General features: G+C 44.1%; 1 protein-coding gene across 2 annotated transcripts; it reads left to right on the top strand.

Annotated features, from left to right (window-relative positions):
• Window positions 1–24,918: 24,918 nt before the first annotated feature.
• axin2 (axin 2 (conductin, axil)) lies at window positions 24,919–59,118 on the top strand. 2 transcript variants are annotated; one of them, XM_080209354.1, is made up of 11 exons: window positions 24,919–25,382; window positions 26,742–27,630; window positions 33,034–33,174; window positions 42,017–42,113; window positions 44,829–44,969; window positions 46,154–46,665; window positions 48,395–48,583; window positions 49,825–50,061; window positions 50,301–50,405; window positions 52,834–53,004; window positions 56,832–59,118. In XM_080209354.1, the coding sequence occupies exons 2-11, from the start codon at window positions 26,834–26,836 to the stop codon at window positions 56,956–56,958; spliced, it is 2,517 nt and encodes an 838-aa protein (XP_080065480.1). In that variant the 5' UTR covers window positions 24,919–25,382; window positions 26,742–26,833; the 3' UTR covers window positions 56,959–59,118. The 2 variants fall into 2 exon arrangements, with proteins under 2 accessions (XP_080065480.1, XP_080065479.1); XM_080209353.1 differs by having other exon boundaries at window positions 24,920–25,445.
• Window positions 59,119–59,825: the final 707 nt, after the last annotated feature.

The following is a 59,825-nucleotide window of genomic DNA, read 5'->3' as shown; positions in this document are numbered from 1 at the left end:
AAAGACTCTTTCTCATGCCTGGGATCCCCAAACACTGTAAGTCGTTTTGGACTTTGTGTGAAAGTAAAACAGATGATAATGAACTAGCAGCTCGCTGCGATTTCCATTGCGCATTCTCCACTGCCACACAAATTCCAGCTCCTGATGTTGTGAAGGAAGGTTGATTACTGACCAAGTTCATCCCGGAAAGGAGAGAAGTAAAGTTATTCCCACTCTCCTCTTTTCACTTCCATCTGGAAATTCCCAACAGGATGGCAAAGTCCTTTTCCAGCAACAGTGCTGAGCAGAAACTCAGTGGGGTCTATTTTGGTTTGTGAGTGACCACTTTGTGAGTGGTCAGTTGGCAGCAAAGAGCCCCCCCACCTCCCACTCCCCATATTAAGTCTCACAGGTGACTTTCAGGATGCAGCTCATTGATTGAGGCTTCAGGAGATTGGGAAGTTGCAAAACTAGCTGCCCTGGGCCAGTATTTGGGCCTGGGGTTACAGGGGGGGCAACTGTGCAGGCACCAGTCAGTTCTGATTGAGAATGTTAGTTGGAGTTCTACTTATGTAGCAGGGATCCCAATTTCTATATTAAGCCTGTCACCTGAAACAAGCGAGCAATTTGGGTACCCAACAGAAAAGACCTCTTTCAAAATGGAGTTGATCACTTTGCTGGTGTGAATGGGGCAGAATGTGGACCAACTCCATTCTGAAGCCGTTACCAACCCAATTATATCAGGCAAACGCACTCACAATCAACCCCAATGAATCAGGAGAAGTGAGCCTAAACCCTTGCATTCTGACCCGACATGACACCACAGTGCTGCACATCACCGAAAGGTCTTTCTTTTTAAAAATAAAAATGTAGGATAGAAAAGAAAATTGACAGTATTTGAAAGAATCTGAAAGTAACCCAAATGCAGGGTTGGCAAAAAAGAAGAGATTAGAACCCCTGAGACCTCACAGAGGCGAGTTCACACACTTGGCCATCCTGGAGTGGAAAGATGCAGAGCAGAACAATAGTGTCTCTCCACGGGGAGGGAACATCAGAGAAAGAGTGACTCATTCCCCGTGGCCAGTTACAGTGCAGCCCTGACAAAGGCTTTGAAACTAATTGACTGTCAGAGAATGGGCTGTTTGCAGAGGGAATCCTATGAAAGCAAGGAGGAGGGGGAGAAAACACAGAACTTACTAAAACACAATAAACAAGAAGAATTGAAATCAAATTCAACCTTCTAATAGTCCAACCATCCAGCCTAGCATCCAGTGGCACTTTAAACTCCCCAAATATCTTTTATGGCGCTGTGTTGTCCAGTAGATTAATCTAAGGGGTTGATTTTAACCCTGGAGCGAGCTACCTTGTTGTACTGAGGTGTCAAGAATACCTGCTCAGAGGCTTGTTCTAGGTCCTGATGTCAGTAGGGTCGGACTGTAACTTTAACTGCGAGATCTGAGAGGGGATGCCATTGTAACTTTCCCAAGAAATGAAGACTGAGGAGCTAGAAATGGCTCACACAGGTATTTTTGTTCAGCTTTTCTTGAGATCCGGGAGAATTAGGTACACAGGCCACACAAGAATAGCTAATGGCACCCCCCCATCCCCTCAACAGAGACTTTTAGGGGCAGCACTGTGGTTAGCACTGCTGCCTCAGAGCGCCAGGAACCCGGGTTCAATTCCTAGCTTGGGCCACCATGTGCGGAGTCTGCAAATTCTCCCCACGTCTGTGTGGGTTTCTTCCGGGTGCTCCGGTTTCCTCCCACAGACTGAAGGACGTGCTGGTTAGGTGCATTGGCCATGCTAAATTCTCCCTCAGTGTACCCGAACAGGCGCCAGAGTGTGGAGACTAGGGAATTTTCACAGTAAGTTCATTGCAGTGTTAGCGTTGGCCTACTTGTGACTAATAAATAAACTTTAGCTTTAAAAAATAACTAATAAGTCCAACATGGACTTCAGGAGAAGTTCTCACCCAGAGAATGGTGAGAATATGGAAATGAACACCACCAGAAATGGGGTGAATAGCTTAGCATCTACAGAGCAATTAGATAAAGACATGAGAGAGAAAGAGGTGGAAAGAAAGATTATTTGAGTGAGATGAGGTAGTGTGGGAGGAGGCTCCCGTGAAACTGCTGGCCTGAGTGATCTCTTTCTGTGCTGTAATTTTTAAAATGCACTCTGGGTGTTGCTAGGAAGGTCAATGGGTAACTCAGGGCACGGATGGGTACATGGGACTGGGATATTATAGCAATTACTGAACCATGGCTAAGGGAGGGACAGGTCTGGCAGCTCAATGTTCCAGGATACAGAAGCTACAGGAAAGATAGAACAGGAGGTAAGAGAGGAGGGAGAGTTGCCCTTTTGATTAGGGAAAACGTCACAGCAATACTGTAAGGGAATATATCTGAGGGTTTGGCCACTGAGTCTATATGGATAGAACTGAGAAACAAGAAGGGGGAAATCGCTTTGATAAGGTTGTACAATAGGCCCCCAAACAGTCAGCGGGAAATTGAGGAATTTACAGGTAGCTCCAAGAAAAATAGGGTGGTAATAGTAGAGGATTTTAACTTTCCCAACATTGACTGGCAGTATTAGAGGGTTGGATGGAGAGAAATTTGTTGAGTGTATTCAGGAGGAATTTCTCATTCAGTATGTGGATGGCCTGACTAGAAGGGAGACAAAACTTGACCTCCGCTTGGGAAATAAGGAAGGTCAGGTGACAGAAGTGTTAATGTCACTGACCATAATTCTATTAGTTTTAAGATAGCTATGGAGACCAATGGGTCTGGCCCAAAAGTTAAAATTCTAAATTGGGGCAAGATTACTTTTGATTGTATCAGGCAGGAACTTTCAAAAGTTAATTGGGGGAGTCTGTGGGAAGTCAAAGGGACATCTGGTAAGTGGAAGGCTTTCAAAACCAATGTTCAGGGTAAGTGCATTCTTCTTAGAGTGAAGGGCAAGGCTGGTAGAAGTGTGGAACTTGGATGACTCGGGATATTGAGACCCTGATCAAGAAGGAGGCAAATGACATGCTTAGGCAGCTGGGATCAAGTCGATCCCTTGAAGAGTATAGGGGATGTAGGAGTAGAGTTAAGAGAGAAATCAGGAGGGCAAAAAAGGGGACACAAGATTGTTTTGGCAGATAAGGCAAAGGAGAATCCAGAGATTCTACAAATAGCTCGTTGAAAGTGGAGTCACAGGTGGACAGAGTGGTGAAGAAGGCATTCAGCATGCTTGGTTTCATTGGTCAGAACATTGAATACAGGAGTTGGAATGTCTTGTTGAAGTTGTACAAGACATTGGTAAGGCCACACTTGGAAAACTGTGGACAGATCTGTTCACCCTATCATAGAAAGCATATTATTAAACTAGAAAGAGTGCATAAAAAATTTACTAGGATGCTACCAGGATTTGATGGTTTGAGTTATAAGGAGAAGCTGGATGGACTGGGACTTTTTTCTCTGGAGCGTAGGAGGCTGAGGGGTGACCTTATGGAGGGGCATAGATCAGCTAGATAGTCAATATCTTTTCCCAAAAGTAGGGGAGTTTAAAACTAGAGGGCATAGGTTTAAGATAAGAGGGGAGAGATACAAAAGTGTCCAGAGGGGCAGTTTTTTCACACAAAGGGTGGTGAGTGTCTGGAACAAGCTGCCAGACGTAGTAGTAGAGGCGGGTACAATTTTGTCTTTTAAAAAGCATTTAGATAGTTAGACATGAGTAAGATGGATGTAGAGGGATATGGACCAAACTTGGACAATTGGGACTAGCTTAGGGGTTTAAAAAAGGGGGCAGGATGGACAAATTGGGCTGAAGGGCCTGTTTCCATGCTGTAAACCTCTATGATTCTATTTATTGCCCATCCCTAATAGCCCTTGAGAAGATAATACTGAACCATCTTCTTCAATACAACTGAGTGGCTGACTGGGTCATTTCACTGAGCAGTTAAGAGGCAACCACATTGTTGAGAGTCTGGAGTCTAGACTAGCTAAGGACAGCAGAATTCCTTTCTTAAAAGGACAATAGTGAACCAGATGAATATTATGGCAATTGGCAGCTTCATAATCACCATTTCCAATACTTTCTGCTTTCTGCTTCAGATTTTAGTTTTAATTTACTGAGTTTAAATTCCCCAGCTGTTGTGAGATTTGAACTCGTGTTCAGATTACAATTCCAGCTCTCTGGATTACTAGACTAGTAACTCCAGCATTTTCAGATGACTTTATAAATGTTTACTTTTCAAAGTAAAGACATTCCTGCAAAACTCATTTTAAATGTACTTTTCATTAAGTTTGTATTTATAACTTCAGGTTTCACTAACTTGTTTCAGTGCTTACTAATATTAGACGTTGATCTTGTTTTTTACCGGTTGCCTTGTCAGTTGATACTGGTTATAGCTGTAAACCTTGGCTCAGTCGTGGCACTTCATCTTCTGAATCAGAAGACGGATGTTTAAGATCTCATGGAACTAACTGAAGAAGCGCAGGGGAATTCTGCTGATGTCCTAGCCAACGTTTCTTTCTTAATAAACACCTAAAAACCAGATGATCTCATCACTGTTTGTGGGACTTTGCAGCAGCCAATTTCCACATAGGGGTTCCTATATTACAGAAGTGACAAGATGCAAAATCCAATAAAAGTGTCTCGAACAAGACAATAAGCTCTACATGACCTGTAGGGATCTGTCAAAACCTTTGGAAAGTCTTCTAGAGACGTGGATGTCAAGTAAAATTTGTTCATCCCCTGTAATTCCTCCATGCTGGAATGCCAGCGAAGGAGACCAAGCCCATGTTCCATAAGCATCAAGCAACACTGTGCCATTGCATCAAATCTCTTCACCATCTACCTCAACCTGGTCATGGAACTTATTGTGACCAAATTCCACAAAGGATTATAACTGAGCTTTGACTCAATGGGAAACTTCAACCTCAACAGGCTTAAGAATCAAGATTAAGGTGACCCTCCGCTTACAATACTACAATATGCAGTTGTGGTCCACATTGCAAGAGTCGGTCGCTCACTCAACATCAGCAAAACCAAAACCCTCCACCAGCCCTTCCCCCAGACACACATCCACACCTCCAACTATTTGTTTTGGTGAAAAGACTTCCAGAATTGTTGAACGCCCTCCATATCTTGACAGTAACCTTCTCCAAAACGTCACCACAAAGCAGGAGATCCAGCACAGAATTAGTTGTGTCAGCACAACTTCCATGAACTGTGCAACCGGGTCTTCAACAACCACAATGTCCATTAGATGACAAGGCTTTCATCTATAATTCTGTTGTTGCCACCACCTTATTACATAGCAGTGAGATTTGGGTTACTATCAAAGGCAGATGGTGGAATGTTCCATTAGCAGGATCTCCACAGGGTACTCAAAGGCAAAGGGAAGACAGGCAAATGAACTCCAATATCCTCATCAAAAGCAATTCCGCCAGCACTGCAACTGTGGGCTGTGCAAAAGCAGCTCCTCCGGTCTGCACAACAGGCTAAATTAACAGATTCTAAAGCAGTTCCTCTCTTCACAACTTAAGAATAGCACCTGATCTCAAGAAGGACAGAGAAAACAGTTGAAGGATACTCTGAAAATCTCATTGAAGTTGGAACGAATGGACACTGGTATGTGGGAGGAATTTGACACAAATTGGGCCATGAGGCCACACCTCATCCACCAGTTGGAAACTAACCGCGTAAATTCTGCTGCAGAACAGCAATGAAAGCAGCGGGACAGAGAGCAGAACCCTGACTGGAGAATCTCTCCTGATCATCCCCAGGACAACTTTCATCCTCTCTGCCAAAAACCTGTGGCTCCAGGAATGGTCTGCCATCTGAAGATATAAATCACTGAGCCTGGCAGATATCATCCTCACTTTAAGAGACTGGCAACAACAATACTTCAGAAGTATTTCATCGAATATAAAATGCTTTTAAAAATCCTGAGGTTGTAAAAGGTGCTGAATAATTGCAAGTTCCTTTGTTCTTCCCTTTTTCAGCTCTTCTCTAAGTTGTGAATTTTGTCATTGATTATCCTGGTCTTTTTTCTTGAGGATAAACATCGGGGAAAAGGGGATGGACACACATTCCACCTGAATGGCACCCCTTTACTCACCCCTTAGTTCCTCAGGCTTCCCCTGAGGGGCAGAGCTGATTTTGTGGGTGCAGTTAGGGGCTGGCTTTGTGCGGCCAAGGAAAGGGTGGTAACAGGAAATTGCCACCCTTAATGCCTCAATTTTAAGTCTGGGCAATCCTGGGACATCTTGTGAATCTGGTGATGAAGGCTTTTTCCAGGATCCTCTTCAGATTGGTGGCTTTGATGAGTCCGGCGAAGGCGGTGTGTGCCTTTTATATGTAAGACCAAGTATGTGCACAAGACTGGTGGACAGGTCTGTTCACCTTCCTAGGTCCACTTGCCAGTGCAGGGCCTGCTAGAGGTAAACCCTCTGTTAGTGATAAAAACACTTCTTATCAATGTCCTAACCCACCAAAATCAGGTGCAGCTTGAACCGAACATGCACAGCACAATATGACCACAATGCTCTTGACCACAATGAGGGGGACAGGTTAGGACTCCCTTAAATTTCTCTAATGCATCTCCTCCACATTTCAGATCACTTCACTTGGCCTCTCTGCTCCCTCTCCAATACAAAAAACTCCAACTGTGTCTGTGTAATATAAAAAAGTTAGAAAATTGATTTGATTCTTCCAGGTGCATAAAGTAATTTGTTTCCATTTGAGTTTACATTTATTAACTATTCTAAGAGTTACCTTCTGATGAATACAATCATAAAGCTCAGTAGATACTGTCCAGTCTCCTCATCAATAGAACAAAGAATAGTACTGCACAGGAACAGGCCCTTCAGTCCATTAGGTCTGTGCTGACACAGATGCCTCTTAATATTTTTTTGCCTCTACATGGTTCCAATCCCTCTATTCCCTGCCTGTTCATGTATCTATTCGGATGCCTCTTGAACATTGTTATAGAATCTGCTTCCACCAGCTCCTCCGGCAGCACGTTCCAGGCATTCACCACCCTCTATGTGAAAAAATTGCCCCTAACGTCTCTTCAAAACTTTCCCTCTCTCATTTTCAACCTATGAATCTGAGTAATTGATCCCTCAACCCTGAGAAAAAGCCTCTGACTATCCATTCTGTCCAAACCTGAATTAATCTTGTAAATCTCTATCAGGTCCCCCCTCATCCTCTGACACTCCAATGAAAACAATCCAAGTTTGTTCAACCTTTAATCATAGTCTATATCCTCCAAACCAGGCAATATCCTGGTAAATCCCTTCTGCATCCTTTCCAATGCATCAACATCTTTCTGGTAGTGCGGTAACCAGAATTGTACACAATACTGCAAATGCAGCCTAACCAAAGTCTTATACAGCTGCAACATAATTTTCCAATTCCTATACTCAACACCCCGACCAGTAAAGGCCAGCATGCCATACACTTTCTTGACCTCCTTGTCCACCTGAGTTGCCACCTTCAGGGAACTGTAAATCTGCATGCCTAGATCCCTCTGTATGCTAATATTTCTGAGGGGTCTATCATTTACTATATACTTTCCTTCTGCAGTAGACCTTCCAAATCGCATCATCTCATATTTGTCCAAGTTAAATTCCAACTTTCTTTCGTCCCAGGTCTCCAGCTGAATTATATAAGAACATAAGAAATAGGAGCAGGAGTAGGCCATCTAGCCCTTCGAGCCTGCCCCGCCATTCAATAAGATCATGGCTGATCTGTCGTGGCTCAGTTCCACTTTCCCGCCCTCTCCCCATAACCCTTAATCCCCTCTCTTATCAAGAACCCATCAACCTAGCGAGGCAGCCTCCACCACTTCAACGGGCAGAGAATTCCAGAGATTCACCACCCTTTGAGTGAAGAAGTTCCTTCTCAACTCCGTTCTAAACCGCCTCCCCTTTATCTTGAGGCTGTGCCCCCTAGTCCTACTGTCTTTTTTGAGCGGGAAGAGTCTCTCCACCTCTATCCTATCCATCCCATTCATCATCTTATACGTCTCAATGAGATCTCCCCTCATTCTTCTAAACTCTAACGAGTACAAGCCTAGTTTATTCAGCCTCTCCTCATAGCTCAATCCCCTCAACTCCGGTATCAGCCTAGTAAACCTCCTCTGCACTCCCTCCAGGGCCAAAATATCCTTGCGCAGGTGCGGCGCCCAAAACTGCACACAGTACTCCAGCTGCGGCCTCACCAATGCCCTATACAGCTGCAGCAAGACCTCCCTACTTTTATATTCAATCCCCCTCGCTATGAAGGCCAGCATCCCATTCGCCTTCCTGACCACCTGCTGCACCTGCAAGCTGGGTTTTTGCGACTCATGCACAAGGACCCCGAGGTCCCTCTGCACCGTCGCCTGCTGCAGTTTTTCGCCCCGTAAGTAATAGTCCTTCCTACCATTCTTCCTACCAAAGTGGACCACCTCACACTTGCCAACATTAAATTCCATTTGCCATTTCCTGGCCCATTCGCCCAGCCTATCTAGATCCTTCTGCAGACTCTCCACACCCTCCGCACAATTTGCCTTTCCCCCAATCTTGGTGTCATCAGCAAATTTCAACACCCTGCACTCGGTTCCCTCCTCCAGATCATCTATATAAATGGTAAATAGCCTGCTGTATCCTCTGACAATCCTCACTATCCCCTACTCCCCAATTTTTGTATCATTTGCAAATTTACTAATCAGACGATCTACATTTTCCTCCAAATCACTTATATATATTAGAAACAAAAAAGGCCCCAGCCCTGATCCTTGTGGAACACCGCTTGTCACAGACCTCCAGTTAGAAAAGTATCCGTCACTGCTACTCTCTGCTTCCTATGCCCAAGCCAGTTTTGTATCCATCTTACCAGCTTGCTTCGAATCCCATATGACTGCCTCGGATCCCATATCAGCCTGCCATGGGAAACCTAATTGAAGGCTTTACTAAAATCCATATATACAACATCCACTATCCTGCCCTGGTCAATTTTATTTGTCACTTCTTCAAAGACTTTTAATGTGTGAGTTTGTCAGACAATCAAGTTTGTGAGACAAGACCTCCCCTTCACAAAACCATGCTGCCTATCGCTAATAAGCCTATTCTCTTCCAGATGTAAATACATCCTGCCCCTAAGAATCTCCTCCAATAATTTCCCCACCACTAATGTAAGGCCCATAGGCCTACAATTTCCCAGATTGTCTCTCCTGCCTTTCTTGAACTGAGGAACAATGTTAGCTTCTCTCCAATCCTTTGGTACCTTCCCTGTGGCTAAAGAAGGTACAAAGATTTTGGCCAAAGCCTCAGTAATTTCTTCCCTCCCCTCTCTTAGTAATCTGGGATAGACCTTAACTGGCTTTGGGGACTTGTCCACCTTAATGTTTTTCAAAATCTCTAATACCTCCTCCCTTTTTATCTCAACATGTCCTAGAATGTCAACATCCTCCTTTCTACATTCACCATCCACTACATCCTTCTCCTTTGTGAATACTGATGCAAAGTACTCATTAAGGACCTCACCCACCTCATCTGGCTCCACATACAAATTCCCTCCATTGTCTTTGAGTGTACTCACCCTTTCCTCAGCCACCCTCTTCTTCCTTATATACACGTCAAAAGCTTTGGGATTCTGCCAAGGACACTTCGTGGCCCCTTCTAGCCCTCCTAAGTCCCTGTTTAAGATCTTTCCTGCTATCTTTCCTTTCCTTTCCTTCAATAATAACGACTTGTGTTTATGTGGCACGTTCTACATAGGATAACATCCCATGACATTAGCATGATCAGACAACATTTCACAATGAGCTACACAAAATGATGCTGTGGAGAGGTTTAGGGAAGGAATTCCAAAACTTAGGGCCAGGTAAAGATTTTTTTAAAATTTATTTATTAGTGTCACAAGTAGGCTTACATTAACATTACAATGAAGTTACTGTGAAAATCCCCTAGTCGCCACACTCCAGCGCCTGTTCGGGTACACTGAGGGAGAATTTAGCATGGACAATGCACCTAACCAGCATGTCTTTTGGACTGTGGGAGGAAACAGGAGCACCCGGAGGAAACCCATGCAGATACGGGGAGAATGTGCCGACTGTGCTTCGTGACCCAAGTTGAGAATCAAACCCGGTTCCTGGCGCTGTGAGGCAGCAGTGCGAAGCACTGTGCCACCATGCCACCAGAGTAACTAAAAGCAAAGGTGCAGATGGTTGAGATGGGAATCGGGGGTGTGTAAGAGACTAGGATTTCAACTCATTTGTTAACAGTGAGATTGATTATTAAACAAGCCACACCAACAGTCACCTCTCAGCCAAACCACAATTTGAAAATAACCATTTATTCATCAGTGTCCATCCCTTCTTGCTTAATTAAACAGGCAAAGTACCATTTTTGTTCTTGGTATGGAATTGTTTCACACTGCATCATGTGAAACAATTATTCACTTTAGAACTCAGTGGCAAAGAGTTGCTGCTGAAAAGGATGTGTGACATGGCTATTTTGTTTGAAATTGGACTCAGAAATAAGTGTTAAGTCCGTATGCTTATTTAAAGTCAGTACAAGTATACTCGTTTTCTCTTTACACTTGCACCAACTTGTCCACTCAAAGTAGCATAGAATCATAGGAACCCTACAGTGCGAAAGGAAACCATTCAGCCCATTGAGTCAGCACTGACCACAATCCCACCCAGGCCCCATCCCCGTAATCCCCATATTTACCCCACATATTAATCCCCCTAACCTACGCATCCTGGGACACTAAGGGGCAATTTAGCATGACCAATGCACCTAAGCTGCACATCTTTGGACTGTGGGAGGAAACAGACGCATCCGGAGGAAACCCACGCAGCCACGGGGAGAACGTGCAAACTCCATACAGACAGTGACCCAAGCCAGGAGTTGAATTCGTGTCCCTGGCACTGACAGGCAGCAGTGCTAACCACTGTGCCACCGTGCTGCCCCAATAGCAACTGAATGAAAATACTACAGCCAAGAGCAAGTAAACCGTTGGTCCGGATTAAAACTCAGATATTAGAATGAAGAAATTGTAGGTTTCTATGGAAGAATGAGTTAGATGATCCAGAATATAGCACTTGTGTTTACCTTTGTTCTCTGTGAATTGGCTATTCCCTCACTTCTCAATTGTGGTGAAAATTACAACTGCAGAGCTATAGGGGAGGAGCAGAAAGAAATGGAGAAAATCTACAAAATAGCGAAAAAGAAACTTAATATAATTTTTAAATACTTTGGATTTAAGTCTGCTCAATGATGGACCAATTAATTTTACTGGTACCTTAAAAGAAAACCTTTTGCCTTGAGTTAGTGCTAATATAAAGGGTTTTATCCCTGAGGAATTGCTTTGGAACAGCCGTAACATGATGACCTTTAAGGTTTGAGCTCTTCCCAGTGTAGTAACATTAACATTTTACATTGGCAGATTAGCAAGACATCCTCAGCCCTTCAAAGTGATCTTATTAACGGTCTGTAACCAAAGTTACTGGACAGAAAGCCTTTTTTTTGACTGAGAGTGTTTCTCCCACTTCCAGGCCAACATCAAAGGCCTATTCTTTACACTTTAATTGTATCTCTTTGGCTTAAAAGCCTACTTTCCATTGGGCCCCGGGTGAGAGTCTGACAACTGTATTTATGTGTTCTCTCATTGCTGCTAAATTATTGTCATTTCTTTTAGTAATTATTAGAAAATTATCCTTTGTCATCTATTGGTTCAACTGCAGGCAACACTGTTTTTATATATAAAACTACAGCAGTTAGTGCAGGCATTCACACCTCAGCTTTCAATTTCCAGTATTAAGGCACAAAATTCCACAGTATCCACATCGGCACCATAGATAAAGGGATAATCACTTCAAAAGGAAAGGTCGTTTACGGTCAGACAATGAGCAGAGCAGTTTAACCTTCAAGGTGAAAGAATGACCAGGGAAGTAATTGGCAGAGAAACTGATCAATGGCTTTCAGACAAGAGTCCGGACACAACTCTAGCCAAAGTGTCTTCACTTAATTGCCAAGCATGTCAGCTACACCCTCCTAACCAATCCCCCCAACCCCCACAACCACTACACACTCCCCCCTCTGTGCCACCAATGCCAACTCCAACTAAGATATAGCTGCTCCAGCACGGTGGTTAGCACTGCTGTCTCCCAGTGCCAGGGGCCTGGGTTTGATTCCCAGCGTGGGTCACTGTGCAGAGTTTGCATGTTTTCCTCGTGTCTGTGTGGGTTTCCTCCAGTTTCCTCTCACAATCTGAAAGACGTGCTGGTTAGGCACATTGACCCGAACAGGTGCCAGAAGTGTAGTGAATAGGGGAATTTCAGTCACTTTGTTGCAGTATTAATGTAAGCCTACTTATGACTAATAAATAAGCTTTACTTTAGACTTCCAACATTATTTACGTCATTTTGAACCATCACTCTTCCTGTTTATATAACATAAATGTTTCAGGGATGTTTAAGAGTGTTTGAATACAGTTTTTTCTTCATATGAAATTGAAAAGCAGAAAAGAACCAGTTGGTGCATCAAGTCTTCCCAACACGTCATGATAGTTAGGAGCATCATGACTAGACACTTCCCACTCCCATCATCTTCCTCATTTATAATACCAACCAATAAATTCACCCAGCATACACCAGCTAACCCATTAATATACACCAGGAATCCCACTGATACAAGCCAACAAACTCATTAACATAGATCAATAAACACAATATAAACCAGAAAACCCATTGGCACAGGGCAACAACCCCACAACATACACCAGCAAGCTCACTAACATTCAGTGTATTAAACTTACCAGCTTATGTCAAAATGTCACCAACACATCACCCAAGAACTCTCTGATGTACAAAGGACTAGTTGTTGTTTGTACAATGGCTGGTCAAGGATTTTTGGGTGCTTTTCAAGGAGGAGAAGAAAACCATGAGTGGAGCTAAAGAGGTAATGTAGGGGATTACAGCTGAAACAATGAACAAATGAAGGTTTAAATGGCAGAAAAAGTAGGCCCAGGGAAGAGGGGTTTCAGAACGCTGGCCAGAACACCAGCAAAACGTTCCTGCTTTTCTTTGAAATAGTACCTTCGATCTTCTTCATTCACCCAAGGGGTTAGACAAAGCTTTGGTTTAACATGTTACCTGAAAGACAGCACCTTTGAAATGTAGCACACCCCCTGGTATTGCACTGAGGTGTCAGTGTAGATTATGAGCCCAAGTCTCTAGAGTAGGAATTGAACCTATAACCTTTTAATTCAGAGGCTGTGCAGAAGTAAAGCAGAATTAAAAGGGTTACAAATGGATATAGCAATATAATAGTGTGTGGTTTAAGTGGAGAACAGGACTGTGGGAGGTTGCAGAGTTCCTACAGGAGGAACTGTAATCAAGAATAAGGGTTTTGAAATGAATGTTTTGAGAAATAGGGTGCTAATGTGAATATTTTTTGTTCAGTCAGGTATCTCAGATGCTCGGGAATCTATCACACGCTGAAGGGTCTCCAACTCAAGTTAATGAGGAGTCTACAGGTTGAGTTTCTGATTGACACTGTGGAGTGCACATTTGCCCTATGAGCACATATCTAAATGGCAAATCATGTTCACATAAGAGCCAAACACTGAGCAGCAACAAAAGCAAATCGAACTACCTCCCCTTGATTTTCAATGGCGCAATTAGTGTCAACCCAAACCCCCCAAATCCCCACCACCAACATGCTGAGAGTTGAAATACAACAGGAGCCGCCATATAAATGTCCTGAAAACGAGTACAAGTCAGAGGCTGGGAACTCTGCAGCAAGTGTCTCACCTCTGGATTCCCCAGAGTCTCTCCGCCACATACAAGGCACAAACTAGGAACGTGAAGGAATATTCTACACTTACCTATATGGGTTCAGCTCCAACAACATGCAAGAAGCTTAATCCCATCCAGGACAAAACAGTCTGTTTGATTGGCAGTCCATCCATTGATCTACATATCCATTCACTCCACCATAAGCGTATCATGGCAGCAGTATGTACCATCTATAAGAAGCTCCGCAGCAACTTACCAAGGTTTCTTTGACAGAGCATCCCTCCCCCAAACACACTAGCTCAAGGACAAGGACAAAGACTCACAATCCTGACTTGTACAAGTCATTGCTTCACCCTCACACAGTCAAAATCCTGGAATCATCTACACGGATGGCAGGAGTCCATGAGGAAGCTTCGCCAACCCATCAAGGGTGCTGGGTATGGGCAATAAACACTGGCCTTGCCATTTTTAAAAGAAGTCTACATCGCAAACTTTTGGAATTTAACCAGCTAACACTGGTGAGATTCTCACTGCTGTTCCAACAAGACCATCACTTCATGCAACATTGCCTTTCAGAGAATGGGAAGACACCCAGCTTGCAGCAACATGTCCGTCTCTCCAGTGCAGTCAGCTGACTGAACAATAACAATACCAGAGTTACCGGATTCAGGTATCGGATTATCAAGTTTATCACAGAGGTTTCCAATTTTCCACCAGCACGCATTCTTTTTGAGTCCAATTTGACCTCCGCCCACCCCACCACCTCTGACAGCCAAAAAACGCTCAATAACCACTCCATCACCTCACCCCACCTTCCCCCGGAGATTAGTCTCTACTTAATCACTCTAAGTTATAACAAAGCGAAGAACAGAAACTCCTTGTGAGCATCCATAATTAGAAGCATAATTAAAAGCAAAATACTGTGGATGCTGGAATCTGAAACAAAAACAGAAAATGTTGAAGAATCTCAGCATCTGTCGAGAGAGAATAGAGCCAATGTTTCGAGTCTGGGTGACCCTTCATCAGAGCTGGTTAGAAGCACAACTTGATTCAAAATGTGAGCAATTGTTACCATCCTTCTGATCATAACACAGGCACATTGTCCACACTGAGTGGGAGTTCCAGAAATTTCACTGTAGCCACTTGCTGCTCTGAAGACAAATTATGGTTGGCAGCCATGCCCTGGATATACGGAAACAAAAGAAATGCTTGCATTCACAATCTCAGGACGTCCCAAAGTTCTTTACAACCAATGAGGTCCCAATAATGGTTACAACAGAGGAGACTATTCAACCATCATGTCCGTGCAGAGTAGCTACCCTATTCCCATAGCCCTGCAGATAATTATCCAATTCACTTTTGAAAGCCACGGTTGAATTTGCCTCCACTACAGGCTCAGGCAGTGCATCCAGATCTGCTGCATAAAAAAAATTTTCTTCCTGTCAGCTTTGGGTTTTTTTTGCCATTCACCTTAAATTGATGACCTCTGGTCCTCAACCCTTCTGCCAATACGAACAGTTTCTCCCTGACCACTCTTTCCTGACCCCTAAAGATTTTAAATACTTCTATCAAAATTCTGCTCAATCTCCTCTTCTCTGAGAAGAAAAGCCTCAACTTCACCAACCTATCCTCAACTGTAAGTCCCTCATCCTTAAAACAAATGTCATAAAGCTTCTCTGCAATCTTTCTAATTTATTTTTATCCATTTGTGGTGATGGCAAGGCAGCATTTAATGCCCATCCCTAACTGCCCCCAAGGAAGTGGTGGTGAGCTGCCTTCTTGAACTGCTGTGGTCCAAGAGATGTAGGTGTGCCCACAGTGCTGTTAGGGTGGCAGTTCCAGTAGTTTGACCCAGTGACAGCAAAGAAATGGCGATATATTTCCAAGTCAGGATGGTGAGTGACTTGGAGGGGAACTTGTAGGTGGTGACATTCCCATGTATCTGCTGCCTTTGTCCTTTTAGATGGTAGAGATGGTGGGTTTGGATGGTGCTGTCTCAGGAAGCTTGATGAATTTCTCTAATGCCTTCACATTTTTCTTAATGTGTGGCAGCAAAACTGGAACAATACTCCAATTGAAGGATAAGTTTTGTAAAAGTTCGCCATAACCTCTTTGCTTTTGTACTCTATGCCCTGTTTCTAAAGCCAAGGATTTTATACGGCTTTTTAACCACTTTCTCAATCTGCCATACTGCCTTCAACAATTCGTGTACATATACCCTGCTAGCTTTCTCTGCTCCTGCATCCATTTTAGAATTCTATCTATTTTATATTCCTTCTCCTCATTCTCCCTACCAAAGTAAATCACTTCATACATCTCTGTATTAAAATTTTTATCTTCAATGTGTCTGCCTATTCCACAAGCCTATCCATGCCTTTTTGAAGTTTATCACTATTCCCCTCACAGATCACAGTACTTCCAAGTATTGTCTCATCATCAAATTTTGAAATTGTGCCCAGCGCATCCAAATTTAAATCATTAATATAGACACCCATCTCTGCAGAACCCCACTTTATACCTCCTTCTTTTGCCACTACTCTGTTTGCTGTCATTTAAACAAATTCAGATTGATGCTGCTATTCTACCTTTCATTCCATTCTGCTGACAAGCCTTTTATATGTCACCTTACCAAACATTTATTGGAAATCCATGGACACTACAGGCGGGATTTTACAGCCTCACTCAACCCCAGACTGGAAAATCCTGCCCGGGGTCAATGGATCTTCCCGTTGTCCATCCCTTACCCGCTCCAACTCCCGTGGCGGGCGGAATGATAGAATTCTAGCGTATGTCACCTGCAATTCACCCATCAACTCTCTCTGTTACCTTGTTAGAAAAATTATCATGTTAGTTAAGCACACATTGGTTTTAATAAATTATGCTCTCTTTCCTCAATTAACTCACAATTATCCAACAAATTTTGAAATGAAGTCACTGTTGTGATGTACAAATGCGGCAGCCAGTTTTCACACAGCAAGCTCCCACAGACAGCAATGTAATAATGACTGGGTAATCTGATTTAGTGATGCTGATTGATGGATAAATATTGAGCAAGACCCAGTGGTGAACTTTCCGGCTCTCCACCAAAGTCATGCCATGGGATCCTTTACGTTCAGCTAACAGGAACCTTGGATTAACATCTCTTCAGAAAGATCTCACCTCCAACAGTGCAGCACTCCCTCAGTACTGTCCAAGAGTATCAAACTAGGTTCTTGTGCTTAAGTCCTGGGTTGGACTTGAAGCCCCATCCTTTGACTTCGAGGCAAGAGTTCTTCCAACTGACATTACCATGACCACACATTCACAGAAAAATCATAGAAACCCTACAGTGCAGAAGGAGGCCATTCTGCTCATCAAGTCTGTATCGACAATAATCCCACCCAGACCCTATCCCCACTGAGTTATCCTGCTAATCCCTTTAACCTATCACACCTTGGGACACTAAGGGTTAACTTAGTATGTCCAATCAACCTAACCCGCACGTCTTTGGACTGTGGAAGGAAACCGGAGCATCCAGGGGAAATCCACGCGAACACAGGGAGAACGTGCAAATTCCACACAGACAGTGACCCAAGCTGGGAGTCGAACCTGGGTCCCTGGAGAAGTGCTAACCACTGTGTCACCGTGCCATCCCATTTTCATTCTCATCAATCAGGTGATGCTGGCATCCCATTTTTCAGCAGAGAAATGGGACCGACAGGGTTGAGCGAATGTCTGTACACGACAGCTTGTGATGTGCCAAACAACCCAGTGTCCCAGACATCCAAGTCCAAAGCCAGTTCAAGGCATCCTCATTGTCCCCGATTCATCCCTTTGGCTCATCAGTTCCCTCCATAAGACTCTCCGACCCTGTGTCACTTTCCTCCTTCAAGATGCTGATCTAAAACTTATCTCTGTCCAAACTTTGCGTCACCCATTGTACTATCTCCTTACATGCTTTGGTGTCAAGTTTTATTTGACATTGGTTCCTCGGCTGTTTAACTAATCAATAAGTACAAATTGCTGCTGGTGTTGCTTCCAACAATCTCTGATCCCTATGTGAGGAACTTTGGCAAAGAGACATGCTCATGGTCAGGTTAGTTCCTCTCTCCAGGATATTGAGCAGCCAGTCAGTTATGGATATCTCGGTCTCCTCCACACCCTCTCCCACAAAACCGTAACACCATTTTGCCACAGATCCACGTCAGCTTGACCTGGGTGTCACACATGAGACCAAGGAAAAAAAGCCTTTTATTGAAACAAAAAAAAAGTGCTGGAAAAACTCGTCAAGTCCAACCATCTCTGTGGAGGGAAAGGAAGAGTTAACATTTCAGGTTTATGACCTCATCAAACTTCTTCAGATGAGTTCTGAAGCATAAGAGATCTATTTGGTTTTCTTAAAAGTCACAAGTTTTACTCAAATATGTACTATTTTGTCATCCAAGAAAGATTTTAGAAAGGCCAAGGACCTTTGCCATTTAAGCATTCACCCAAAGGACTAAAGTTGACTTCCATCAGGACCCCAATGTAATCACCGGAAATCAGGTTAATAGGTGAATGGGGTTTAATTATGAAATAGGATGTGCTGACAGATATACATTGGTGACCGTACTGCAGAAAATATACCAACAAACTTACAAATATACACTCAGCATCTAACATAAACCAACAGACCCAAAAAACATGAAGCAAACTCATTGAAATATTTAGTTAATCGTATGTCTTCAAAGAGCAGACAGGATTGGGAAAAGTCGGTTTAGTTTATCAAAACACATCCCTGTGAGATTATGTTTCCCATCTCTTCATCTTTATTTTAAATAACTCCAATACTGCTGTCTCGAACATCAAGAACTTAAGCAGAATATTAGGAAGCATGCCATCAAATGGGCAGTCACTATGCAAGTACAGACTCAGCACTCAGTATATCACTGTCTACTCTACACCTGGAATCTGGGAACTCAGCAATGGAATAGGAGCTCTTTATTTACTGGCTGTTCAGTAGACATCGCTGTGAGTTGTCCTTAGCAAATTGAAAATTATCGACACTGAGAAACAGCACTTTCGTACTTTTACATCGAGAGTCATTTTGATCATTCCCAGGTCAGCTACCCCCTCTACCGTGGCTCCGTTCACGGCCAGGTGTCCCTGGAGAGGGAGCATGCAGTGTTCGCGGGCGCAGTCAACGCCTTCCGTGCCCACTGGGCACCGCAGGGGCTGAGGTGCATTATAGACCCCGACAATCATGTTTTGATTTGATGTGTCTTAAGTTTATTTTGTACTTTTTGTTTTTGTTTGGGCTGTTCCCCTTCCTTTTGGGGAGCTGCCCCTTTTACTTTGTCCTAATGTAATTTGAGTTTGTTTACCTGGTTTGACCTGAAAGATCCCCCCGCTCTGCCCCAGGTCAGCTACTGCACAGTTTAAATACAGTGTGAAACTTCTATTACTTTGCCACAATAATGTATTTTAAAACACTTGTCTATCATTCAGGGCAGTATTATTTTGGTATTTATTAAATCTTTCCTCTCCTGATTTATTTAATTGCATAGAGTCTGGAGTGGGCATTCCTCTGCAGTACTCAGGGACTGCAGCATTATCAGAAGTGCCAACGTTTAAATGAGATGACTGAAATCCTGTCTGCTCTTTCAGCTGATGGTAAAAGTTCCAGCAGCATTACTTTGAACAAAAGCAGGAAAGTTTATCCCACTGTCATTGCAAAGATTTATCCCTTAGCTGACCACTAAAAAACAAATGCTCTGGTCATTATCTATTAGTGGGAGCTTGCTGTGCACAAGTTAGCCTCTGAGTTTCCAACAGTGACAACATGTCAAAGTTACCTCGCTAGCTATAAAGTATTTTGGAATGTCCTGAGATTACAAAAAGTACACTACAAATGAAAGTTCTACTTTTATTTTTCTTTGTTTTGAAGAAGTATAAATTGATTGTATAAAATAGATTTTTGACTTTTACATCCCAGCTGCTTCCCTGCTGATCAAAGCGTCTGCATCATACCTGCTGCTGTTTCTTCTGAGCTCTGAGAATATTTGAAACCCAACACTAAACTGCAAAAAAAAAGTATTGCAGGTGCTGGAAATCTGAAATAAATTGCAAACAATTGTGACAATCCAACCTTGGAAAGAGCCCAGTTAGACCATTTGTGGTTAGGTTAAGTTTTATTTTAGCATATTAGACTTAGATTTTTAACAGTATATTTATTATTCATTCATATACAACTAGGAATATTTTTGAGACAAGTGAATGCAACACAGGACCTTAGCCTGATATACTTCCTTAACCCAAACCTCCTAAGAGCACTCTCAACCGTACCAGAACTAACATTTCTCACAATGACCATCCTTGTCATTGTCCAAACTGCCAAACTGAAAACAGCAGTTTTCAGCTGTCCATCTGCCCCAAGAACTGACTTGAAAATGGCAGAAGTTTCACCTTGTCAATTTGAGCTGGATTTGAACTCGTCTCCAAGAGGCAAAAACTGTTCCAGCAAACAATGTCTTTTCTTCACCTTTGCTTAATGTGTCTTCCAAAGAGAAGAGAAGTTGAGTTTGTGGTTGAGTATTGTTAATAGAACTGATGTGTCACTGATGCTACTGTTGAGCTGTCTCAATAGCTTCCTGGGTAAAGATATCTGCTAATGTAGCAGTTCCTGGATAAAGTTATCCCCTAGTGTAGCAGTAAGTTATACACCCCAAACAAGTCCCAGTTTGTTGAGGTGGTTGATCCCAGCCAGGGGGTAACTGAAAGACTACATTATGGTTGGGGCTACAAGGACAATTAGCCAAGGGTTCCTCTTTCAGATTGTTACCCAGTGAATTCTCATGGATAAAACAAGCACATGGATGTTGAATGGGGGCAGAATCAGGCTTGGCTGTTATACCCCCCCCCCCAACCCACAGCAACTTTCCAAGGCCAATGGATGAAGAGGTCATGCAGCCATATCCAGAGGGATAAGTTAACACCCTCAAGAGAAAAGAGCAGAAAATCAGAAAAGAAAGAAACTCAGCTATTAGGATCTTAAAAACTGCAGAAGAAAGAATGAAAGATCTGTGTTACTTCCTGACATCAGAGCTTTCAGGAATCAGTTATTTTACTGAACTTTGTAGGTGAATACTTCACTGCAATAAATGTATCAGCTTCCTCTGTAAAACTTGTATTGAGGCAGATAACTTAACACCCACACACCCTGACGTAAAACTGTTTTACCCCCAAGGATGTCAGGGAAACAATTGTTGAGTGAAGGGAGCTTTGAAAACTTGTTTCAACAGGCATAATAAATCCACTGGCTAAGCTCTGCTTGCAGTTTCAGTGAAAATATCTCCCTGCTTTTCCTTTCATGAACAACACAATAATAGCCACACTATTTTACTTGCTTGGAAGTATATTACAGCATTGTACTTTTCTTCACAATACTTTTAAAACGCTCCACATATTTATATTTATATAACAAAATCCGGGATTTCAAGCAAAAAGAATAGGGGATTTCGTAAAGGTTCTAATTATTGCTTGTTTTTTAAAACCTACCATTTAATTTTTGTTTTGGGGATGGAATTAGGAGTGTTGGAATCATTATGAAAATTGTTTCTGAAATTAATTTTTCAAACATTGAATCTATTTCATAAAAATTCACTGGGACAATAGACATCACTATGTATGTGTATAATGTAATGTGTATAATTTTCTCCAACAAGAGGGAATCTAACCATTGCCCCATCACATTCAATGACATATCCCCCCTCTCAACATCCCAGGGATTACCAATGACCATAAACGGAACTGGACCAGCTATACAAATACTGTGGCTACAAGAGCAAGTCAGCACCTGGGAATTCTGCAGCAAGTAACTCACCTCCTGATCCCCCAAAGCCTGTCTACCATCTACAAGGCACAAGAATGTGATGGAATACACTCCATTTGCCTGGATGAGTGCAGCTCTAACAACACCCAAGAAGATGGACACCATCCAAGACAAAGAGCCCACTTGATAGATGCTCCATCAACCACCTTCACTATCCATTCCCCCACCACCGCATACAGTGTCAATGTGTGGACCATCTGTAGGATGAATTACAGCCTGCTTCACCAAGACTCCTTCAGCAGCACTTTCCAAACCCACTGCCTGGATTACCTAGAAGGACAAGGGCAGCAGATACATGGGAATGCCACCAACTGCAAGTTTCCCACACTGCATCCTGATTTGGAAACTATATCACCATCCTTCATTGTTGCTGGGTCAAAATTCTGGAACTCCCTCTCTAACATTGCTGGTGTATCTACATCACATGAACTGCAGATGTTCAAGAACATCACTGGACTATTAATCCATGAGGTCCAGGCTGATGTTCTGGGGACAAGTGTTCAAATTCTACCACAGCAGCTGGTGGAATTTAAATATAATTAATAAATCTGGAATTTAAAAGATAGTCTCAGTAATGGTGACCATGAAACCATTGTTGATGGGCGTAAAAATCCATCTGGTTCACTAATGCCCTTTAGGGAAGGAAATCTGTTGTCCTTACTGGGTGTGCCCTACATGTGACTCCAGACCCAGTTATGTGGTTGACTCTTAAGTACCCTCTGCAATTGTGTAGCAAGCTCCTCAGCGCAAGGGAAATTAGGGATGGGCAGTCAATGCTGGCGTAGTGAGCAATGCCCACATTCCCTGATCAAATAAAAATATTACCTATGGAAGCTCTGAAATATAGAAGATAAATATAGGAAGAAGCTATTCAGCCCTTCAAGCCTGCTCTGCCATTCATCACAATCAAGGCTGATCGTCCAACTCAATAGACTAATCCTACTTTCTCCCCATAACCTTTGATCCCATTTGCTGCAAGTGCTATATCCAGCTCCCTCTTGAATACATTCAATGTTTTGGCATCAACTACTTCCTGTGGTAATGATTTCCACAGGCTCACCATTCTTTGGGTGAAAAAATGTCTCATCTCCGTCTTAAATGGTCTACCCCGAGTCCTCAGATTGTGACCCCTGATTCTGGACATCCCCACTATCAAGAACATTTTTCCTGCATCTATCCTGTTAGAATTTTCTAAATCTCTATGAAATCCTCTCTCATTCGTCTGAACTCCAGCGAAAACAATCCCAACCTAGTCAATCTCTGGTCATACATCCGTCCCACCATCCCTGGAATCAACCTGGTAAACCTTCACTGAAGAAGTCATCCAGACTCGAGACATTAGCTCGCTCCACAGATACTGTCAGACCTGCTGAGACTTTCCAGCATTTTCTGCTTTATATTGTTTCAGATTCCAGCACCTGCAGTAATTGGCTTTAATTTTATTTAAATATTACCTAATTTGGATGTTATGTTCAAAGGAATAACTGTATATCAAACTATAAGCAGGAATATCCTTAAGCAAAAAGGAAGGTGTTGTAATTATAATGAATTGTGTTAATGAAGCTGTACTTCTGCTCAGAAGCACATTCAGACTCTGGCCTGGAGAGGGGTAGGGGAGGAGGAGGCAGCGGCCTCGATTACATGTTTCTACCGCCTACAGTGCTTGCCCAGCGGTTGGAGCCAAACTCCTCATCTCCTCCTCCCCCACCAATAGACCAAAGAATACGTTCTCTTTTAATCTGGGGAAAGTCGGCAGAATGAAAGGCTGTATAGGGATAGAAGGTATTTGCATTGTGATCAGAGGGGTCTCTCCTGAATGTGCTGGCTATAACTCTATGCCTGCCAGTTAATGTTTGATTGCCTTCCCTTGCGCTGCTATTTACCAGGAGAAGCTTTCCCCCTCACTAACCACTTCCGATTTAACATAGATAATCGATTTAAAGGCACAACGTCTCACTTCCTGCTGCTTAAAAAAAATCGATCTTTAAAAGACATCACTTTAAAACGGTTAGGTATCCGCATCCTGAAACATTCGCTGCTAAAATCCTATTCAATATATTTCAAAGTTTCCAGAGAACCGGACATGTGGGAATCATCAAAAAAAAAGTGCAGCTAACATCTTTCTCCTGTAGATATTCCAATTCTAATCTCGCATCTACGCAATGTTGAACTGATTGTATCTCCTGCAACTGATAGTGGTGGAGAAGATAGAGAAATATTAACATATTATTAGCATAGCTCAGGTATTACTAAACTTTGCTATAGACGGTGATGTGGAGATGGTAAGTACATTGTTTGGAAATTAGTCCACTATTGATTGTATTTCTAAATTCTCTCCAATGTTACAGCCTGGTTTGAGTTTATTTTAAAGTGGAGGTTCTAGCTCACTCAGTTTGCAGGTAAGACTAATGCAACCTTATTTAAATTCCTGTTTATATATACCAGCCTACTGCTGTTGGATTCTGAAATCATTGAGACATTGGAAAAGTCTGCATGTGTTGGTAGCAACCTCTTTGTCAAACTGTATAAATAACCATGCTGCATTTAAATAGGGCAAACACCATCAAAGGCAACAATTGTTTCTTTATATAAAAAAAGACTTTTTAATTCCATACTTTGTAATACGATTTGTGCAGATGGGTTTCAAGTGCGGATCACTGATAATTTCTTGAAGACAAAAAGGTGAAGAAAATGATTAACTCATTCTACTAACTTTGATATGCAAATCCACGTTTTGAGAATGCAAAAAAAACCTGTTAGGTGCAATTTAAAATCAAAGTTTCCCAGGCGGGTTAATTAATGCTTCCTCTCTGAGAGCATTGAAACGGTTGTACTAAAATCTTTTAAATTGTGCAATTGTTATTATGGGATGTCGAGTTTAGTTCGGCAGGAAGGATTGAGTTCTTTCTTTTTCGCCTCTCTTGTGAGTACGGGGTGGGACTGTTGATGCCATAAAGTAACTTCAAAAGTTTTTCGATTGCCCTGCACGCTTTAAATCCCTGAAACAGGCCCCTTCACAGAGTGGAGGCCGGAGTCTCTGTGTCTGTCCCTGTGGGCCAGTTTGAAAGTGCAACACACACACACACATATTGCGTGCAAAAAAAATAAAAGTCAAACTTTGAAGGAGTCCTGTCCAGAGACTGAGGAGAGGCGGCGGCAGCAACAACTAACACCCAGCCCCGGAATATTCACATTGTATCTTTCAGCGAGTAATGAAAGTTTATGTAGCAACTGTGAAGAGAAGGGATAATGCGATTGGGGCGGCACATCAGTCACTATTGACGTCTCCACCCCCAGGGAGTTGGCTGAAGACGGATTCCCTTTGATAAGGTCCTGGAAAGTTTATAAATCCTTGACAGGGAGCCGGGCAGGAGATTGGGACAGTTAATTCCCGAGGAGACGGTCAGCAGTGTGGAGGAGGAGTTGTGAGGGGTTGCTGCACTGTGCCCTGCTCTAATGTGCCCTTTGCTTTCCCTTGCTGGCAGCTTGGTGTTGCTACCTCTCTTGCTGGACTTGCCCGCTCGGCTCAGCCCTTTGATGGCCACACTTTAACCGCAGCTCAGTGTGTGTTGTGTTGTGTGCTGGAATAGCCGGGAGGACATTTGCTGCGTGGAATGACTTGAGTGAAACGTAACTTGGTGCCGAGAGAAGCAGCGAAAAGAGAGAGGGCGAACAATCTTTTGGAGGGGACGGCGGAGAAAGAGACTTCAGACACGGGAGAGAGCCAGATGAACACTGCCAGCCGCGAATCACTTCCAGCACGGTGACTGGGTAGTAATATCTGTCTTTTGAGGAAAGAATTCGGCAGTTTGGGAGGTAAAAGATGGATGAATGGTAAGTTGTGTCTGCTGCTGATGGCCCCTCTCCGTCCTTTTGATGTACTCTGACATTCCTTTGAACTGGGAAAGCGGTTTGAACGGCCGCTTTGTGAGCGAATGGAGAGAGACAGGGAGAGTGGGACTGCTTTCCTGCCTCTGGAAAGGGGGGCAAAAATATTTGGCAAGGTGGCCCGCTTTGCCTTTTTTTTCGCTTCTGCTGCTCCGCCACCACCTTCTTCCCTTTGAACTCACGCTGGATGCCCCCAGAGGTTGTTGGGGGGGCAATAAACAGGCGTTCACTCCCAGACCCTGATCACCCAGCAAGATACAAGGGGAGGGGTGGGGGGGGAGAGAGAGTGGTTCTTGCGAATCGATGCAGAAGGTGGAGGAAGCTATTTCTGTTGTAACTCCCGATTTGTGCAATCTCTGCTGAGGTTTTAGCAGCTTTCTGAACACAGAGAAGATGAGATGCTTGTCTCTCCCTTTTTGAAGTTCTTAATCTGATGGTAACCCAGGAGGGGATCCATGGTAATGTTTCACTTTAGGGCAGTTAGCTAGGGTCGCTTTCCACGATTAATTTGAATAATTTACATTTTTGAGACATTTAATATCAATTGCACTGACTCAATGCAATCTCATCGCTAGTTCTGTGGCAAGGAAGATTTGTTTTTTGTTTTTAAAAAGTAAAAGTTTATTTGACTGCCAGACTGAAGTTTTAACCCATGACTACACCCCCCCCCTTGATAATTTAATCTAGGGATTTTTTTTAATTATTGCTTTATCTAAACATCCAACAATCTTTTTTGTAGAAATATGTAAAGGAACTTCTTTCTCCTGGACAAGCCAAGGTGTTTTTAATTTGTGTGGAAAAATGAGAAGCAGCTGTTAGGGGAGAGGGGGGAGCCCTGGGTTTATTGTGGATGATAGAGGGAGGGGTGTAAGTTACAGTAAATACTGTACAGTTGGTTTTATCTGTATAAATCCTAACTCCTCCAACTGATCAGAATCACATCTCCACACAAACAAAAAAAAACTTTGGGCAAGAGTTGTACCGAAAGCCACAACTTTCCTTTTGTGTGTGTGTTTTTTTTATATTTTTCTTCCACATTTCAATAACCTTCAAGACTGGTTTTTGATACTTTTGTTTAGCTTGAAGAGATATCTCGGCTAGAAACACACACACAAAAGATGTGATTGAAAAGCCTTGCTTGCTGTGTGTGTGTGTGTGTGTGGTTTTTTTTCTCTCTCTGCTTCTAGTCCTGTTTGAAGTTGAACGGCTCTGGGTTTCATTAGATCGATATTTCTATTGCAGACAGAAGGCGGCCGTGTGATCCCCTGCTGACTGGAGAGGCGCTTTGCAAAGCCGATTGAAAGAGAAAGCGAGAAGCCGGCCCAGCCACAGCCATGAGCACCGCTCTGATGGTCCCTTGTCTTCCGTACGCCGGCAGCTTCCGAGCAGATGCCCCTCGGCCGCCGGTGCCAGGGGAGGAAGGGGACAGATGCCAGCCCCCCAGCTCCCAGACCACCCGGAAACAAAGCCCCCAGCCCAAAGCTGTCACTTGTAGCCCCAGGAGGGAGGACGACGATCTGGGCGAGCCCGAGGGCAGTGCCTCCCCGGACTCGCCGCTGACCAGGTGGACCAAGTCTCTGCACTCACTACTGGGCGACCAGGATGGAGCCCATCTCTTCCGCACCTTCCTGGAGCGGGAGAAAGGCGTGGACACCCTGGATTTCTGGTTCGCCTGCAATGGCTTCAGGCAGATGGACCTCCGAGACCCCAAGACGCTGAGAGTGGCCAAAGCCATTCACAAGCGCTACGTGGAGAACAGCGCCGTGTCCAGGCAGCTGAAAGCAGCCACCAAATCCTACATCAAAGACAGCATCAAGAAGCAGCAGATTGACTCGGCAATGTTTGACCAGGCCCAGACCGAGATCCAAACCCTGATGGAAGAAAATTCCTACCAGATGTTTCTAACATCAGATATCTATCTCCAGTATGTCAGGACCGGGGGAGAGAATCCTCTTTTTGCCAGCAACAGCGAGCTGGGGAGTATACAAGTGGTTTGTGGTTACTTACCGACGCTGAATGAAGGGGAGGAATGGATGTGCCCAGACCTCGGAGGCAAGAGCTTCCCCCCCGGAGTTGGATTGACTAGCAGAGCACTTCGAGCCACCGATGGCAGCAGTGGCAAATGTTACGGGTAAGCCCCAGGACCTCTTTCTCTTGGTGTTTCCCAGTGTATTGTACTAACCTAATGGGTCCCTAAAGCAGAAATGCATTGATTCGATCTGATTAATGAGGTTGGTCCTAGTGTGACTGTGGACCTGCTGGTACAGGGGTAGAGAAGGGTTAATGCCAAACAGGCAGCCCTCTGATTTCAGTTAACTTTTTAAATTTTCCTCACAGATGACTCATCTGACTCCCATTAAGTCTTCTCTGTAGACATCAAGGATACTTCCCCTGCTTTTAAAGTGGTGGTGAATAGCAGATGACAGGTTGCATGTTTCCTGTCCTCTCAAAGAATTCATTTGTGAGGCTGGTCTTGTGCAAGTTATTGGGACCAAAGTTTGTCTTAAATTACTGAGGTTGAATGACAAGATTGTAAACTTGCAGCTTGTTGCAATGTTCCTCAATTATAGTAAAGATCATCTCAGTAAAAATATAGATCAGGCACTCTGTGTTTCCTTGGAACAGTTTTAACAGCAGACGGCAAGGCTTTCTGTATTTTTTATAATTATGCCCTTGGCTTGCAGGGGGCTGGATTTGGTTACTCGTGTGTTCTCATTTTGGGAAGCATCCGTTTGTATGAATGTGAGCATGTGTGAGAGAGATGGAGAAGACACATTGTGACGGGGTAACTGTCACAGCTTAGACACTGCTGAGGTGCACTGATACCACACACAATGCAGAGAGAGAGATGGGGAGATCCAAGAAAGGTTACTTCTGTGGTATTACATTGAGCTATGAGATAAGAAAGGTCTGGGAAGCATCAAGCAGTTTCCTTGAAGTCATGTAGCAAGTGGTATCTGACAGCTGAAAACACTTTGAATATTGGCCATCTTGTGGAATGTCTTTGCAGAACATCCAGTGGAGGCCACCACCTTTCATTTAAAGTCTGCTCATAGGCAAACTGATGCAAAACAGAGAAGCGATCGACCCATCTGGGTACAATTAACCACAATGTGGTCATGTTTAAAAAAAACATAATCGCAGGAAAACAATTTTAATCAGTTTTCTTAAGATGAGCTGTATTTAAGAGACCTTATTGATTTTATGCTTAAAGTAAAGGAGAATTTAAACTTGTGTAACTTTGAATCGGTGCAGTAATTATGTTCTTCATTGGGTTTACAGTCAGATGTTGGTAATACTGCAAAGGCAGTGTGGAGGGAGTTCTTGTATATTTGAAGGGGGAGGTTTTATTGCAATGCAAATGGATGCAATGTTAAGTAAAGTGGAAGTTTTAGACAACCGCTCAGACACAGCTTTCACTTCCAGATGTGTCAAACCCCTGGAATGGGAGGTTTCCTCGTCTCCAAAGAGGGTGGAGGGAGGTCCTTTACCAAATCAGTTTGAGCTATTTTATTTTAACTACAAAACATGTGGCTATTACTCATTACAAAGTGATAAAGACCAAAAGACTATGGCCTTCTTCATTCAGAAGACTCCAGGGGTGGACAAAGGAACATCAGCAACACTCCTTGACTTGAAGTGATTGATCTGAGACAGTTAAATCTTTCATAAAAGTCTTTCTCTTTTATGTTGTAATTTAGTGTCCATCAGAAGCATGTGGAACTAATTTAGCCCCAAGATTTAAATTCTTTCTTGTCCCTCTTCAGCAGTCTTGCAGTTTCTTTCCCCCCTCCCCTCTTTTTCTCTTCGTTTTCTTTATCTTCTAATTGAAATCACTGACAGAAACTTAGCATGCTTTTAAAGAATGTGATCCCAGCTGTGCTAAATACCTGCTCTTTGAAAGAAGGCCTGCAGCAAAGGTCACTCTGTACTGGGGCCTAAGACTTTAGTCATGCTGTTAACTCCCAACAGTACACTGCAGTAGGCCTCTCACAGAGAAGGGGCCCTTCTATCCCTCTTTCTTTGCTCATATCTTCGTAGTGTTCATGTTCTCTCTCTCTCTCTCTCCCACCACCACCTCCCCAACACAAAATCACTGGTGAAATAGTGGAATGCATCACAGTAGGAGAGAGAAGCCTGTTGTTTGTGAGAGAATTGAGTGGAGCTATTTCAGAGGTCGAAAGTGGGTAAGTCGGTCCAAGTGTAACAAAGGGTTCGGAGCCACTAGAATGAGTGGAAGTGCTGCTAACTATTAGGGCAGCTGTGTTGCTCACTTAAATCAAGCCTGCATGGTCTAATCACAAGAGCACTATGGGGGATGGGAACATGAAAGGCTTTTTTAAAAAAATAGCTAGAACATGCTGGCACATTCCTAAGCCCTAAGTCTTGTGTAAGTGACTCCAGTTATTAAAATCAGCAGACCCCAGGAAAAAAAATGTTGGGCTGTCCTTTGAAACCACAGAATCACAACCATATCATATTCAGAGTTCACTGGTGAGTGAGAGAAACTAAGAGGGACAATCATTGAAAAGACTTGGACAGTTTATTTTGATGTTCCGCATCAATTACATGGAATAAAGTTGGTTGGGGATTTGGAAGTATCTATCTTTGAATGTATTTTAATACATTATTAAGGTTTTATTTTGAGGGGCAGATCCTTACTGCACTTGTACTGCCCACTGCACAGGGTGGGCAGCTGGGACAGTGTTAGGCGGTGCTTCAGGGGAGCATAGTCAGAAAAATTTGACATCGAGCTACTTGAGATATTAGGACAAGTAACCAAGAAGCCTGTTCAAAGTGACAGTGTGCCCAGGTTAAGGAGGTGGAGACACTTGGGGAGGAAACTCCAGAGCTGGGGCTCAGGCAGATGATGGCTGAACGAAAGAAGTGAGGGATACACAAGAGGGCTAACATTGGGAGCAGTGGGGAGATTTCAGGAGCATCTAGATTTGGAGAGGAAATAGACCATGGAGTGATTTGAAAATTTTAAGAGTGAATAATTTGTAAACGTTGACTCAACTGCAGGGTACCAGGTGCCACCATCTGTCATTATGCTTTTATTATTGTGTGAGTGGGGTGATGCATTTCTGTTGTTTGGTCAGTGGCATGGATATTGAGGACATATCTTATTTATATGGTTAATCTGTGAGGTTATCTGGCATTAAATGTGTAGCAAGTTAAATAAGAATTCTGACATCCCTACAATTTCATGCAGTAATAACCCACAGTTGATTAATGGAAGATAATGGTAATCTGTAGTATATTAATGCTTTCATGTACAACAAGTAGCCCCTGTTAAGTGTCACTCTTAGTTCCTGTCACACTATCCCTCTCACTTTGATACTGCCTCCATTGCAAAACAGCAAATACTGTGGCTTATCAGAAGCAACACTACCAGAAATCAGCAAGTCATAGGCTGTGGGTTTAAGTTCCCTGCCAAAGACTCCAAGGTGTGTCCACTGGCAGCAATTGGATTTTTATGCCCTTAAGGACTGGCCAGTTTAAACATGGGACTACTTTCCTGCTGCCTCTGGTCATTAGAAAGCAGGCTATCCTCCAAGGAGCCAAAGCTCAGGAGCATTGATTGTAGAATAAACAGTCATGTATTACACCACCCCTATAAGTACCCTTTCTGAGGGGTGATGTTGGAAGGTGTTGATCAACAGATGGCCTACTTGTACCATTCCATGCCAGTGGTGGTGTAGTGGTAATGTCATCAGACTAGTGATCCAGAGGCCATGGCTGTGGACTACATGAGTTCAAATCCCAGTACAGCAGCTAGTGGAATTTAAATGCAATTAATAATTGAAATCTCATCTCAATAACGATATCCACAAAACCATCATTGTCATAAAAACCTATCATTGGTTCAGTAATGTGAAAACACACAGCTCTACATTGGCCTCCATAGCAAGCTGTACATAAATGATCGACACAAAGTACATACCTGCAAATGTGCAATTACACTGTTTGATGCAATAGGGTCTGGCTTTGCATCGTAACTTATTGTGGATGGTGGCGTGTGTATGTCCTTGTTCGTTCGTTCTCAGGTTGAAATGGCAAGGCCATTTTTGTGACCCACCTGGTTGCCCTTGAGGACATTAAGAGCTAACTCCAGAGACTTGAACACAAAAGTCAGGGCTGGCCCTCCAGTGCCGTACTGAGGTACTGTCTTTTGGTTGAGATGTTAAATTGAGGCTCCACTTGTCCCCTCAGGTGGACTTGAATGATCAAATGCAACATTTTGTACAATAGCAAGGATGTGTTTCCTGATCTCCTGGCCAATATTTATCCTTTAACCAGCATTACAAACAAAAGATCTGGTTGTTACCGCATTCCTGTTTGTGGGGTCTTTCTTTACATTAGTACCTACACTTCACAAAAGTATTAATTGGCTGTAAAGTTATTTTATGGAGGGGGTGGAATTTGAACACTCTGGATTCAGGTACCATCTTAACCAGTGCCTTTCTGTGCTACCTTCGTATGTATATTTTACAAAACAACCATTTATGAGGCCCTGAATCAGGGATTTAATGTCACCCCAGCCTCTCCCAGAATTCTTGCATTTGCTGCACGGACGTCCCATGGACTATTTGCAGTTTCATGGAGAAATTGCAATGTGGGTTCTTGTTGTTGGGCTGGGGGAAGACACGGGAACTTGGCTGTTGTTTGGTGCTCCTGATTCTCCCAAAGGCCATTAGTGCCAAGTGCTCAGAGCAGGAGACGACACCACTGTTAATGCTGATGGGGAAAATTCAGGCTGGAACAGTCAGTTCCAATTGTTTGGATGTAGGGAAAACAAGATAATTTGCATATTGTTCCCAGTTTTGGTGAATTGTTTAGACATTTTGCCTGTGTTCTGTAGTATTTCTTTGTAATAGTGCCTCATCTTGATCCCCAATGCCCACAGATGCCGGTGTCTTACTTTCCAGAGGTTTGAGAGAGCACAGACTAGGGAAAGAGGATGGGTGGGCCAGGGGAAGTGTTATGGACAGTGTGCAGCCTCCTTTGGTTTCCTCTGATCAAGTGCTGAGATGAGAGATGGTGTACTCCATTCTGCTGCAGATTTGTTAGTCTCTTACCAACCCCTGCACCATTAGGTGTTTTGATATTGTCTCTGCATTTTCCTAAGCTGCTGACGCTTGCTAGTTCCATGGTTACAGAAGGCCCTTTCAGAGCTTCCATATTCTTTTTGTCTGGATCCAGACAACAAGTGGTTACTTGTGGAGACCATCACAGTTGAGCCTTGCCTCCCTCGGCCGGCACTTTCAGACAGTCACTGGATTCAGATCAGAAACACAGACCATTCCCTTCCCTCCTTAGGTTTGCAGCACTCAGATCAATGGCAGTGTATGTACCAGCGCTGCACAGTTAAATCACAGACCTAGAATCAAACCTTGGACTTTCTAGACTGTGTGGCACCCTAATAAATCAGGAAAAATGCCCTTTCAAGTTTGTGAATGGATTGACACTTCACTGAAGGATGTTAAGACCAGTTGTACAAATTAATTGTGTCAAATTCTGTCCTTTTCAGATCCTATGGGAGAAATGGGCCTGTTAACCCGTACCATGTCCAAACTGGCTCTGTCTTTGCTCCAGCAAGTAGTGCAAATGACAGTGAAATCTCCAGTGATGTCATGACGGATGATTCAATGTCAATGACAGACAGTAGTGTGTAAGTATCTGGTGTGCTTTAACACTCGGTCCTTCTTTGCTAATTTGCTTTCAAGGATGGGCGGCTTTGAGTCTGGCTGCATTGGGGTTGATGTTCCTTTATCCCTACTCTGTCCAAGTTCAACTTTGACAGTGCACTCTAGAAAATGAATGAATCTGGACCCTCCCAGCCTCTATTCATCTGCTGCTGAAACCCTTATCCATGCTTTTGTCAGATTTGGATCCAAGTATTCACATGGTCCCTTGGTCCATGTCCTTGTCTTCTACCTTTTTGCAAACTTAAATTCATCCAAACCTCTGCAGCCCACGCCTACCTCGTGCTAAACCCTGTTCACTCATTACACCTCTAAAGACTGTCTCAATCCATCAGTGCCCCAACTGTAAATGTTTTATCCTTGTGTTCCATTCCCTCCATGGTCTTCCTCTTCTGTATCTTTGTAACCTCCCACACTCATTCTACAATCATCCAAGATTTCTGCTTTGTTCCAATTCTGGCCATTTGTCTATCCTCAAGTCTCTTTGGTCCACTATTGATGGCTGTGACATCAGCCATCTAAGCTCTGGAATTCTCTCCCTAAGCCCCTCGGCCTCCTTTTTAAAACCCAACTCCCTTTTGAACAAGTTTTTGGTCACCAGTTTTAATGTCTCATTTTGTCTCTGTCCAGTTTTGTCTGATGCCCCTGTGACGTACAGTGGGATATTTTGCAATGTTTATAGTAGTTGCAGTTGTTGTAACTACCACCCAGAGTCTACTAATGTCTAGCATGCTGGTATTTTGACCGTGGTCAGGTTAGATGTCCTGGTGCCATCCAAAATGACAATGTTATCCCCAATTGAAAAAGTAGTACCACTTGAGGTGGGCAGTGTAGAACTCACTGAAACTCCAGTACCTCTCCTCATAGCTGTCCCCAGGGACAGTCTTTGGTCAAGAATGTGCCATGTGATCTTGATGAGGGGCACATTTGTACATCAGCTTAATGACCACCCATGTGTGCATGTTTATATTCTCGGCTTGGAGCTCTGGTTCAATGTAAATGCCACTGAGTTTTGATTGTTAGATGCAAGCAACACTGGCCAGACCTTAGATAAAATCAAATTACTGCAGATGCTGGAATCTGAAACCAAAAGAGAAAATGCTGGAAAATCTCAGTAGGTCTGGGAGCATCTGTAAGGAGAGAAAAGAGCTGACGTTTCACATCCAGGTGACTCTTTGTCAAAGCTCAAAGGCTCATCTGGACTCGAAACATCAGCTCTTTTCTCTCCTTACAGATGCTGCCAGACCTGCTGAGATTTTCCAGCATTTTATCTTTTGGTCACTGTTCCAACAAGGTCCAAACAAAGTCAACGCCTTCAGGACAGCAAGAGTTGGAGGTGCGTGAAGAAAGTTTGGTCAACTGATGTTAGCCCAATTGAACAGTTGTATTGCTGGTGGGGGGGGCCTTGTGACTTGCTCAGTGTCCTCTGACTTGGCTGAACAGCAGCCGACCAGACTTTCTTCATGCACCTCCCCACTCTTCCTATCCTGAAGGCATTGACCTTGTTCCAACGCTCAGGGCAAGCCTCCTTGTGTGCACGTGAAAACGTGGCTGGAAACGCTAATGATGTAATGTGAAATCTGCAGGTCACCTTGACTTGTAGGTGGCAGTGACTGTGATCCAGCTGGAGCAACATAAGTTGTGGTTCAACCTCTTGCGCAATCCATCCACCATTCTTGAAATGGCGGATGAAAGTCAAGTGAGCTGCACAGGTTGGCATGATTAGCTTTGGCACAAGTTCAATATTTCATCATTGTTAGTACTTTTACAGGGTATGATTTGTCTTTCCCAGTTTTCTCCTGAAGGCAGAGTTCATGTTTACACAGGTATCTGGTTAGATTGACTCCAGGTGCACTCCATTCTGGCACTCTGTTCCTTTGGTTCTGCTGGGTACTGGAGCCAGAGAGCATCACACCACCTCGATATTGCCTCTTATTACCCAGGGAGATGTTGAGATCAGAGACAATAGAGCCTCTGGCAGGCACTGACTGAACTGTTGCATCTTTATGTGGATCTAATCTGATGTGTGATTTGCTGCATAAACTGATGGTCAGGTTATCAAAGGCCACTGGGTCTCTAACGGGTCGCGTAAGCGCTTTCAACAGAATAATCCTGATAGCAAAATGGCTGGTTGGAACTAAGAGCATCCATATAGAACCATTAAGGAGGCCATTCAGTCCATCTGGTCTGTGCTAGCAGTATTAAATTGAATTAAAGCTACTTCCTGCCTTTTTCCACATAGCTTTGTGAATGTTTATCCAATTCCCTTTTGAGAGTTACAGTTGAATATCTTTCTACCATCCGCGCGAACAATGCTTTCCAGATACAAATCGCTGGCTCTTTTGCCAATTATCTTAAACCAGGATATAGAGCGACAACGTCCTTGCATAGATCTCCAATCAGTATTAGCCTGCTGGGGGAGGGCAGTGGGTGGGGAGGAAGGGGTGTTTTGGGATGGAATACACCCCAATGGGTGAAGGTGGCAAGGAGAGGAAGGGTTAGTGATTGGGTATGTGGCATAAATCAAGAGCAACGTGTGGGCCTAAATTTTTGAACTGTTGGCTGGCATGATGCCCAATAAAGTTCCATAACTTGTCTGACCAAGCTGGACTGTGGGGCTGAATCAGCAGCAAGTGCTGACAGCAGAATGGAATGGAGGGTTGATGTACAATCTAAACTTGTGACTTACTTTAAGTGGTGAAGGAGTGAGGTTGTTGCTGGGATTGCCAAGGCGACTATCTGGGAGTGAAAATATACAGCAGCACAATATAACTCGGAGACAGTTCTTGTTTGATGTGGGTGATAGGATTTGCTTGCATCCTATTGGTTAAGAATAGCAAGTTGCTCACTTCTTAAGCAGCATCTGTCGTCAAGCAACTCGCTGCTGACATTCCTCAGCAACAGAATGGATGTAAGATCCTCCCCAGTCGGAACGGGCTCTGGAATGTAGGAGTTTAGTATGGCACTCACTAATTTAGAGAAGAATTTCTTCAATGCTCAAAATGCCCATGACTGTGTTTGCTTGAAATAATGTGAAATATTTACCATGCTGCAACAAAGACAAAGGCAAAACAGATCTTTTTCTTCTATAAAAAAAAATGCCCTGGGATTAAAGTAAAAGTCATACATATATATACATATATTGACATACACATATGCGTACTTACGTACACCTGCATCTGTGCACATACAGACCCATTTAACCATCGCACTATTGAGGTGACCCCTAACAAAAGGCACTCTGAAATGGATGGATCTCCAGTTTAGTGTCAACAGGACATTTCTGAGCGTTAGTCATTTCTGGTCTGAAGATGGGTGAGCTGGGATTGGAAAATGGCCGGGATTAGAAACCTCTGCAGTAAAACCAATGGTGAATCTGTACAGCTGAGAAATAAAAGTGTATTGTGGATGAAAGGCTTAGCTGAATTGCTTTCAATCTATTGTTAGTCTAAAGGAGTTTAAGAGAAGGGTGGTGGGGGGGGGGGGGGTGGTGGTGGGGAGTGGGGGGAGGAGGTGGAGGAATAAGAGGGCTGCAAGCTGCTTTGAAACTCACTTGCTGGAGTGAAAGAGAGATGGCTGCAAAGCAGCGTTTGAAAGGAGCCTAGCTGGTTGCTGATCTCACAATAGTGAGGAGTTGAGAGGAGCTCGGTTGATTAAACTGATGGGGATTTATTTCTAAATGAGGAGGGGAAGGGGGAGCAGTGACGTTCTTTCGATGACACTCGGCTGTTCTTCACTGATGTTTCATTTTCTTCAGTGGGGAACCGTTGATGGCGAAATTGGATTTCACCTTGGCCTTTTTTGTCTTGAAAGCACTTCATTCCAACAGCATTTAATATTAAATTCAGAAGAGCTTTCAGCCCCTCGACCTGCTCGCAATCTTTACCACGCGCAGCTGTAGGAACTGCAATGCAGTGCGAGAGTCTGCTTTCCCTCAAATGTTGGGCATTTTGCGTTTCCCAGCCCCCGCCCTGTCATACTGCCCCCTCCACCTTTAAGAAGGCAGCGCCGCTTAACTCTTTGTTTGCTGGACAAGACATTATGAATGATTAACATCCACATGGTGAACAGGAGATTTGATTTGAAGCTGTTATTCCTCCTCTCTCCACTGCAAGACCAGAACATTTATAATGGAGGCTGATGCTACAGCGTAGCACTGAGGTAATGCTGCTCTGTCCTGGAGTGATTTGTTAAAAAATGAGGCCTTGTATTACTGAAGTGGTGAATCCAGCAGGCTGGTAAAATGATCCCAGATTGGATGAACTTTTATACAACATTTAATGTTGCTTTTTTTCTGGGATCTTGCTAGGCACACGTTGACCACCTCATTGGAACTGCCATCGCTGTTGTTGTGTAGACAAAGTAATTAATTGCACGCAGAGTGCTTTGAATTGTTCCTGGGAGATGTGATACGGCGACATTGAAATGCGTAGTTTTCCTTGTTTTTAATCAGTTGTTGTTGTAGAGTGGCCTTACTGTAATCGAGTGACCCCAGGCATCTCACCAGAGCTTTACAAAGCAAATTATGACAGTGAACCACGACATAAGATACAAGGTTAAATGACCAACAGCTTGGTCACAGAAGTCGGTTTTAAGGAGCCCCTTAAGGGGAGGTAAACAAAGTGAATAGGTGCAGAGGGGGAAATCCAGAGCTGGGGACCTAGACATCTGAAGGGATGTCCAGTGGTAGCGTCAATACGTTTAGGGAGACTCAAAAGGCCAGAATTAGAAGGGTGCAGGTACCACTGCTGCCTCACAGCGCCAGGGACCCAAGTTCAATTCCCGGTTTGGGTCACTATCTGTACAGAGCCTGCATGTTCTCCCCATCTCTGCGAGGGTGTTCCTCGGGTGCTCCCACAGTCCGAAAGACGTGCTGGTTAGGTGCATTGGCCATGCTAAGTTTTCCTTCAGTGTACCCAAACAGGCGCCAGAATGTGGCCTCTTTTAAGGTCAAACCAAATAAACAAACTCAAGTTAAATCAGGACAAAGTAAAAAGGGAGGGGGAGCAGCCCGAACAAAATTAAAGCTCAGAGGAAACTTGAAAACGTCAAATTAAAATGTGATTATTAGGGTCGATAACATACCCCAGCCCCTGCGGTGCCCAGCGGGCGCGGAAGGCGTCAGCTGCACCCGCAGACACTGCTTGCTCCCTCTCCAGGGACACCTGACCACGAACATAGCCGCGGTGGAGGGGCAGACAGTCAGGATGGATGGCCCCCTGCACCAGAGTGGGGCAACTAGGAGATTTTCATAGTAACTTCATTGCAGTGTTAATGTAAGCCTAACTGTGACACAAATAAATTAACTTTAAACTTCAAGCATGGAGAGTGGTGGGCAGGGATCCTGCGGTCTCTTTCTAAATGGGAGCTTGGCTGCAGTGATCTGCAAAGATATTTTGTCATTGAACTAATTAAATCTGGAGTTTACCCCCCGCCCCCCTCACCATTCCCTGCAGAAACACAGATTTGCAAACTTCACACGATTACATTCATGACGCCTGCTGTGTTACAATCTGTTTGGAGTGGGCGAGAGCTGGAAACACACAAAATAAAAATGCAGTTCACATTTTTTAAGAAGCCTATTGTTTTAACAGCACAGGACAAACAGCAAGAAACGAGTAATTTACACAAACAGGCCGTCACTGTCTGACTTTGTTTCTGTGTTGAGGGGTGTGGGGATTAACAGAAGGCAAAACAAGCCCTAATTAACAAGTAGAGGCACTTTAAACACAGAGATAAACGCGAAGCAGAGACAATCTCTCAGATCAAAGTTTACTTTCCTGCTTTAAATAAGGTGTGATGTAGATTTCCCCCTTTCTCGATAATCAGGGAAAGGCGAGAGCTGATTTTTCTTCTCGCTGGCTTATATCTTATTTATGGATTTCGTTTTGACGCAGGGGGCAGGCTGACTGTGTGAACTTCAAACATTACCTTATCTTACAAACCAAGCTTTTGATGTTGGCAAGATCAGAGGCTTGCTTCAGAACTGCTGCCAACTAAAGACTGCAGGCACATATGCGCATGAGTTTGAGCTTTTCAAAGCTGCAGAGGAGCTGCATCACGCTTGGGTCATGCACATCTGGGCCTTAAACGTTTAGATAATTGGGCCTCTTTTAAATGGCAGTTGATTGGTTCTTGCAACGTTAAGTCAATAAACTGCCAGAAACTGATCAGGGTCCCGTTTAAAGACTCATTTCAAATATTGCGCCAGGAAGGTTTGATAGTTGCCTCAGGAGCACTGTTAAGGGCTGGAAAATGTGGTGGGCCTTAGAAGCCTGAGATCATCCAGATTCACTAGGCAGGGCTTGCTAAACATAGAAAACAGAAGCAGGAGGAGGCCATTCAGCCCTTCCAGCCTGCACCACCATTCATTATGATCTTGGCCAATCATCAAAGTCAATATCCTGATCTCTGTTTATTTTGTTAGATGAAAATAAAATCTGTAACCAATAAGTTGTGTTTTTTAAATATAATTTCAATTATTTGTGTGCATGTCACCATCAGTACCCCTCTGGATATGGAAAACCACACTTTGTACAGGTGGTAATATTCTCCCTCTGGACTGTTTGGTCAATGTCTCCTTGATCAGACGCTCTTTCCACAAACATTCATTCTAACTGTGAATTTGTGAGTAAACCCAGTCTGCCAAAAATATTCTGATTGTGAGTCATTGTGTAGCATGAGCAGGTCAAGGTCATCAATTGTGCACAGTTCACATGCCCACTTTGGACTCAAAGACACTGAGATGGTAGTTTCAGTCTGCAGGTAGGATCCTTGGTATAAGTGCCATTCCCTAGCTACCCACACTATCTCTCTCCATGGCAACTGTGAGCCCGAGGCATTGATGTCATGTTGGACCCCGAGATGAGCCTCCAACCACAGATAAGTACCATCACTAAGACTTGCCCATTTCCACCTCCATAGTGTTGCCCAACTCCATCCCCGTCTCAGCTCATCTTCTGCTGAAGCCTCCATCCATGTTATCTCTCTATGCTTCATTATTTCACATACCCTCGCCCAGTCTCATTCTATGCACCATGAACTTGAGGTAATTCAGAACTCTGCCGTTCATGTCCTAACTGATACCCAAGTTCTGCTCACCCATCTTCCATGCCGCTAACACAGATTGGTTCCTGGACTAGCAATGTCTTGAATTTAAATCCTTTTTTGCAAATCCCTTCGTAGTGTCGCCCATCCCCATCTCTGTAACCTTCTCTAACCTCACAATCTGACTTGATCCTGCACTTCTTAGGAGCAATTTTAATCATTCCATCCTTGGCATCCATGTCTTTGGCTGCCAAGGAGTTTAGAATTCCCCTCCTTCCAAAGTTTCTGTGCGCCTCTTTCATGCTAGAGGATTTATCTGTGACCGAACTTTTGATTATTTGACCTCCGATCATCTTGTATGACTTGATGTCAGATTTTCTCTTAATCCACCCGGTATTATTTTAAAGCTGCTAACTAAATTCAACTGTTTTTTGATAGGTAAGACCTGTGAAGAAAGGCATGGCCAATTAAGTACTACTAATACACACTGTTGTAATGTGGGACATGCAGCAGCTAATTAGAGAATCTCTACGGTGCAGCAAGAGGTCATTGGGCCACCTGACTCTACCAACTCTCTGACAATGCATTCTACACATGTCCTATTCTCCTAACCCCATGTATTTACCCTGCTAATCCCCCTAACTTACACATCTTCGGACACTAAGGGGTAATTTAGTACAGTCAATCCACCTAACCTGCTCGTTTTTGGACTGTGGGAGGAAACTGGAGCACCCGGAGGAAACCCATGCGGATACAGAGAGAGCATGCAAAATGCCAGAATTGAACCCAGGTCCCTGGCACTGAGGCAGCAATGCTAACCACTGTGCTACCGTGCCACCCTAATGTTGTTCATAGCAAGCTCCTGCAAATATCAGAGATGACTGATTTGATAATCTGCTTTTATGATGCTTCTTTAACAATAAATAATGGTCAAGGCACTGGTGAGAATTCCCTGGTGTTCCTCAGAACAGTGTCCTGGGATCTTTATTGTCAACTCGAGAGATTAGACAAGGTCTTAAATTTATTTATTGTCCAAAAAGGCAGTACTTCCAATTCTCCAGCACTCCCTCAGTACTGCATTGGGAGTGTCATTCTGGATTATTGTGCTTGAGCCTTTGGAGTGAACCTTGAATCTCTAAGCCGCTGACCCGCGCTGCTTTCACATCACCTCGAGTGGCAATCCAGTCAGTAGTCCTGTAACATTAAACCTCAGCTGTGGCCTGTGAGTAGGGGTTGATGCAACTGGTTCAAACAGAAAGGCTTATAGCTCGAGAACTAAAACCTTCATCCAAGGATCTGCCTGTCCAGCCAATCAACAACTGTAGAGCATGGACGAGGAAGGCTAGCATCAGGGTGTGAGTGAACATCTCCTGTTCAAGGACCCCAGCCATCTTTAGAGTTGTAATGTTAGAGTAAAATATGGTGCTCTTTTGGACAGGGGTTGGTGTGGGTGGGGGTGTTATAGCAGCTGCCCCCTTTCCCTGTCTTAAAATGACTGAGGAACCAGTTTGACAGCAGCACCTGGTGCATCAGATCGAGCAGATTAGCAAAGTGACATAGTGCACAATGGAACTGGGGTTCAGTGCACAATGGTGTTGTGTGTGCGCGTTTGAGGGGGGCAAGGGAGTCATTGCAGGGAGTGGTTTATACAGGAGGATGGAAATGAGCTTCCTGAAGTGCTTGTTGCCTTATTCACCTTGATAACACAAAACTTCAATGTAAATGCTTTTAGACCCCGCTCACCTTCTCTTTGGTTTGCAGAGATGGGATCCCTCCATACCGGCAGAAGAAGCAGCAACAGCGGGAAATGCAGCGCAGCGTCAGGGCTAATGGCCAAGTTTCACTACCTCACTTTCCTGTAAGTATCCAGTGCCCCTCTGGGACCCGTTTTCTCAATATCTCCCTTAAAACCTTCCTTTTTCACTGAGTTTGAACACCTGTTCTATTGTCTCCTTATAACATCACCTTTGCTTTGCATTCTTATGAGGTGTCAGGGACATTTTGCAATGTTAAAGGCACTATATAAACAGAAGTTGTTGTATGGGAAACAATATTTAGGCTGTGTGTGTTAGTGTAATTTTTTTATTAATCCATTGTACATGGGTATTGTTGGCTGGGCCAGCATTTATTGCCCATCCCTAGTTACCCTTGAGAAGGTGGTGGTGAGCTGCCTTCTTGAATCACTGCAGTCCACGTGTTGTGGGTTGATCCACAATGCCGTTAGGGAGGGAATTCCAGGATTTTGACCCAACGACTGCGAAGGAACGGCGATATATTTCCAAGTCAGGCTGGTGAGTAGCTTGGAGGGGAACTTGCAGGTGATGTTCCCATGTATCTGCTGCCTTTGTCCTTCTAGATGGAAGTGAGTTTGGAAGGTGCTGTCTAAGGATCTTTGGTGAATTGCTGCAGTGCATCTTGTAGATAGTAGCAGCAGTGTGTACTGAGTGTCTTCATTACTGATTCCACCAGACCAGGTTGCTGCAACATAGAAATGTGACAAGATCACGGGCAGATTCATTGCTCAGATCTGGTACAAATTGGATAAACTTGACTTCAGATATGCTTGGGGCAGCCCTTTGATCTGGCCCTGGATCTACATCTGTGTGTTTGGAATACTCGCTCTTGAGAATGCAGAAGGAACCAAACCTAAGGAATTTGCCCTGATCTATTTGGCAACAGTTGGTGTGTATTGAGTCAGTGCCCCTGGTACTGAACCCCAGAGAGACATTCCTGTATAGTCTGGGGAGGTTCTGGTTCTACTTAAATGGTTGTTTTTAAGTCTCTCTCCCCAGTAAGATGCAACACATTTATTGCATCACAGATACTTTGGACAATTCTCAAGAATATTGTGTGACTTTGTCAGCTGGAACTATATTCACTTGGACTGGGAGTTCCTCTCTGGGTGTTTAGCAGATTGAAACTGTGTATTGTCAGGTCTTGGGTAGTTTCGTTGCTGCCCCCTATGTACTGCCTCCATAGCACTCTGGACTACCAGAGTGACCACCGCGCCCCCACCCCCCCACCCCCACATACCACCTCCAAAATGCCCTGCCACACTGTACCCCCATGTGTACTGCCTCCATAGTCCCCTACCACATGGTGCCCCCTGTCTACCGCTCCATAGTGCCCTGCCATAGTAACCGCCCTGTGTACTGCCTCCAAAGCGCCCTACCCCACGGTGCTGCGTGTGTATCGCCTCCATAGCGCTCTGCCACACAGTGCCCCCTGCATACCGCCTCCGTAGTGCCCTGCCATAGTGACTGCCCTGCGTGCTGCCTCCATAGCGCCCAACACCACCCCAAAACATTCATACCAACCAAACCAAGCAAAAGGCAATCACTGGCATAGGAATCATTTTCAAAGGTTTCGCAAACTGTTGTCTCCAAAATGTGTTTTTTTTTTAAAAAAAAACAAAAATTGGAAACAACGTATGTTCTATTGCCCGAGCTTGGAAATGAGATTATTTTGTCCTGGGGCTCCCCAATCGACATTCTCTGCCAGGCTGTGCTTTGATCAGGAGCTGAATAGAAGACAGCTAGTGTGTAAAGTGACAACTTCCAACAGAGCCTCTCCTTTCTCTGCCCCTGCATCATTGCTGCTGCTGTGCGGTTGCCTTAGAGAAGGCTTTTTTGCTTCATTGGGTGGGTACGGTGCCCAGCTTAAAAAGATGAGAGCCTGGAGTAGGTGCTGGGGGAGAGTGCGAGAGACCGACGGGAGGAAGAGATAGTCTGTTTCTCTGTTTCTCTCCCTCTCTTCGTTTGCTGGGCTGCTGCAGACCATACCTTGCCTTGCCTGCAATTTTCTGCTCCCGATTTACAATCGCCCCCCTCCTCCCTTGATAGCTGCAGCTTTAGGCAGCCGGGCCCAGCAGTGTAGCACAAGTAGCCTGAAGCTGATTCTCTTCACGCTTTACAAAGAAGACAGAAGTGGAGTGAGAGTGTGAAAAAGAACACAGGAGCTGTTGAGCCAACAGATCCTCAAAGCTACCCCAGCGTGCAGTCAGGAAATAAATTACCACATTTTCTCTGATCTGCACCCGTTTGACTCCATCTTCCCTCCATCTTTTTTTTAATTTTCATTTTCTGTTTATAACCCACTTCAGTTAAAGATTCTTCCCTCCCACCTTCATGTTTTTTGATGTTAGACAACACTCTTTGAAGAAGCTCGAGACTCTGTGAAGCTACTGATGAGCTGGTTGTACTACAGAGGGAATGAGCAGGACAACCAACTGCTCTTGCCCTAGGCCAGTGCTGCTGGGAAGGATGTCGCTCCATGAGGCCACTGTAAGAAGCTCATAAAATCCCCAGCTCATCGCAATGAGCAGAGAAACTGCCTCTATCCAAACACACAAACGCATTAAAAGAAAAAGAACAAAAGCATCGCTTCTGTTTTCTTTCTCTCACTTTTTCTCTTCCCTGATCTTTTGCTCTCTCTATCACCCCTTCTGTTCTGTTCTCAGCCTCACCCTCTCCCCCTTCTGTCAACTCTCCCTTCCACCCCCTCTTCCAAAATGTGCGGGCGGATGGAAAGACAGCTAAACATTGTCTATCTGTTGTGCTCTTGTTCCGCGTAGAGAACTCACCGCCTTCCGAAGGAGATGACTCCTGTAGACCCAGCAGCCTTTGCCACTCAGCTCATCTCTCGGCTGGAGAAGCTCAAGCAGGAGCGAGACACCATGGACAGCTTGGAGGAGAGACTGAAGCAGATTAAAGAGGTAGGATAGTAAACTCACCCAGGGACTGGAGTGGGCGGAGGGGGTAAAGTCATTTTAATTTTAATCGCTTGAAACTTGCAGCTCCCAAGAAATTATGGCAGAAATTAATTGGGTTTTTAAAACGCAATTAGAATCATCATACTGCATGAAACATCTCTGTGTAACTACTGATTCTGTTAGATTTCTCTCCAATCAGTGTAATCTCGTGATCCCTTTTAAAATGCTGAACGGCAGTGAGGACAGTTTGAGGAAATAAAGTGCCTGCATTATAATGAGACCCTCACACAGTCTCTGCAAATAAAGCCCTTGTACTGGGCTGGCACGATGTCTGTGTTTATCTGGTATTGTGTGGGAAGAGGCTGAGGTAATTGGAACCTATTTTCACCCTCCCTCTTCACTTCTGGGTAGGGCAGATGGTACTGGGTGCAACGTTGGGTCTTCTGCCCTTTCAGCTGGCAATGAGTTCAGAACAGGATATGAAATCCGCCAATCTTGGGAGATTCTCAGCCAAGCAGCTAGCCTTTAAATAAGCCTCTTCAGGATGTACCCTTGGAATTAGAGTTACAGAATCCATACAGTGCAGAAGGAGGCCATTTAGCCCATTGAGTCTGCACTGACAGCAATCCCCACCTAGGATCCTACCTTATCCCTGTAACCCCACATATATTTACCCTGTTAATCCTCCTAACCTACGCATCCCAGGATGCTAAGGGACAATTTAGCATGGCCAATGCAGCTAACCTGCCCATCTTTGGAGTATGGGAGGAAACTGGAGTACCTGGTGGAAACCCATGCAGACACGGGGAGAATGTGCAAACTCCGCGCAGATAATGATCCAAGCCGAGATTCGAATCCGAGTCCCTGGCACTGTGAGGCAGCAGAACTAACCACTGCCACCATGTTGCCCACATTGGTCATGCATGAAAGCTGGTTGGCAGGAGGAAGAAGTTGGAGAAATGTGAAGGTCGGGTGAAAGGAGGCAGCAGAGGGATATGTGAAAGAGGGCTTGGGCATAGGGAGTTCCTGGATAGAGGCTAGTGATGAACAAGACTGGATGCAGGAGAGCAGTTGTTGAATGGCAGCCGTTGTAGAGTTTGGGGTTTAGTCAGGGTTATGGAAACATTGTGTAGATTTAGTGACCTCTCTTGGTGAATATTAAAAGCCCTGTTTCTGTACGACTGCAGGATGAAGGTGAAGATGGTGAACTCCCCGCAGTAAAAACAGAAACAGAACCCACACCCCCTCAGCACCAGCTGCACCCATTGGCTCTCCTGCCCTCTGGAAGCTGTGATGACGACCCGCAGACCATCCTGGATGACCACTTGTCACGGGTGCTGAAAACGCCGGGCTGCCAATCGCCAGGAGTGGGGAGATACTCTCCCCCTTCCCAGGCACCAGACTGTCTCCGGGGGATAAAGTTTCAACCGGCCCTGGGGCCCCAGGCACCAGCTCCAGGGCTTTCTAGCAAAGCGTATGCCTGCAAACAGAGCACCAAGTACGTCCACCATCATTACATCCACCACCACACTGTTCCCAAGACAAAGGAACAGATCGAAGCTGAGGCTGCTCAGAGAGTGCAGTGCCTCTGTCCCAGCACCCTCTGTCCCAGCAGCACAGACTATTGTTCCTACGCCAAGTGTCGAAGTCATTCAAAGGTTGAAGTGCCGGCTGTCCAGGTGGAACAGTTTACCCTTGGGTAAGATCTCATCCTTTTCCTTTTGATGTTTTATCTGCTCTCATTACTACCTCTCCTCTCCTCTCCTCTCCTCTCCCCAAGGAGGACTAGACTCCCTCCACTACCCCAATGTCGACACTCAGGTTAGTGAATTAGTGGACAATTTAACCATGGGATGTTTCACAGCTCGGCCCGAACACCCTTGATGCTGGGAAATGAGCACCTCTTGTATTGCCCTGGGCAATGAACTGAGGAGAGGCTGAATAAACTAGGCTTGTACTCGTTAGAGTTTAAAAGAATGAGGGGCGATCTCATTGAGACATATAAGATGATGAATGGGATGGATAGGATAGAGGTGGAGAGACTCTTCCCGCTCAGAAAGGACAGTAGGACTAGGGGGCACAGCCTCAAGATAAAGGGGGGGCGGTTTAGAACAGAGTTGAGGAGGAACTTCTTCACTCAAAGGGTGGTGAATCTCTGGAATTCTCTGCCTGTTGAAGTGGTGGAGGCTGCCTCGCTCAATATTTTTAAGACGCGGGTTGATAGGTTTTTGATGGGCAAGGGGATTAAGGGTTATGGGGAGAGGGCGGGAATGTGGAACTGAGCCACGACAGATCAGCCATGATCTTATTGAATGGTGGGGCAGGCTCGAGGGGCTAGATGGCCTACTCCTGCTCCTATTTCTTATGTTCTTATGTTCATCTTTATTTCCTCTGAACCCTGAGTCAGAAATACTGGTCCAGTTATCAGATCCAGCATGGACAGGGCTGGGATCTGCTGGTGTCTCAGATTTAGGATTCCGGCAATGCACTGATGAAGCATCAAAGAGTCAATGGAACGTGTTTTGTAATGATGTTACTTATGCATCAAACCAAGCATATAGTCATTGCTTTTCTCTATGGTCCACACAGATTTATAACTATGGTCAATCCTATCCATTCTGTTCTTCTCATGGCTAATTACAGGGCTCCCCGGGGCAAAGCTCCACCATTAATGGGTTAACAATCTGGGTACAGTAATTTTTCCATGTACTTAAAAAATAAATTTAACAAGTAGATCATCCTTGCCCAGCCAAGATTATACCCAGAGTGTTGCCTCTTGGTGGCTGGTGGCAGTGTGAGTGTTGATGGTGATAATCCAGTCACATGTAGCCCCTGGACCTGTGTGGGGAATGATGGCTCACTGAGAGAGGCTCAAGGTTTGCCTGTTCCAACCAGGTTAATCTCCTTTAAATAATGAGGAAGTTGTAGTTCTGTGAAAACAAGTGGCCCTCAGAGGTTTCACCGGGTGAAAGTTGTTAATGATAGCACTGGCCCACGAGGCAGATCAAAATGAATTGTGCAGTACCAGCTCGAGGGGCTGAATGGCCTTCTGTTCCAGTGTTCCTTATACCTGTGGCACAGGGAGAGTTGTGGACCCTGGTTAGATCACTTAATGCGGTATGGAGTTTACCCACTATTGGCAATTGATAGGAAGTGTCACTTAAATGGAGGTCAGGAAAAGTCCAGGAGGGGATGGTTAGAAAATAAGACTTGGCGAGTCCAATTTATGGTCTAAACTGAATCAATGGATCAATTTGGACTGTATGCAGCTCTCCTGAAACTGTATCCGAGCTTGTGCCAGCATTTTCATTGGAGGTTGCGAGTCAGTTGCGGGGTTATGAGTTGGGTGCAGGTGGTCCTCACTCCTTGAAGTAGCAGAAATGGAGAGCTCTCCACTGATGTTCCTTTCACTTTTTGGTTACCCTCAGTGGTCGGAGCAGTTCCTTGCCCAGGAGGAGCACACAAGTGACGACGGACTGTGTCAGCCCAATTTTCAGTGAGGGAGCTCTGCCTCTGTCCAGTCCCCAGCTCCCTGGTGAGGAGACAGACCGTGCACAGAACGTGTGGCAGTGGATGCTGGAGAGTGAACGACAGCCCAGCAAGCACAAGCCTCACAGGTAAAGACTGAGCTGCTACCTGGGATAGTTACTGCTTGTGTCGGTGTGGTAATGTGAGCAAGTGTTGATGGTATAACTGGGATGTTTGTGTTTTTTATTCTCTCATGGGATATGGGTATCACTGGCATTTGTTGACTTTGAGCTGAAGCCATTCCTGGAAGCATTTTGAGAGTCAACCACTGTTGTGGCTCTGGAATTACATGTCATGGAGTCATAGAGGTTTACAGCATGGAAACCAGCCCAACCTGTCCACACCGCCCTTACTTTTTTAAACCCCTAAGCTAATCTCAATTGCCTGCATTTGGCCCACATCCCTCTATACCCATCGTACCCATGTAACTGTCTAAATGCTTTTTAAAAGATAAAATTGTACCCGCTTCCACTATTACCTCTGGTAGTTTGTTCCGGACACATACCATGCTCTGCATGAAAGAATTGCCCCTCTGGACACTTTTGTATCTCTCCCCTCTCACCTTAAACCCATGCCCTCTAGTTTTAGACTCCCCTACCTTTGGGTAAAGATATTGACTAGCTGATCTATGCCCCTCATTATTTTATAGACCTCTATAAAGTCACCCCTCAACCTCCATCAATCCATCAAATCCCAGTAGCATCCTAGTAAATCTTTTCTGCATTCTTTCTAGTTTAATAATATCCTTTCTATAATAGGGTGACCAGAATTATACACTGTATTCCAAGTGTGCCCTTACCAATGAATTGTACAACTTCAACAAGACGTCCCAACTCCTGTATTCAATGTTCTGACCAACGAAACCAAGCATCGATGTAGACCAGACTGATTAAGGATGGCAGATTTCCTTCCCTAACGGGCATAGTGAACCAGATCACTTCGTACAACTATCGATGATGGTTATCATGGTCACCATTTACAGAGACTAACTTTCAATCCAAATTTATTTGAATTTAAATTCCACCAGCTGTCGTGGTGGAGTTTAAAACCCTGTCGCCAGAGTGTCTGTGTCTGTGTGCTATTTAACGGGGGGGCCCTTCTTATCGGCTGTGAAAACTATTACTTGCCCTCGAATCTTCAGAGTACTTTATTTTAAGAGTGAGTAGATTGGGTTTTGTAAGTTGAATTGTGTCAGATTGATGTGAAGCACGATGCCTCTCAAAGCTGAACGACCCGCCAGTGTTCAGTTAGTTTGAGCCCATGCAAATGAAGAATGAGGGGCTGGTTACTGATTATCAATCAAAGATAACAAACTACTCTCTCCCGTCAGTGTCCAGTGTATGAAGAGAGGAAGTGTCACGGACTGTCTGAGGGGCAGTACAGCTGAGCGCATCAGTCGGCAACACATTGGGAGTGCCCACCAGCGGGGCAATGCTCAGCCATCCCACCCCTTCATTCAGGACCCTGCCATGCCGCCCCTCCCACCACCAAACACACTCGCTCAATTGGAAGAGGCGCGTCGCAGGCTGGAAGAGGAAAAGAAAGTTTCCAAAACTCAGAAGCAAAGGTATAGAATTCACTTATTCTGCTTCCCCATATTACCAAGAGTTTTATCTCCAAGATCTCTTACCAACTGTCCCCTCACACACCCATGCTCCCTCTCTTGTCTGTCTCTGACTGACTGTCCTGCTGTTCACACGCTCACTGTCCCCTCCTGCGTTTCCTCTCCCTTTCTCACCCCAACTCTCCTCCTCTCGCGCTCTCACACACACGCACTGACAGACATTGTCTTTTGTTATTTTTCAGATACTCAACATCAAGTTTACAGCGAGACAGAAATCATGGAGCTCCGTCACAGGGCGTGAGCCTGTCTCTGTCCAGCACTGGTCTCCTCACATCTCCTATGGAAGAGTAAGTAATAAACAGTGTAAACTCCATCTTGTTAAGTTTGGGATGATCTGCATCCTGAGTTCAGGAGATTTTTTTATCCTCTTTTCCCCCATCCTGCCCTGATTTTCTCCCCTTTTGTCCTCTCCTCCACTGGATACTGACTTGTGGCAGGGTGCAGCTGTACCTATATGCTGTCTACCGTTTATTAACTTGAATGTTCTTGCTGTTAAACTGCTGGGAGTATTTCAGCTGAGTCTAACTTGATGCCCTGTTTCCAGTGGGAGACAGTGGATCAGGGGCAGAACGCTGGTTGATGGCTACCTTGCAAATTAAGGCCAAAGTAATGTTTACGGAGATCAGCTGCCCAAGCAAGAGTCACTAAAGTTCCTGGTGGTGGACAAATGTTTTACATCTTGGCGTGGACAGTTGTACCTTCTCACTTTTCATTCCCAATCAGATCCTTGTGATGGAGCGAATAGTAAAGAACATTTAATGTATTTATTGCAACCACCAATAGACTAAACCAGGCAGCTGAGAGGAAGAAAAACTTTGCTTTCACTAGACTTTTCCCTTTTGTTTATAGTGAACACTTTAGCTTCAGGAGTCAGTACCCATTTGAGAAAAAAAGCCATTCAGATCAAAGAGTGAGCAAGAGCAGTCTCCACTGCAATTGATCTTAAATTTCAAAAAAGGGGTAGTTACATTGCAGAACAATATGTTTTGATGCACAAAGATTGTGTTTGGCTTCAAATCCTTGTTTCAATTTCCTTCATTCAGAGAACAATAGTCAAATGCAAGAAGCCAGATTCAATTTTTTTAAAAAATTGATTCTTTTCTGGGATGTTGTGTTGCTGATTTAGGCCCTGTGTTTATTGCCCATCGCTGTTTGCCCTTGAGAAGACAATGGTGATCTGCATTCTTGAACCGCTGATGTTCCTGTGGCGTAGGTGCATCTGTTAGGGAGGGAGTTCCAGGACTTGGACCCAGCGACAGTGAGGGGACACCGATACAGTTCCAAGTCAGAATGGTGAATGGCTTGGAAAAGAACTTGCAGGTGGTGGTGTTCCATGTTCCTGCTGTCCTCGTCCTTCTAGTTGGTGGAGGTCATGGTGTTGAAAGATTCTGCCAAAGAAGCTTTGGCGAGTTGCTGCAGTGCATTTTGTACATGATGCACACTGCTGCCACTCTACATCAGTGATGGAGGGAGTGAATCTCTAAAATGGTACATCAGATGTCTCGATCAAGCAGCTTATTTTGTCCTGAATGATTATTGGATTCAGCTGATCAGACAGGATGGGATAGTGAGAACTACAGTGGCTTAAGTAATAACCGTGCCCCTCTCTCTTCCCCCACACGCTCTTGCACTCTCTTCTCTCTCCGTGTGTGGCAGAGGTTGTTTGAAGTCACAGTAACTGTAGCTTTTTATTCTTAATTGGATGACCTTAACTTCAACAGCTGTCTTTACCACCAAGTCCCAGACAACCCTGTGCACAGACTGAGATGGAAGCTCAAATACTGGCTTGCTGATCCCCCAGGACCCTGTGATCTAATTGTGCATTTTAACCACACAAAAAAAAATCACTGAAAGGCAGAGCTCAGCCTGAACTGACCCTTGGTTTCACCAAAGTTTTTTTAATCTGAGTTCACGCCCCCTTTGTCTTCCTCTTTTCTCTCTATTAATACTGAGTTTCTGCAGCAGATATCTTCATCATCCTTTTTATTCTCAGTGTAGTGTGTACATATGGCAACAGCTGGTTAAATGTTTCCAGAGAGTAAGAAACACCTGCCAATCATTTTATCGGATGTTTTCTTTAGGTTGTACCGTCTCTATGTCCAGCCGCTAAGTGACTCAATCTGCCACCATGCGATGATGCCTAAAGCAAATGTTTTTACCAACACTAACCATGAATAGTCTTCACTGCCTGCTCCCATTTGCCAGTTAAGCAGATAGACTTGATGGGCCGAAGGACCTCTTTCTGCACTGTAGGGTTCTATGGCTCTGAGTTAAGCAACACTTGAACTGACCACTAGGGGCTAATTGCCTTCTGTGCAGGTGTGACAGGAGACCATAAACAAGCGAAATGTCTTCTATCAAACCCTGCTGATTCTCGAGGGATTGAAGAAACCCACCATTGTGTCAGGTCGCTGTTCAGGTCCAGGGGTGTGGGAGTTGGGGAGTGGGTGTAGAATAGTGGAGGAGTTTGTTCCACACCCAGTAGTCACCAGGGAGGTGAAACAGTGACCCTCCCTCACCTGAAAGTATCTCCCATCTCACTGACAGACCTGGCTGCAACCAGCAAACTCGACATGGTGCCATGGGGAAGATACTGGGATCTGGGCCCCTCCTTGTCTGTGGGATTCGGTTCCCTGCCTCACCACCAGTAACCCCTTCTTGTCTTTTGATTTGAGACCCCCCGATTGATGATTTTTCTCTCATTTGTCTCCACAGGCACAAAGCGCCAAAGAAACAGGTGGCACCTATGCATGCGGCTCAGTCCGGTGAGCTGGTCGTCACTTACTTCTTCTGCGGAGAGGACATTCCGTACCGGCGGATAATGAAAGGTCACAGCCTGACCCTGGCACACTTCAAGGAGCAGCTCAGCAAGAAAGGAAATTACAGGTATTGGGAATACCTAGTCGGATTTTGGGAGCTGGGTTAGAGGGATATGGGTGACTGAGGAGGGAAAGGTGGGGGAAAATTCTGTTGTGCCATAGTGTAAATTTTTCCACTTTCCTCAATGGGACTGTTGGAGTTTGCTGCATGTATGGGGCCAGCTGTGTGGAAGGCTAATTTTCAGACATTAGAGTTGTGTCGACTGTGCTGTTCGACTTTGGGAGCTCTTCGTCCATCATTGCCTCAAATTTAAAATTCCTACCCTTGTTTTGAAATCCTCTCCCCTTCCTAGCTCTGGAATCTCCTTCGCCATTAGCCCCTGTCGTATCTGCACTCCTCCAAATCTCAAATCTAGTACATCCCTAATTTCCTTTGCTTCACCACTACCTTCAGCCCTCAGATCAGGAATTCCTTCCCTAAGCCTGTCTGGTTTTCTACCTCTCTCTCACTCCTCTTTAAGATGTTCCTTAAAACCCATTTGCGCTTGGTGTCAAATTTGATTTTGTTATTGTTCCTGTGAATTCCTTGGGATGATTTACTGTGTGAAAGGCTCTATATAAATGCACATTGTTGTTGTTGAAACAATAAACTCCATGAAATTCTCCAGAAGGAGTCCTGGGTCTATTTCAATGATGAAGAGGCTTTGCACCAATATTCTGTGTTTGGGGATTCTTGTTTTGAGACTGGTTTGCGCTGGGAGTGAAGGTGCAGGTGACTTAGTGAAACAGCCTGGCTGAGTGAAGGGGGCCAGGAACTGACCCATGATGTGCTCAGCACTCTCTGTAACATCTGCCATTGATTTTGTTTTTGCTATTTTTAAGGCCTGTGTAATAAGCGGGTCTTTGAAGCCAATTTCTTTCATTTTTTTGAGCTTGGAGATGAGAGGCGAGCAGGTCAGCTGTCAAATTCTTTGATTTAATGAGATCTGCCTTGGTCTTTTTCATTCCCTCTGTTCCGACAGATGTGTACAATGCCATATCACTGATTTATGTAAATCACACTTATTAATACAGAGTGTTATCAGAGACTGATGTTGCTGCAGTGGAAGGGTAATCTCAGTGTCTTTACACACCAGCACCAAGCTGCCAGAGGGAAAAATAACACACCTCTGCCTTTCTGTAGGGTTCTTTTTCAGGGCAATCTTAGTGCCAGATATTGAAGAATTTTCAAATACAAATTATATGCAGCACAAATCATGTTTCCAAAATCTTTTGCGTTGATTGTAAATAGCACCATGTTGGAAAGTGTCCCCACCCATAAAACTGGCCACACACCTGCGAACTGCTGCCATCAAACTTTTGAATGGATCTACCTTGTATTAAGTTGATCTTCCTCTACGCCCTAGCTATGATTGTAACACTACATTCTGCACTCTCTCCTTTCCTTCTCTAGGAATGGTATGCTTTGTCTGTATAGCACGCAAGAAACAATACTTTTCACTGTATGTTAATACATGTGACAATAGTAAATCAAATCAAACTTCACATCAAATGAAGTGACATTATGAACTTTTTCACTCATTTACAAACCCTCAGAGGAATCTTTTAGGGTTCAAGGACATTGACAAAAATCTTTTCAAAAGCTTGCGATATAATTTCCCAAAACTGACCACTGTATACCAACGCAAATTCTTTTTGTATGATGTTTCTTAATTACTTAAAATTAAGTTACTTAATTTGTGGTCCAGACATTAATTATTTTGGTCATTAAACCCATTTTCAGCTGTATTAATCCAACTGCATCAAGCTTCCACTCTTAAATATCTCAAGCAATGTTTTTTAAAACAGCTTTTGTTGATTTTACATTTTAAAATGTTGCTGATCATGGCAGTTCGTAACAGATTTTACATTTGGGTTATAAACTTGGGGGCTGGGGAGAAAATATTTTGCAAAACTTACAGGACATGTGCCTGGTCACCAGTTGCACTCAAAGGAAAATTCTATTCCAGACAAACCGACAATCCGAAAAAGGTCAAATCGGCCCATTGTGTCTGTGCTGGAAGTGCTATAGCAACAACGTGTATTTATATAGCGCCTTTAACATCCCACGGTGCTTTGCCAGGCTTATTATAAAGCAATATTTGTCACTGAGCTCCATAAGATATTATTGGATCAGATATTAAAAGCATGGTCAAAGAGGTAGGCTTTGAGGATATCTTAAAGTAGTAAAGAGGTTTAGGAGAGAATTCCAGAGTTTGGACCTTCTCCACTCAATGTGCCAACTGATGGTAGAGTAAAAATATTAAAGATGTTCAAGAGGCCAGAATTATGAATACAGATACCTTGGAAGATTCTAAGGGGTTACAGAGATAGAGAGGCTGAGGCCATGGAGGAAGTTGAAAACCAGGATGAATATTGGTTTTGCAAGACCTAGGAGCCAATGTAGCCAGCGCTCAGACACCTGAAATTCTGCTGTGCAAGTGAAGTATGGTAAAAAGTCTGACAACACCAGGTTTTAGTCCAACCTATTTATTTGATAATATACTCACTAGCTTTCGGGGTTACCCCCTTCGTCAGGTGAATGGAGAGTTCTGGCCTCAGACAGAGCATATAAAGCACAGACAGTCTCTGTCTGAGGCCAGAACTCTCCATTCACCTGACGAAGGGGGTAACCCCGAAAGCTAGTGAGTATATTATCAAATAAATAGGTTGGACTAAAACCTGGTGTTGTCAGACTTTTTACTGTGTTTACGCCAGTCCAACGCCGGCATACCCACAAGTGAAGTATCTCACAGGAGTGGCACAGTGGTTAGCACTGCTCCTCACAGCGCCAGGGACCTGGACTCAAATCCAGCCTCGTGTTACTGTGTGGAGTTTACACATTCTCCCCGTGTCTGTGTGGGTTTCGTCCGGGCACTCCGATTTTCCCCCTACAGCCCGAAGATGTGCGGGTTAGGTTAATTGGCCATGGTAAATGGACCATAGTGTCTGCGGGATTAGCAGGGTATGTGGAGTTCGGGAATAGAGCCTGGGTGGGATTGTTGTCAGTGCAGACTCAATGGGCCAAATGGCCTTCTTCTGTATTGTAAGAATTCTATGAAACACGGAGGTGGCTGAACGGGACTTGGTGTGAGGAAGGACACGGGCAGCAGTGTGTTTATAACCTCGAGTTTACAAAAGGGTTGAATGTGAGAGAGCATTGAAGTAGTTACAATGATGGGTTAGGTTTTCAGCAGCAGATGAGCTGAGGCAGGGGCTGAGTCAGACTATGAAATGGGCAGTCTTAGTGACATCATAAATATGTCTTTCACTTCCATGACACACAGATTTCTATCCCTATTTGCCCTGCAATGACTTTTTTTCTTTGTCAAGTATTTATGCAATTCCCTTTTGAGTTAATAGCCACCATTCAGGCAGTGCATTCCAAATCGTAACAACTATCGACTTGTGTAAAAAAAAAAATTCATCTCTCCCTTTTTCAAGGGCGTAAGGAAAAAAATGATCTTGTATTAAGGAAGTGTCCTGTCTCACTGTGTATATGCAGAAACACTTGTATGGAATATTTGTATGTATTTAGTAGGATCTTATTGACATTGTATGTTTTCATCTGGTTTAATATTTAATAGTTTGCTTTCTGGATTCACTCCCATTTCTTGATTTGATTTATTGGGCTTTGTGTATCAGTGATGGGTGAGAACCACTAGTTGTTCCAATGCTGTTGTCTTGTCTGCCCCTCCCTATCCTGCTCCTTTTTTCTCTTTTTCTCATTTTCTTTGTCCTCTTCCTTTTCCCTCTTAGCCTGCCTTTTTATATCTAGCTTCCCTTTCTCTCCCCCACCCAGTTTTGCTTCACTTGTTCTAACCACTCTCTCTCTCTCTCTCTCTCTCTGCACAGGTACTACTTCAAGCGAGCCAGTAATGAATTTGACTGTGGGGCTGTTTTTGAAGAAGTCCAGAGTGATGATAGCACACTGCCCATGTACGAGGGAAAGATTTTGGGAAAAGTGGAGCGAATCGATTAATTCATTTAAAAAGGACTAATTTTTAAGTCAAATTATGAAAAATTCCAGAAGGATGAAATAAGCTGTGAGGTAATGGAATTCAGGCATGAAGAAACTGTGGTGATGTTTGCCTTACATAGGATGTAAAAAATCGTAAAAATGTTTATATAAAAATACTGGGCTACATTTGTAAAGAATGACCACTATTGGTTACTTACAGACATCCAGGTATAACTGTGGCTTCCTGAGAGACTATAAAAGCATAGAACTCCTACAATGCAGAAGGAGGCCATTTGGCAGACTTGGTCAAGTCTGCACTGACAACAATCCCACCCAGACCCTGTCCCGTAACTCCGTACATTTACCCTGCTAATCTCCTGAGACTAAGTGGCCATGATAAATTGCTCATCAACCTAACCCACACATCTTTGGACTGAACAGATAATGTATTGTCCTTGCTCAGTGACACATCCTGATATTTATTGAACTCGCATCTGTGTATTTGGGTTGTGGATATGCTACTACTGCAATGATGTGTCCACCGTTTCCATTGGTACTGGCAGCCACTTCTCTCTGTGACAACCACTCCCTCTTCCTGTAACATTAGTGACAATAATGAGGAACACTCCTCTGGTGTAGTTCACGTGAAATTGTGAAGCTGGCTGTGAATTTTCTCTGAAACGAGTGACCATGTCTTAACATAACGTGATGTTGCTTTGTATTTATACTGGAACCATCACCAAGTCTTAATGGTCTGGCAGGAATGACAACCAGCCTTGCCTGTGTCAATCTTCCATTTGACATACACACGCAGTCTAGTGCCTTTCAAATCCAGGAAAATCCACAGAACTCTTCTTGCACACACACCACCCCTTCCCTTTCCTGCACATACTCCATGATAATGTCCTTACTACAGTGATGCATATGTGGATTGTAAAGTGAATGAGTGTATTGTAGAGTTGGCCAACTCTTGGATCTCTCACCAGTGGAGGGGTAAATGTGGAAGCTGCCCGGTCCTAGGGCTGATTCAAGCTCTGCTCCCAGCAGAGGGCTTACTTGGAGAGAGCGCACCTTGGGTCAGAGAATTGATGTCATGTGGTTGGAGTTGATTTTTCTTTTGTTTAACGTCACGAGTTGAGCAATCAAACCGATTTAGAAGAAACAGCTTAACTGGGTATGTAAGGAATGGAACTTTGCACCGGTGCATAGCTGCTCACTAATATCACGTGTGCAAATTCAGCTCCCAATTTCCAAAGTAGAGGAGCTGAAAATCAGAAGAAAAGAGCAAGTGTGTGGGAATATGATCCATTATCAGATCTGGGGATGTTACACAGTGCTGTTCTGCTGGAGCGATCCACACTGTTCACTTTCAGACATTGAACACCACATTGTGTCTGTATTTCAGGATTGCAGCTTTGACTGTTTTCCTCTGTCTCTATTACCTGTGGCCTCTCTCTTGGTGCAGTAGGACTCTGGATTCTGTGCCAATATGTGTCCTGATCTACACTGACTGGACCAGGTTGCTTTTGTATTGCTGAGGTTGTGCAAAAGCCTAATTTCCTGTCCAAGTTGGACCATAGAGTAATAGAGACTTTTTTATTTAAGTTCATAATTCCAAAGGTGATAAACTTTTAAGATATAGGGAACTAAATCCCATCCAAAATTCCAATGTAACGAGAAAAGGAAAAATGAATGATAAAATACCAGAGCAGAAATTACTGCATATGCTGTTCTCATGAAAACAATTAACAAACATGCCTGTGTTAATGCCTGGAGGAACCAGGTCCCAGTATCGTTCTGAGAAAGGGCCAGGCCCCAGTATCAACTCTTCTCGGCCAATGCACTCTTAACGGTCACTCTGTCTTTTTGCCAACTGCTGGACGTAGCTTGTACAGTACTTGTGTAAATATTGTGAAGCGTTTTACACACTATTACTAGTGTTTCTTGTTTATCCAGTACAGTACCTGTGCCTGCATGGTATTATTAATACTGTGTGTCACCCTGTATTGAGGGTCACATCTCCCTTTTTTAATAAGGGTTTATGTACAAAGATATTTTTATGCTTTTTTTGAGTGTTGTAACCATGTTTTATGGCATTTTATTCTACTTTCTGTAAATTATGCATTACAACAGAGTTTGATTTAAGAATCATTGGTACAATAATTATGTAATTATTAAGAGATGTAGCCTTTATTAAAATTTTATATTTTTCAAATTACTTTATTTGCTGAACCCTTCTGTTATTTTAAGGTCCATGGTCCTGGATTTTATTCCATGTGGGTATCCTCCTGTTCCAGTTTGTTATTTTCCAGTCTCGTGATGGGTGAGATGAATTTCAGAGAGGATTCTGCAGGAAAAGGGGGACAGAGTGAGGCCCAAGAGAGCTCAGAGGATTGACCAAGGCAACCAGAGATCTGCCAGAAAGGAACAGAAAGTAGTGCTCCAGCTGGAAAGTATAAAGACCCGAGAGCACTAGGAGCCGAAAGGGGTTGGGGAGAATGTAGAGGAGTAGAGTGGGGTCTGATGGAACGCAAGTGGAAAGAGCGTGTTGGAGGATGTGAGGGAAGGAGTGTAGGGTAGGAAACAAGTGCCAGATGTTTGAGGTGGAGCTGAACCAGAGGCTGGGGAGGAAAGGGTAAGAATAATTGAGCCTGCAGGTTACAAATGTTGAGGGTTTGAGTGGCACTATGTATTTGAGGTAAGGGCGAAGTTGTTGAAAATGAAACCTGGCTGAGTGCTGACAGTCTTTTTGTTGGTGTTACATAGACAAAACCAAGCAGCACTTAAGATCATAGTTATGGCATGAATTTTTGATGTTGAAGGACTATAGCAACACTTGAGAAAAAATATAATCTCATCACTTTCCGGTCAATTTCACACACTTTGAG

The sequence above is a fragment of the Carcharhinus amblyrhynchos genome, chromosome 21, assembly GCF_965287045.1.
Source record: "Carcharhinus amblyrhynchos chromosome 21, sCarAmb.v2.hapA, whole genome shotgun sequence".
NCBI lineage: Eukaryota > Metazoa > Chordata > Chondrichthyes > Carcharhiniformes > Carcharhinidae > Carcharhinus > Carcharhinus amblyrhynchos.
This window is presented reverse-complemented; position numbering and strand designations above follow the sequence as displayed.

What these genes read in the sequence shown, in the direction of transcription:
- axin2 (XM_080209354.1), top strand. Translation starts at nt 26,834, where the DNA reads ATGAGCACCGCTCTGATGGTCCCTTGTCTTCCGTACGCCGGCAGCTTC. An exon ending in TCAATGACAGACAGTAGTGT is followed by an intron (nt 33,175 to 42,016) that starts GTAAGTATCTGG and finishes TTTGGTTTGCAG; the next exon opens with AGATGGGATCCCTCCATACC. An exon ending in GTGGAACAGTTTACCCTTGG is followed by an intron (nt 46,666 to 48,394) that starts GTAAGATCTCAT and finishes GGTTACCCTCAG; the next exon opens with TGGTCGGAGCAGTTCCTTGC.